Source organism: Coregonus lavaretus, assembly GCF_964263955.1.
Source record: "Coregonus lavaretus genome assembly, chromosome: 11".
NCBI classification, from domain to species: domain Eukaryota; kingdom Metazoa; phylum Chordata; class Actinopteri; order Salmoniformes; family Salmonidae; genus Coregonus; species Coregonus lavaretus.
In genome coordinates, this window is record NC_139998.1 from 48,554,039 (window position 1) to 48,626,127 (window position 72,089).

The following is a 72,089-nucleotide window of genomic DNA, read 5'->3' on the forward strand; positions in this document are numbered from 1 at the left end:
TGCACAGTTGTCATTGTCAGTGTAGCATAGTTATGCCATTTTGCATCAAATTGCATTCAACCCATCTCTCCTTATGTTGTCTTATTGTTTAATTGTTACATCGAATGTTGCCATGGCAGTGAGGCATCTTGGGACAAGGTGGTACAGGGCGCTCGATCTCCCTCCAATCGACAGTAATCCGCCTAGATAAGGGATCAGGCAGATGAGTCGGCACAGAGTGTAGCCTATGCACTGACACCGGCAAAGAGAAGGTTTTATACAATCAATTCCAGACTGTTTTTGTCTTCCCAGTATCTCAAACATTTGCCAAGGCCATGCTCACAGATTTAGGCCTACATCTTATGAAACAACAATGACTATGTGCCGATAGGACCAGCTGTAGGATATCCGTTTTTTTGGAAATCATAGCATGCCAAGGCATTTCGATAGATTGCCAAAAAATGAACCGACATGGACATAATTGATAGCATCTTTGCCCTTTATTTGTTCTTTAGGCATATATCCATTTCCTTACAGTCGTCCACCACACCCAAAGGTGTTGGAAGCACAGGGTCAACCACGGTGCAGCGCACCTGGAGAACACGTACGGGGTACCTTGCACAACCGCATGAGATGCCATGCTCTGAAGACATATAGGCAGTTGTATCACAAATGAATTCTGCATAAAAAATATGAAAATGCATAGGCTATTTTCATCATCAAGCAGAATTGATTTTTGACTGACCATTTACAATCAAACTTAAACTTTTTTTGAGACCGCCCCTCTCTGGCAACTCTCGTTTTATCCTATCAGCGCAGCGCCCACTTCTCGTCTCAAACGCCCACAACTTTACTATCTAGCTAGGCTATTCACATTTCGTTTCTCTGTTCTCCGCCATTTCGTAAAGGCGTAAGAAAAGTCGGCCAAGCAAAACAGACTTGATGGTCTAATCAAACCTGTGTAACTAGCGTGTTCTGTGTTGTGCAATGGACGGGTAAGTTCAAGGTAGAAGTTATGTTCACGAGAAAAGAGCAACAAAGTAATTATCTGTGTAAATAGCTATGTCCTGTAACGAAAATGAGCTAGCTAACCTAGCTAGGAACGTTATTGTGTTATTGTATTTAGGTTGTAATGGAAACATGGTAAAGCTGCTTTTCTATGTCCCCGTTATAGACTCACTGAGCTAGATCGTTGCTTTGGTGTTTTAGTTAGCACCAGCAGGCACATTTTTTTATTTTACTTGCCAGTTTTTTTGGGTCTGAACTCAATTGTTTTGTAACGTTAGCTTATAAAAAGCAAGACATTCAAACAACTGATGCATATTGCGTGGACTGACTAGTTTTGCTAATCTGTGTTGCCTGTTGCGCATGTTCTAGCTAGCCACTGCACTGTGAAAATTGAAACCACCTGTGGCAGTGCGATGTTAGCTAACTAGCTAGAATGTTCGCCATCATATTCTACCTTATTGTCTAGCGAGCATAGCTGACTGTTAAATGACTGACAATTTAACTATACTTAACTATATATTTGCTAGCTTTAGCTAAAAGTCTTGCCAACGTGGCTATCCAACCAGATGCTTGTTGTTGTTCTGAAGGTCAGTTTCTGCTGCACACTGCAGAGATGAACAATATTGTGAACCTGAGCATTATTAAATGTTAATATTGGTAGACACATCATTACACTAGATTTGCATCAACTTGAAGTTCAGGGCAAGTGAAAAGACAAGATAATGTAACTAAAACAGGCTTGTTATTAACACCACATTTCTTCCTTCCAGCCGTCCAGAGACTGATTTGTATCCCATGGGATCTACTTACGTCACTGAACTAGAGTAAGTCCTTCTTTTCATGTATTTTATAAATGTAAGGTACCAGTTAATTCGTTGTGAATATCTGATAATAAACCTTTGTTTTTTTGTGCGTATGTTGGAATACATTTTTACATCTCATTCTTGTAGCATTGTGAGATGCTAATTGTTGATGCTACATAACCTCCATAAGGGTGGTGAGTGTTGATCAGGTTTCTTAGCATGCAATGACTTGGTGTGAGCATTGAGTGATTTGTAATTTGAGCTGTTGCATTGTCTTGCTCATTCTCCCCCTTCCCGCCAATGTAGCCTTTATTAGTCTACTTAGTGTCAAGCCTACTCTGAAAGTATATAATTTTTACATGGAAAATTATGTTTTACATTAGGTTTCAACATGTGTAAAGCGTTTTAAAAGTAATTTGTGTGCAAAAGTTGCCTGTGGGCATTGAAACCACAACTTATTTTTCATGGCTGCAGATATTTGGGTCTGGGGAGTTCGAGGGACATATTTGGCACAAAATACTTTTTACAGATGTTTGTTTATCTGTCTTGAATTTTGGGGTTTGTGTTCACTACCTACCATGTCAGTGCTGTTTTCAGCTACTGGTAAAACGATTGTTGTGATCACAAAGTGGCTAATCTGTCCAATGTTGATTTAGGAAGGGTTTGAGATGGGAGGAACGCTTGAGGGTGCTCTTAGGCTGTGTTTCCTGCTTGTAGCTCATGAGAAACAGGATGTGTTAGTTTTTTTAGTATGAAAAAAAAAAAGTATGTAAAATGTATGCACTCACTAAACTGTAAGTCGCTCTGGATAAGAGCATCTGACTAAAATGTAAATGTAATGTGGAGGTTAATCTATAACTGAGCATCGGCAGGGCCATGGCCCCAAATACCACTAATATTTAATGGGCAGAGCTGTGGGAAAGGGAATGGTGCACTGTTTTCTCTATCGGCCTTTAACATGAGGGTTATCAAGAGAATGCTTTGTCTAAATTGCATTTAAGTAGACTAGGGTTGGGTGGTATCCAGATTTTTTCATACCGTTCCTGTACCATATTGGTGTGTATGGTTATCCAGCAGTGCACACAAGGGACACTATTTCTTTCCAAACTGAAAAAAATATTATACTTTTTTTTTGCCTACGCACAAAACCAATTTGGCCAGCACGGATCTTGATCCAGGAAGGGATTGATTGTCTCTGCTGTAACGAAGACATTTGCTCTTGCAAGCTAGCCACTTAGCTAGCAAGTTGGCAAACCAAATGCATAGCTGGAGCCAATTTATTTGGCACATCTTAAATAGTTATAAGCAGAAGCGTATCAATCAACATATCGTTTTTCTTGATTTTCATACAATGATAGGCCTACATTAACTTTTTACACGCTTTCTTGCAAGTCCTATTATGAACATTAACATGTGAATACAGTTGGAAGTGGGGAACCATTTGACAACCTCCCAAGTAGGGCTTGTATCGCAAGAATCAAGTTTTCATGAGCGTTTATGTCCGCTTGGTCTCGTCTCCTTCTGTGCTGTGTGCACCTATCATTTACACCAGAGATCTGTATACAATGATGAGATCCTCATGTCTCCGCCCTAACAATGGGAGTCTATTGATTAATGTAAAATTAACAGCCATACAGAAAGACTCATGTGAAGGTGAAATTACAGAGGAGGAACTTCTGGATGCAATTAAATACTTTAAGTCTGGGAAAACTCCAGGGTTGGATGGCATACCAGTCGAGGTATACCAAACCTTTTTTGATATACTAAGAGGACCGTTATTAGCATGTTTTAACCACTCCTATGTAAATGGTAGATTATCTGACACTCAAGAAGAAGGTCTGATCTCATTATTACTGAAACAGGATACAAGTGGAAAATATAAAGATCCAGTCCATTAAAAAAATTGGAGGCCCCTTACACTTCAGTGTTGTGATGCAAAAATTCTAGCAAAATGTATAGCGCATATAATTAAAAAGGTATTGTCGGATATTATTCATTCTAATCAGACATGTTTTTTTACATGGAAGATACATTGGAGATAATATAAGGCAGGTACTGGAAACAATAGAACACTATGAAAAATCTGAGAAACCAGGCCTGCTATTCATAGCAGACTTTGAAAAGGCATTTGATAAAGTACGACTGGGGTTTATATATAAATGCCTGGAGCATTTCAATTTTGGAGAATCTCTTATAAAATGGGTCAAAATCATGTATAGTAACCCTAGGTGTAAAATACACTGCTCAAAAAAATTAAGGGAACAGTAAAATAACACATCCTAGATCTGAATGAATGAAATAATCTTATTAAATACTTTTTTCTTTACATAGTTGAATGTGCTGACAACAAAATCACACAAATTATTAATGGAAATCAAATTTATCAACCCATGGAGGTCTGGATTTGGAGTCACCCTCAAAATTTAAAGTGGAAAACCACACTACAGGCTGATCCAACTTTGATGAATTGTCCATCAAAATGAGGCTCCTTAAAACAAGTCAAAATGAGGCTCAGTAGTGTGTGTGGCCTCCACGTGCCTGTATGACCTCCCTACAACGCCTGGGCATGCTCCTGATGAGGTGGCGGATGGTCTCCTGAGGGATCTCCTCCCAGACCTGGACTAAAGCATCCGCCAACTCCTGGACAGTCTGTGGTGCAACGTGGCGTTGGTGGATGGAGCGAGACATGATGTCCCAGATGTGCTCAATTGGATTCAGGTCTGGGGCACGGGCGGGCCAGTCCATAGCATCAATGCCTTCCTCTTGCAGGAACTGCTGACACACTCCAGCCACATGAGGTCTAGCATTGTCTTGCATTAGGAGGAACCCAGGGCCAACCGCACCAGCATATGGTCTCACAAGGGGTCTGAGGATCTCATCTCGGTACCTAATGGCAGTCAGGCTACCTCTGGCGAGCACATGGAGGGCTGTGCGGCCCCCCAAAGAAATGCCACCCCACACCATGACTGACCCACCGCCAAACCGGTCATGCTGGAGGATTTTGCAGGCAGCAGAACGTTATCCACGGCGTCTCCAGACTCTGTCACGTCTGTCACATGTGCTCAGTGTGAACTTGCTTTCATCTGTGAAGAGCACAGGACGCCAGTGGCGAATTTGCCAATCTTGGTGTTCTCTGGCAAATGCCAAACGTCCTGCACAGTGTTGGGCTGTAAGCACAACCCCCACCTGTGGACGTCGGGCCCTCATACCACCCACATGGAGTCTGTTTCTGACCGTTTGAGCAGACACATGCACATTTGTGGCCTGCTGGAGGTCATTTTGCAGGGCTCTGGCAGTGCTCCTCCTTGCACAAAGGCGGAGGTAGCAGTCCTGCTACTGGGTTGTTGCCCTCCTACGGCCTCCTCCACGTCTCCTGATGTACTGGCCTGTCTCCTGGTAGCGCCTCCATGCTCTGGACACTACGCTGATAGACACAGCAAACCTTCTTGCCACAGCTCGCATTGATGTGCCGTCCTGGATGAGCTGCACTACCTGAGCCACTTGTGTGGGTTGTAGACTCCGTCTCATGCTACCACTAGAGTGAAAGCACCGCCAGCATTCAAAAGTGACCAAAACATCAGCCAGGAACTGAGAAGTGGTCTGTGGTCACCACCTGCAAAACCAGTCCTTTATTGGGGGTGTCTTGCTAATTGCCTATAATTTCCACCTGTTGTCTATTCCATTTGCACAACAGCATGTGAAATTTAATGTCAATCAGTGTTGCTTCCTAAGTGGACAGTTTGATTTCACAGAAGTGTGATTGACTTGGAGTTACATTGTGTTGTTTAAGTGTTCCCTTTATTTTTTTGAGCAGTGTAGTAAATAATGGCTATTTCTCAGAAAGTTTTAAACTGTCAAGAGGAGTGAAACAAGGTTGTCCACTATCGGCATATCTATTTATTGTGGCCATCGATGTTAGCTATTAAAATCAGATCCAACAATAATATCAGGGGATTAGAAATGTGGTCCTCTGTAGCTCAATTGGTAGAGCATGGCGCTTGTAACGCCAGGGTAGTGGGTTCGATCCCCGGGACCACCCATACGTAAAAAATTAAATGTATGCACACATGACTGTAAGTTGCTTTGGATAAAAGCGTCTGCTAAATGGCATATTAATATATTATAAATCCAGGGCTTAAAAACAAAGGTGTCATTGTACGCTGATGATTCAAGTTTTCTTTTAAATCCACAACTAGAATCCCTCCACAGCCTCAAAGAGGATCTAGATACATTTTCTAACCTCTCTGGATTACAACCAAATTATGACAAATGTACTATATTACGTATTGGATTACAAAAAAATACAATTTTTACATTTACCATGTAGTTTACCAATAAAATGGTCTGATGGTGATGTGGATATACTCGGAATACATATCCCAAAGGAAATAAATGATCTCACTTCAATACATTTTAATAGAAAGTTAGCAAAAATAGATAAGATCTTGCTACCAATGGAAAGGTAAATACCTGTATTTGTGGAAAAATCACCCTGATTAACTCTTTAGTATTATCCCAGTTTATGTATTTGCTTATGGTCTTGCCTACGCCTAGCGAACAGTTTTTGAAATGATATGAGAATTTTTTATCCATTTTATTTTGAACGGCAAGCCAGACAAAATTAAACGGGCCTATTTATATAATGAATATGAATTCTGAGGACAGAAATAATTAAATATTAAAGCATTGGACCTATCACTAAAAGCTTCAGTCATACAAAAGTTATACTTAAATCCGAACTGGTTCTCTAGCAAATTAGTAAGATTGGGTGAGACAATTTTCAAGAATGGCCTTTTTCCCTTTATTCAGATTACAACCACTCACTTTCAGTTATTTGGAAAGGAAATAATCTCCCAAATATCACTATTTCTAAAACAAGCCATAGAAAGTTGGTTGCAATTTCAATTTAATCCTCCAGAAACGACAGAACAAATAATGCAACAAATATTGTGGTTAAACTCAAATATACTAATTGACAAAAAAAACTTTTTTTTGACAAAAAAAAAAAGGTATAATCTTCGTAAATGATATCATCGTAGGACTGGTGGAGTTATGTCGCACATGCAGCTAACAAAAACATATGGAAATGTCTGCTCTACCCAAATTTACAACCAAATAATTGAAGCCTTACCGCAAAAATGGAAGAGGAAAGTGGAAGGGGGAGGAACTTGTCTGTCGGCCTTGCATTAAATAACATAATTGGTTAAGGAAAACTGTGATAAATAAAAAGGTATATCAGTTTCATTTAAGGACCAAAGGATTGACAGCCGTCCCATATAGATTGCAAAATAGTTGGGAAGAGATTTTTGACGTACCGATCCCATGGCATAGTGTTTATGAACTGATACGCAAAACGACACCAGATTCAAAACTTAGGATCTTTCAATTTAAATTACTATAAACAATTCTTGCTACCAATAGAATGTTATTTATATGGGGGATACAATCTTCCCAGCTCTGCAGATTTTGCTGCAAAGAGACAGAATCATTAGATCATTTGTTTTGGTACTGTCCATTTGTAGCTTGTTTTTGGACACAGGTCCAGGAATGGCTAAAGATTGCAATATTTACCTGGAGCTAACCTTGCAGATAGCATTACTGGGTGATCTGAAAAGTCATAGTCAATCGATCAATAACATAATACTTTTAGCAAACATTTTTATTTTCAATTCACAATCCTGTAGAAACAGAGAATAGAAAGGTTCTGAACTTTTGTAAGACAGTACAGTTGAAATATATATGGCAAATAGAAATCCTATATGGATGGTGTTAAAAGATAGATGGGAGGTGTTGAATGGAATTGAAGGATGGGACTAATAACAACTAACAACAAATAATAACAAGATAACTAATAATGTAAGCATACTGTGTTCGTAATAAGTATATAGGTTGTAGGTTGGGAGCTTTTGTGAAAGAGCACAGTTAGAAAGATATGGCATATAGAAGCAAACCGGATGGACATCATGAAAATGATCGGAGAGGTTGAGAGTAGAGGAAGTTCAGGAGAAAAAACAAACAAAATATAATTATTGTAAAATTGACTGTGTCCATAAAATGTAGATAGTAGGTATAAGCTGGAAGTGGAGGCCTAAGCATTGTTGTTCACTAGTTTACTCCAAGTAGGGAAAGGGTGGTGGGGTTGGAAAGTAATAAAGGGGAATATATATATATATTTTTTTTTTTAAAGGATGTGTTTGTGTATATGTATGTGTGTGTGTGTATATATATTAAAGAAACATGGGGGATTGGAAGTGATGCAGACAATTACATTGATGGAAGTTACAATCTATCAATGTAATTGTCTGCACCCCCCCACAAAAAAACAAAAAACAATGGGAGTCGTTGTCCCAAAGGCGGGAAGGCATGTGACAAGCTTGGGTCCAAATAAGCCCATAGAAACTCACAGATTTTGGCAAGTGAAACCTTTCGCTTTGCCTCTTCCTCCCTGTTTACACACACCAATCCCTTTCCCCTGCCACTCACAACAACAAAGATGAGTGATCACTTCTTCCTCTGACAAGCGGTTTCAAATCGGTATTTGCATTTGAGGTTTGGTGCAACAGAATTGGTCAGATGGATTCCGAAACACATTGAGACAATATTACTGTAATAGAGAAGACGTCAACCTTTCTAACAATACCCTTTTTTATGTCTCAACTCCTCAAATTGCGCGCAGCGCAGACACTACTCAGTTTTTTGCGCATGCGGCACCGCATACAGCTAGCACCATTTTAGCCAAAGACTGTTATACTAGCTGTCTAGTCTGTGTTTTATAAATGTGCAATAAGCATAAATCACAATTATATGTCTGAACAAAGTGGACAGGCTAGCATGCTGTTCAAACAGTTGGAGACGGACAGAAGGGTGTGTTCCTAACAATTCAACTGTTTTGCCATGTTAGCTAGCAAATGGATCCAAGTTGGCTAAACTTGAAATATAAAGATTAGCTGGCTACTCACTAGCATGTGGGCTTGAGAGATTGTTTGAGACCTGTGTAACATTTTTTTTTCTATAATGCCTGCTACAAGAAGTTAGTCATAATTAGTGAATGTGCATTATGCATGGTTCTGGTAATTTTGTTTTACAAAAAGGGCATTTTCTTAGACATACCTGAAAGCCAGATCAGTGATTATTGCAAAAAAGCAGGTTAAACTATTTTGATAAAATTATTACATTATTAGTGGGTTTTATGGTTGTGGAAGGCTTATATTTAGCCTAGGTATAATTTCGCAATCCCTGCATTCATTAGATTATTCCGGACTATTTGAAATGAAGTGCATTTGACCTTAAATTGTACAACAAAACTTATTAAGAGAGAACCAAAAAAACTAAATCTGAGATACAGTGCCTACAAAGTATTCAAATCAAATTTTATTTGCCACATGCACCGAGTACAACAGGTAAATGCTTACTTACAAGCCCTTAACCAACAATGCAGTTTTAAGAAAAATAAGTGTTAAGTATAAAATAGATACAAATATAAAATATTTAAAGAGCAGCAGTAAAATAAAATAACAGTAGGGAGGCTATCATTATTTGCCACATGCACCGAATACAACAGGTGTAGACCTTACAGTGAAATGCTTACTTACAAGCCCTTAACCAACAATGTAGTTAAAAAAAAAGGGAAACAAGTGTTAAGTAAAAAAAATTGATAAGTACAAAATAAAAAACCATAATTAAAGAGCAGCAGTAAAATAAAATAACAGTAGCGAGGCTATATACAGGGGGTACAGAGTCTATGTGCGGGTGCACCGGTTAGTCGAGGTAATTGTGGTAATATGTACATGTGGGTGGAGTTAAAGTGACTATGCATAGATAATAAACAGAGTAGCAGCAGCGTAAAAGAGGGGGTGGGGTGGGGGGGACAATGCAAATAGTCCGGGTAGCTATGATTAGCTGTTCAGGAGTCTTATGGCTTGGGGGTAGAAGCTGTTAAGAAGCCTTTTGGACCTAGACTTGGCGCTCCGGTACCGCTTGCCGTGCGGTAGCAGAGAGAACAGTCTATGACTAGGGTGGCTGGTGTCTGACTATTTTTAGGGCCTTCCTTTGACACCTCCTGGTATAGAGGTCCTGGATGACAGGAAGCTTGGCCCCAGTGATGTACTGGGCCGTACGCACTACCCTCTGTAGTGCCTTGCGGTCGGAAGCCAAGCAGTTGCCATACCAGGCGGTGATGCAACCAGTCAGGATGCTCTCGATGTGACTTATTCCACATCTTGTTGTTACAGCCTGAATTTGATAACATTTCTCACCCATCTACACACAGTACCCCATAATGACAAAGTGAAAACATGTTTTTAGACATTTCTGCAAAATGAAAAGTATAGATTTGGCCTTGTGTTTTTGGTTATTGTCCTGCTGAATGGGGAAGTTATCACCCAGTGTCTGGTGGAAAGCAGATTGAACCAGGTTTTCCTCTAGGATTTTGCCTGTACTTAGCTCCATTCTGTTTTATTTTTTATCCTCAAACTCCCCAGTCCTTAACGATTACAAGCATACCCATAACATGATGCAGCCACCACTACGCTTGAAAATATGGAGGGTGGTACTCAGTAATGTGTTGTATTGGATTTGCCCCAAACATAACACTTTGTATTCAGGACAAAAAGTTAATTGCTTTGCTACATTTTTAGCAGTCTTACTTTAGTGCCTTATTGCAAACAGGATGCATGTTTTGGAATATTTGTATTCTGTACAAGCTTTCTTATTTTCACTCTGTCAATTAGGTTAGTATTGTGGAGTAACTACAATGTTTACCATCCTCAGTTTTCTCCTATCACAGCCATTAAACTCTGAAACTGTTTTAAAGTCACCATTGGCCTCCTGGTGAAGTCACTGAGCGGTTTCCTTCCTTTCTGGCAACTGAGTTGGGAAGGACACCTGTATCTTTGAATTGACTGAGTGTATTGATACAGCATCCAAAGTGTAATTAATAACTTCACTATGCTCAAAGGGATATTCAATGTCTGCTTTCTTCATTAAAAAAAAACCCATCTACCAATAGGTGCCGTTCTTTGCGAGGCATTGAAAAACCTTCCTGGTCTTTGTGGTTGAGTCTGTTTGAAATTCACTGAGGGACCATACATATAATTGTATGTGTGGGGTACGGAGATGAGGTAGACATTCCAAAATCATGTTAAACACTTTTATTGCACACAGATTGAGTCCATGCAACTTATTATGTGACTTGTTAAGCAAATCTTTACTCCTGAACTTATTTAGGTTTTCTATAACAGGGATTGAAAACATTTCTAAACAAAATTCCACTTTGACATTATGAGGAGTTATGTGTAGGCCAGTAATAAAAAATAAATACATCTTGATTTAAATTCAGGTTGTAACACAACAAAATGTGAAAAAAGTCAAGGGGTATGAATACTTTCTGAAGGCACTGTAGATCGTGAATCGCCCATAAGGTTGAAAAAATGTAGAGAATTTGTAGGCCATATTGCCCAGCCCTACTCCCAAGTCTTATAGACTTATTTCAAGAATACACTATCATCTGGAACATGTGATGTAGCATTCAACCTTACTGGTGGTGGCATCGCTCCAGATGTTCACTACTATAGAGAGCAATAGTAATGGCGTCTTTTTGTAGGCACTAACTCCGCCATGGTTTGTTGAACAAAGCCTATGGGAAAATGAATGCGTTTTTTGGATAAACAACAAAAATAAGGTCTGTGGTAAACACAGGATTAAGATATCTTTTATATATTTTGTTCTATGAGATAATCTTCATCAGCTAATGTCACTTTTTGTGAATTTTGAAGCATTTATGTAGTAAAAAAACAAAACACAACGCACTTAAAGGCTTCATATTTCATAAAGGTCATATTAACTGCCTGCTATTTATCTCATAGAACAAAACGTAAGATCTCATAAGCCTGTGTTAACCTCAAACCTTATTTTTGGCGTTTATTCCAAAACCTTATTCTTTCCCCATTTAATTTTGCCCATAGCAATGGTTGAACGAACCAGAGGTAAATCATTTCAGTTTTTTAGGACCTCACACTGACAAGCTGTAAAACTTCACAGTGAATCTAATGTTCTGCATGGTCCCTTTATGACTAGTCATTGACTTAAGTACAGGCCTAAGTGCTGAGCGTAGGCCTTTTTATTTTTTTTTGTGCATCTTGAGTAAGGAGGTGTCTGGTCTGAACTCAGCTTTTTCTGTCTGACGTGACATCCTGCTCTTAATTGACAGAACATTATTTATTGTTGGCTAGGCAGCCTGTATGGCAGTGTTGCTCCCGGTTAAGGTTAGAACCTGGGACAATAAAAAAATATTGAGCAGCCTCATTGTACAAATGTTGATGGACTGTCTTTTCTAACTTTTCTGCAACTGATTAAAAAAACTAATCTAGTTAGCTAGCTGTTGCTTTTCTCTACCATTTTGGGGGTTCTTGAATCTTGACTACAGAATAGTGAACCTCTTAGTTCCTTAACCCTACATTTTGGCATTTCAATTTTTCATCCTTACTGCTTCTAACATTCCTGTCTACTCTTTTCTTCACAGCAGTGTCCATGATATTACAGTTGGTACAAAGGTAGGCACCTCTTTTTTTTCTTTTTTCCTTTTCGACATTAGTGGTGGGGCGAGAAATCAATACAGTTACATATCACAGTATTATTTTGGATGATATATCTACAGTCGTGGTCAAAAGTTTTGAGAATGACACAACTATTGGTCTTCACAAAGTTCGCTGCTTCAATGTTATGAGATATTTTTGTCAGATGTTACTATGGTAAATTGAAATATAATTACAAGCATTCCATAAGTGTCAAAGGCTTTTACTGACAATTACATTATGTTTATGCAAAGAGTCAATATTTGCAGTGTTGACCCTTCTTTTTCAAGACCTCTGCAATCCGCACTGGCATGCTGTCAATTAACTTCTGGGCCACATCCTAACTGATGGCAGCCCATTCTTGCATAATCAATGCTTGGACTTTGTCAGAATTTGTGGGTTTTTGCTTGTCCACCTGCCTCTTGTGGATTGACCACAAGTTCTCAATGGGATTAAGGTCTGGGGAGTTTCCTGGCCATGAACCCAAAATGTCGATGTTTTGTTCCCTGAGCCATCATGCTCCATCATGCTGGAAAAGGCATTGTTCGTCACCAAACTGTTCTTGGATGGTTGGGAGAAGTTGCTCTCGGAGGATGTGTTGGTACCATTCTTTATTCATGGCTGTGTTCTTAGGCAAAATTGTGAGTGAGCCCACTCCCTTGGCTGAAAAGCAACCCCACACATGAATGGTCTCAGGAAGCTTTACTGTTGGCATGACACAGGACTGATGGTAGCGCTCACCTTGTCTTCTCCGGACAAGGTGTTTTCCAGATGCCCCAAACAATCGGAAAGGGGATTCATCAGAGAAAATTACTTTACCCCAGTCCTCAGCAGTCCAATCCCTGTACCTTTTGCAGAATATCAGTCTGTCCCTGATGTTTTTCCTGGAGAGAAGTGGCTTCTTTTCTGCCCTTCTTGACACCAGGCCATCCTCCAAAAGTCTTTGCCTCACTGTGCGTGCAGATGCACTCACACCTGCCTGCTGCCATTCCTGAGCAAGCTCTGCACTGGTGGTGCCCCGATCCCGCAGCTGAATCAACTTTAGGAGACGGTCCTGGCGCTTGCTGGACTTTCTTGGGCGCCCTTACGCCTCTTTTCACAACATTTGAACCTCTCTCCTTGAAGTTCTTGATGATCCGATAAATGGTTGATTTAGGTGCAATCTTACTAGCAGCAATATCCTTGCCTGTGAAGCCCTTTTTGTGCAAAGCAATGATGACGGCACGTGTTTCCTTGCAGGTAACCATGGTTAACAGAGGAAGAACAATGATTTCAAGCACCACCCTCCTTTTAAAGCTTCCAGTCTGTTATTCTAACTCAATCAGCATGACAGAGTGATCTCCAGTCTTGTCCTCGTCAAGACACTCACCTGTGTTAACGAGAGAATCACTGACATGATGGCAGCTGGTCCTTTTGTGGCAGGGCTGAAATGCAGTGGAAATGTTTTTTGGGGATTACGTTTGTTTTCATGGCAAAGAGGGACTTTGCAATTAATTGCAATTCATCTGATCACTCTTCATGACATTCTGGAGTATATGCAAATTGCCATCATCAAAACTGAGGCAGCAGACTTTGTGAAAATTAGTATTTGTGTCATTCTCAACTTTTGACCACAACTGTACTTTTCAGCACTTTTTTATTTCCATGACTGATTTAAAAACTCATTTTCTCATGCTCTCTCTTGTCTCTCTCTCTGCAGCAGACATATAGAGAGCAGTATGTTTGGAACATCAAATCACAAAATCGCAGTATCGAATCGCAATACATATCGTATCGTGATAATACCGTATCGTGACGTCCCTGGCAATTCCCAGCTCTATTCTACAAGGTGTTTGACTAGGTCTTCAGATTAGCATGATTTATAGATGTAGCAGTGTGCTGTGCATGATTTACACATTGTAGCCCAGTTGTTGCTAAGGCTACATTTTGTCCTTTCAACTGGATTCTTGTGGTTACACAGCCATGCCAAGTATTGCTGTATCATAAATGAAAGCGTTCAAAGAAGCTAGCATATGAAGGCACCCCTACAAGCAGTTTGGATCTGACAATAGGAATATTCTGTTGCTAAGGTTGTGGCTGCAAGTCTGCAAACAGGTTCCTTTGTTTGTATTTTTCCATGGTAGTTGGCTGATTTTAAACAGTGTTGTGAAACTGTAAAGGAGGCATGCACAAACTAGTAGAGTATACAATTAATGGTGCTTGTTTTGTTACATTTCGTGACATTTCGCTACACATCAAATAAGTAAAGCACGCAATGCCCAGTCACTGGTAACCAGTTACCAAGTTTAAATCTCTTAAACTGTTTCCATCCGGTGTGGCGAACGTTGCTGTGGAAACAGTAGGGCCTAATTATTGGTTGGCTTTGGCATTGTGCCAGGAATGCTCTAGGTGGTATGTTCCAGTCTTCCAGCTCTCTGGCTCCTCCAAGCCCTCTTCTCTCTTTAGGGACTTCTGTCTCATCACTGATACGTCAGTACATGTCCCACTAAGTGTTAGCCCCTCTAATGCTGTACAACTCATAGGATGGTCTCATCCCTCCCTTGAGACCCTTCCCAGGAAAATAACAACTTTAACCACACACACAATGCCCCCCGTTGGAGCCCTGTAGTCTGGGCCGGGGCTAGCTAGCTTGAGCAAAAGCAGATGTTTCTAGAAGGTGGAAGTTTGAACGAGTGAGGAACGAGTGCAGACATGCAGTGGTAAGTGCTGCCTCGTCTCCCTGAAGGATGTTGAGGGGAGGTTGAGTGGCTCCTCCAGGATATGTGGGTTTGGGATAGCGATCAAACGCTATGTGTTCCTAACTCGGAGTGTTATACGTCTGTGCTCTACACCGCTGTTACTGCTGACTTCCAGCTTGGCCTTCAAAAGCCACCCCACAGCAACGGCATTCCTCACGGCTCTTTTTGCAGAGATAATAGTCTGTGTTATGTGCATTGCCACAGCGACCCTTAGCACAAAGACAGATTCTTACAGGTACCACTTGTATATGAGAAGGACATTTTGTTACGCACATCAGTAACCTTAAGATTGGGGTGGTGGTAATATGGAGCTGTTTATTTTCACAGGAAAAGGGAGCAGTTTACTGGAATGCGGGTGCTTTTTCCATCCATTTTCTAATTGCCTCTTGTTTCCTGTTCTCCCCCGGGGTGTGTCATTACAAACTGCCGGCCTCAAAGAATGGCCTGTTGACTGTTTCAAAATGGCCGGGAGGGTCTTGGGTGGAACTGTAATTTAGATGGGTACAACATTTAGTTCCTTTACTATTAGGCCTAGTTAGTAATATTGTAAGAAGTTAATTGGTTTATTCACTGGATCTGTTGTGATATTCTAGATGGTTGGTGGTTATCCTGGAGAAAACTGTAACCCTTTTACGTCATGTTCTTGAAATGCCACTACGGAGGTGTTGTCTACTGTTTTACTCGTCAAATGCCCTTTGGGGGTTTTCCATCGGCTAAATGAAATCCTAAAATGTTGCATATTGTCCGCTATGTTTTTAATCAGATCGATGTGGGGAATGAAATGCAAACAGACTATTTACCTTGGCTGTGGAGAGGGCCTCTCTATTGCATTCCTCAAAGATGGGAGAGGGACACACACAAGGGGATGAATAGAACCTATGCAGCACATGCAAATATGTTTCCCCCCCCCCCATTTTCAACATGCATGTTGTTCCACTGGCCTCTGTTTTCCAACTTAAGCTAATTAGGAAAAAGATGGTAAGGGAAAGGGCCTGTTTACAGTTGAAGTCGGAAGTTTACATACACCTTAGCCAAATACATTTAAACTCAGTTTTTCACAATTCCTGACATTTAATCCTAGTAAAAAGTCCCCGTCTTAGGTCAGTTAGGAACACCACTTTATTTTAAGAATGTGAAATGTCAGAATAATAGTAAAGTTATTTATTTGAGCTTTTATTTATTTCATCACATTCCCAGTGGGTCAGAAGTTTACATACACTCAATTAGCATTTGGTAGCATTGCCTTTTAAATTGTTTAACTTGGCTCAAACGTTTCAGATAGCCTTCCACAAGCTTCCCACAATAAGTTGGATGATTTTTGGCCCATTCCTCCTGACAGAGCTGGTGTAACTGAGTCAGGTTTGTAGGCCTCCTTGCTCGCACATGCTTTTTCAGTTCTGCCCACAAGTTTTCTATAGGATTGAGGTCAGGGCTTTGTGATGGCCACTCCAATACCTTGACTTTGTTGTCCTTAAGCCATTTTGCCACAACTTTGGAAGTATGCTTGGGGTCATTGTCCATTTGGAAGACCCATTTGTGACCAAGCTTTAACTTCCTGACTGATGTCTTGAGATGTTGCTTCAATATATCCACATAATTTTCCTTCCTCATGATGCTATCTATTTTGTGAAGTGCACCAGTCTCTCCTGCAGCAAAGCACCCCCACAGCATGATGCTGCCACCCCCGTGCTTCACTGTTGGGATGGTGTTCTTCGGCTTGCAAGCATCCCCCTTTTTCCTCCAAACATAACGATGGTCATTATGGCCAAACAGTTACATTTTTGTTTCATCAGACCAGAGGACATTTCTCCAAAAAGTACGATATTTGTCCCCATGTGCAGTTGCAAACTGTAGTCTGGCTTTTTTATGGCGGATTTGGAGCAGTGGCTTCTTCCTTGCTGAGCAGCCTTTCAGGTTATGTCGATATAGGACTCGTTTTTACTGTGGATATAGATACTTTTGTACCTGTTTCCTCCAGCATCTTCACAAGGTTCTTTGCTGTTGTTCTGGGATTGATTTGCACTTTTCGCACCAAAGTACGTTCATCTCTAAGAGACAGATCGCGTCTCCTTCATGTCGGCTGCATGGTCCCATGGTGTTTATACTTGCGTACTATTGTTTGTACAGATTAATGTGGTACCTTCAGGCGTTTGGAAATTGCTCCCAAGGATGAACCAGACTTGTGGAGGTCTACAAATTCATTTCTGAGGTCTTGGCTGATTTTCTTTTGATTTACCCATGATTTTACATTTTAGTCATTTAGCAGACGCTCTTATCCAGAGCGACTTACAGTTAGAGTGCATACATTTTCATACTGGCCGCCCTTGGGAAACGAACCCACAACCCTGGCGTTGCAAGCGCCATGCTCTACCAACTGAGCTACAGGGGACAGTATGATGTCAAGCAAAGAGGCACTGAGTTTGAAGGTAGGCCTTGAAATACATCCACAGGTACACCTCCAATTGACTCAAATGATGTCAATTAGCCTATCAGAAGCTTCTAAAGCCATGACATCATTTTCTGGAATTTTCCAAGCTGTTTAAAGGCACAGTCAACTTAATGTATGTAAACTTCTGACCCACTGGAATTGTGATACAGTGAATTATAAGTGAAATAATCTGTCTGTAAACAATTGTTGGAAAACTTACTTGTGTCATGCATAAAGTAGATGTCCTAACCGACTTGCCAAAACTATAGTTTGTTAACAAGACATTTGTGGAGTGGTTGAAAAACATTTCATTAACTTTTTAGAGGGGTCATAACTGATTTGGCAAACATTTTGTGTGCAGCGTGGTAATTGCTGGGAGAAATGTACACCTAGCTGTGGGTCCGAGGAGAATCAGCCTTTTGTGTGTTCAGGCCAAGAGTCAGGGGTTTGGCTTAGCAGCTCACCTCACCTGGCGCCACAGGCTAGGGTTCCTATGGTGATGGAGTGACATTCAGGGCTGCCCCGGTAACGGCCCCATTCTTGAGGTGCATTGTCTCCTGCTCGCCTGCTAACTCTTAAAAAAAATAAAAAATAATAATCTCTCCACACCTTTCTAATCTATTTAATTATTTATGCTTTTGATAAGATGGCTCCCTCAAACTTATTTAGAACACAACTCACTTCATTAAAATGTCTAAACCCACTGTCTTAGCACAGCTTTTTAAAACATTAATGCTTAACTGAGTTTTCTGACAAAGGTGCCTGTTCTTCTGATCGGATAGTTTATTTTATAGGACATAATACTTAACGGGCTTAACACTTCACAGCCCAATACATATCATGTGGCTAGGAGACAGTCTGGCCAATTGAGTGCAGTAACCGTTTTCTTCTCACCCTTGAAAGGCCATTTGTGAGAATGTTATAGCAATTTCAGACTGAAGATGTGGTATATAAATAAGGCAATGTGTATATGACCCCCTTTCAAACAGCCATTTATTTACCTCTTTCTTGCAGGCAGGTATATACCCCTTCTATACATATCAGTGGGTAACTGGCCAATTGGGAGGGGTGGGGGTGGTGTTAAACCATGGGGGCTGTTTGCATTTCACATTTGGGAGGTGTTAAACCAATGGAAGTGTAAATTAATTTACCTGCAAAAAAGAAGAGAACCATTCACACAGACCTGATACCTGTATTTTGGTTACAGGGTCTGAAAATGCAGCAATCATGACTAGGTCTTTAGGTGGATTTTAATTTGCCATTTTTTTACCCCCTACCCCTTTCAGATATACGATAAAAACTGGTATAAAAAAAGCAGGCATGTTAAATTAGTGGGATTTTGGTCTGTGTATGAAAGGGATATTACAGTGGCAGACAAAGCCTGCTCTGTGACTTGGCCTGCCAGCCCTGCAATATCCTATTTAAAGCATAATGGTGGTCCTCTGTAGCTCAGCTGGTAGAGCACGGCGCTTGTAACGCCAAGGTAGTGGGTTCGATCCCCGGGACCACCCATACACAAAAAATGTATGCACGCATGACTGTAAGTCGCTTTGGATAAAAGCGTCTGCTAAATGGCATATTATTATTATTATTATTATTATAATCTATAGCAGCATCAGGAACATGCATTTTTCTACTAATCCTCTTTTAAAGACCTTTACCCACATTAGCCCCCTTGCCCCTCACGTATGGTTTTCATTGAGTCCCGCACCAGTGGAATTTGGAGTGGCTGGTGGGGGAGAGGAGAGGGCATTCTGTTGGCGTCTCAGCCTTGCGGAAGGCTGTTTAGTTGTGTATTCAGGTGATCACATGAAAAGAGATGGCTAGTGGACGGTGAATCGTTTCCTTTAGCTTTGTTTCCGTTTCCCCTTTTTGTTGATGTTATAGAGGACAGCTGGTGTGCAGCCTTTTTTACCCACATTGTAAAGCGTACTTCTTCATTCTACCTCCATTTTTATAGGGCCTTGTATGTTTGTTAATGGCTCTGTGTTTGTTTTAAATCAGAATTTACCTTGGTGTATGGTTTTCTATATTACCATGGACTTATAGTTTTAAAGAAAATATTTCGGCTGTGCAGTTTTGGTAAGAAACCAAGAAAATAACATCTAAGTTTCTTTCAAGCTAACGGATGTTTTTATTTTATTTTACCCTTATTTTACCAGGTACGTTGACTGAACACATTCTCATTTACGGCAGGTAGCTTAGTGGTTAAGAGCGTTGTGCCAGTAACCGAAAGGTCGCTGGTTCTAATCCCCGAGCCGACTAGGTGAAAAATCTGTCTGTGCCCTTGAGCAAGGCACTTAACCCTAATTGCTCCTGTAAGTCGCTCTGGATAAGAGCGTCTGCTAAATGACTAAAATGTAAATGTAAAATTTACAGCAACGACCTGGGGAATAGTTACAGGGCAGAGGAGGGGGATGAATGAGCCAATTGGAAGCTGGGGATGATTAGGTGGACATGATGGTATGAGGGCCAGATTGATGAGTGGAGCTTTTAGCTAATGCATTTTGGGGGCTTGGTCCACACTATGGGGAAAGCGTGAATGGGTCACCATCTCCACCAGTAACCACCAGGGGTGGGCGAGACTGCGGGGGTGATGTACCGCCAGGTCCATGACTCGGGTTTCTGTTCCCTCTCCATCCCTCCCTCCCCCGCCCTCATTCCTGCTGTTTGGCGACCCAGAAACGGAGTTGTTTTTCACCTTCCCTATGCCAGTACTGTGACCCCCAACACCCATAGTTACACACATGCACATTAAAGCGCACACATGCATGCACATACAATGCAAAGCCAGTGGGGGTAGGAATAGAGAGGGACAGGGTGTGTACATAGAGGACTTAACGAGGTTAGCAAGTCCTGTCATTGGATCCCCATCAGTCTGCATATGGTCCCATCTATGCGCATTCCTTTCTGCTTTTGTCTGCGAATGTCGTTGGGACGTTGGCCTCACCATTTGGTCATCTACTTGTAGCTCAGGGGTGGTCCTAGAACATTTCCTGTTAGCTAAGCAGCTGACCCTTTCCTGTTTTCCTGTTCCCATTGTCACAAGGCGATGCCTGCTGGCCCGTGTTTGACTCAATGGGTCACCCGGTACCTTCGTACAGGCCCACAGGAAAGGCTGTTGAATGACTACTAGGCTGTGACAATGACGACCTGTGACTGGGTCAACCTGTGCCATTGTCAATATCTGTCTCCCCATTGTTTTGCAAGGTCAAAGTGGCTGGTTTACTTAACCCAAGTGGCTATTGTTACAAGTTTATTTTGTGTTGCCAATGTATACGAGACAAGTTGTTACTCCATTTTCCATTTGAAAATCATAGGCCATACATGGGAGAATGTGCTTTTCAATTATTGTTCATGTAATTTTATTTTGTATTTTAAAAATTCATGCCGGTGGTGTGATTCTGCATTGGTCTCAACATCATGTCCTTTACCCTTTGCAGAGAGGATCAGACGAGCTTTTCTCCTGCGTCTCAAACGGACCCTATATAATGACCAGCGCAGCAGGTTAGTGTTGAAACCTCCATTTTGTTTTAATATCAAAGAAATAAACAAACTTTTTAAATCTATTTCAGCTGCATCTCCAAAAGGGCGTACATCCAAACTGCTCTCCATTTCTTCCACAGCCAATGGCAATGACAGCAAGAAGTTCAAAGGTGACATAAGGAGCCCGGGCATCCCGTCGCGTGTCATCCACATGCGCAAGCTCCCCAATGACATCAACGAGGCTGAGGTCATCTCCCTGGGCCTGTCCTTTGGTAAAGTCACCAACCTGCTCATGCTCAAAGGAAAGAACCAGGTAAGTGTTCTCACATGCGTTTCTATTCCAGAACTAGCACACCTGATTCAAGCCCAGGGGCTAGAGCAAAAGTGTGAAATGTCTGGGGGGTCCCCGAGAAGAGGTTTGAGAACCACTGGCTCATTAGTAGTAGTATGAATCATAGTTGTAACTACTTAATGCACTAGTAGTAACCAAGTGTTATCCAGAGCGGAACATAAACATGTAGTAGTGCTGATCAGAAATGTTATTCTTATGGCATTCTCCTGTGTGTCCAGGCCTTCATAGAGATGAACACGGAGGACGCGGCCCAGGCCATGGTCAGCTACTACTCCTCTGTGACGCCAGTCATCCGCAATCACCCCATCTTCCTGCAGTACTCCAACCACCAGGAGCTCAAGACTGACAACTCCCCCAACCAAGTGGTGAGTCACGTTACTGTAGTGTACATCCTTGTCAACTGTTCACAACCCTTTTATCTGCTCAGGCGTACTCTTCTGAAAGGCTGTAAGAGAAGTTGTAGGCCTACATATGGACTCTACTCAAAGACTCTTCATTCAGGTTTTTTTTTTTTGTAGGAAGCTCTGAGCAAAGAGTGTTTGATGCTTAGAGCCAACATGAAATGGGTTTCCTCGACAGTGGACTAGTTTGCTGTGGTTTTTCTTTAGAGGTATTTTGAACCGGCCATGAAAGCTATGGGCTCTAGTTCGCCCCTCTTTCCTGTATTGCTGGGTCAGAATGACTCATTTTGGAAATGGTCTGTTCTTGCCAGGGCTTGTGTGGTTGCACAAGCAAACCACCTGTCTACTTGTCAGCATCATAGCTGACTTCAGCCAATCAGAATTAACAGATTTTCCATGTTGGCGAAAATGGAGCTGTCGGCATTCGACTGGTAATTTTGTTAAACTTCTACCTCCTTTTGCAGTGTTTCACAAGCTTAAAGGCTTGTTTACCTTTCCCTGCATATCTTGTGGTTGAGTGTGGTGTGTATCATGCACACTCCCCTATTCTAAACACCGTTTCCTGGGAGACTGCATGCCAATGGCGACCAATGGAAGCCACAGCTTTGCTCTCTCTGCTCCCCCTCAAATGACTCATCACTTAGTCTTATCTGCTCATTGGCTAATACAGTGAACATAAACACTGCTGCTGCATTCCAAGATGTTTGTGTTTTCTCCATGGAGTGTTTTTCTTCCCACCAGGTGTATTACACTCACAAATGGGCCCCAGAGTTTCAACTGATGTGTGTACAAACATGTCATTTTTTTACTCCCCCAAAAAGTTTTTTACAGCCATTTCTCTCGTAAATGTCGAGCAACTAGGAACTTGGCCTATATTGCTAACCTGAGTTTATTCAGTGAGGTGAAACGTAAAGAACTTAGCTTATTTAAATGTTTTGTGTAGAACACAGATGACTATCTTTGGGAGTCATGTCAGCTCTACTCGTTACATTTCTACCTGAACTTTCATGTGGAATTCCACTTGGTTCTCACCTCTTCCGCTGAACCACCCTCCTCTCTTCCCCTCCCAACAGAGAGCCCAGGCGGCACTGCAGGCGGTGCAGACGGGGGGCATGCCCATGGCAGGGGTGGACGCCTCGGCCGGCATGGGCGGGGCCAGCCCCGTGCTGCGTGTCATAGTGGAGAACCTCTTCTACCCCGTCACCCTGGACGTGCTGCATCAGGTAACACACACAGTCTTATAACACATTTCACTACATGTATGAATGTATAGGTCTAAGTTTGTATTCCCCCTGACCATGCCGTCGTCGCACGCAGATTTTCTCCAAGTTCGGCACGGTGCTGAAGATCATCACTTTTACCAAAAACAACCAGTTCCAGGCCCTGCTGCAGTACTCTGACGGCCTGACCGCTCAGCACACTAAACTTGTGAGTGGCGCCCTCTACCTGTCACACTAATACACAGCACTTCATTGTATTTTTAGATCCTAACTTGAATGTGTTTAAATGTATAGAGTATGGGGGAAAGGAATAGGAATGTGCAAATCGTTGATATTTGGACACATTTATGCATATTTTAATGTTGAAACTGTTGCCCTGTGATGAAGTCTTTAGACGGGCAGAACATCTACAACGCCTGCTGCACCCTCCGCATCAACTTCTCCAAGCTGGCCAGCCTGAACGTGAAGTACAACAACGACAAGAGCCGGGACTACACGCGTCCCGACCTGCCCACGGGGGACAGCCATCCCTCAATCGACCACCAGGCTATGGCTGCAGCCTTCGGTGAGTACTATGGTAAATATGTTTTAAAATACTTCCATCCTTCCTCGCTTCTCAATTAGACACTACTGGACAGGTGGGGAGCTACACTACATCTCATTCCAAAATCATGGGCATTAATATGGAGTTGGTCCCCCCTTTGCTGCTATAACAGCCTCCACTCTTCTGGGAAGGCTTTCCACTAGATGTTGGAACATTGCTGCAGGGACTTGCTTCCATTCAGCCACAAGCGCATTAGTGAGGTAGGGCACTGATGTTGGGCAATTAGGCCTGGCTCGCAGTCGGTGTTCCAATTCATCCCAAAGGTGTTCAATGGGGTTGAGGTCAGGGCTCTGTGCAAGCCAGTCAAGTTCTTCCACACCGATCTCGACAAACCATTTCTGTATGGACCTCGCTTTGTGCACGGGGCATTGTCATGCTGAAACAGGAAAGGGACTTCCCCAAACTGTTGCCACAAGGTTGGAGGCACAGAATAATCTAGAATGTCATTGTATGCTGTAGCGTTAAGAATTCCCTTTACTGGAACTAAGGGGTCTAGCCCCAACCATGAAAAACAGCCCCAGACCATTATTCCTCCTCCACCAAACTTTATAGTTGGCACTATGCATTGGGGCAGGTAGCATTCTCCTGGCATCCGCCAAACCCAGATTCGTCCGTCGAACTGCCAGATGGTGAGGCGTAATTCATCACTCCAGAGAACGCATTTCCACTGCTCCAGAGTCCAATGGCGGCGAGCTTTACACCACTCCAGCCAACGTTTGGCCTTGCGCATGGTGATCTTAGGCGTGTGTGCGGCTGCTCGGCCATGGAAACCCATTTCATGAAGCTCCAGACAAACAGTTATTGTGCTGACGTTGCTTCTGGAGGAAGTTTGGAGCTTGAGTGTTGCAACTGAGGACAGATGATTTTTACGGGCTACGCGCTTCATCACTTGGCGTTCCTGTTCTGTGAATTTGTGTGGCCTACCACTTCATGGCTGTACTGTTGCTCCTAGATGATTCCACGTCACAATAACAGCACTTACAGTTGACCGGGGCAGCTCTAACATGGCAGAAATATTACGAACTGACTTGTTGGAAAGCTGCCATCCTATGACGGTGCCACATTGAAAGTCACTGAGCTCTTCAGGAAGGCCATTCTACTGACAATGTTTGTCTATGGAGATTGCATGGCTGTGAGCTCAACTTTAAATACCTGTCAGCAACGGATGTGGCTGAAATAGCCGAATCATCTACTAATTTGAAGGGGTGTCCACATACTTTTGTGTGTATATATGGCTGAACCTGTCCGATAATTTTCAACATTTTCATATTTGTATAATTTTATATTAAATTTATAAATTCAACCAATCGATTAACACTCCTCTGTATCCACATGTTTTTCTCCAGGTCCTCCCGGGATTATCTCGGCCAACCCATATGCGGGAGCTCACGCCTTCCCCCCAGCCTTCACCATTCAGCAAGCTGCAGGTTAGTCGGCTCCTCCTCTGTGACGCTCACCTTGCTCCTGACCAACATTGATGGATTGTACTTAGACTTTTTCACTAGCGCTTTACATTTAAAGGGGTAAACTGGCCTCATCCACTACCATTGAGTGGCTACACTACGACTACTTTGATACTTTTGCAGACCTTGACCTATGAGCAGATTAGCAGTCAAGTGCTGGGTGGCTTCCTGTACAGCTGTTTATCAACCCATTTCAGAGCTTGTGCACTGATTGTTATCCCGCTCCGTTTGCTTCCCTCCGCAGGCCTGACGATGCAGGGGGTTCCAGGAGGCTTGGCCCAACTGACCATGCCTGGGGCTGCAGTCAGAATGGGCTTCCACCAACTCACCAGTGGCCACTGTGTCCTGCTGCTCAGTAACCTCAACCCAGAGGTTAGTCCTGCCTTGCCTCCCTCCCAGGTGAACGGAGTCTCCAGCTGTGAAGCTTCTCTATAGACGTGGGTTTCCTTCCTATTTCCTACCATGCTCCCCAAAGTGTGTACTTGGTCACTCCTCCCTCATGCGTTTTTAAAAGAAGTTGATTGTCATAATCCTGGGCTACTCTACACCATATTGTAGAGTATCCCATTGTCCCACCAGTTCATTTTTTTTTAAATCCATGCGAGGAAGTGAGTGAGTGCACACTTTGGGGAAAAGGGTAGAGAATTGGACTGCAGCAAGTATTTGGAGAGCGCTGCTTCAGTGGGTCCACATGCCAAGTACATTGGGCTGTGTATTATATGCTGACACTCAGTGTAACAACATTTATGTTAATGTTCCACTTCTATTGAAAATGTTTACAGTTCAGCCCTCCCCCTTCTCTCTCACACACACACACACACACACACACACACACACACGCATTAAGTCATGCCTAGGTGATATGCAGTAGTATAGAGTTGGGGCGATATTACGATAGCATCTTCTATCGTCGATGGTGACAACCTCGTGATGTGACAGATGATGGTTTAGCCTATTTCAACTTGACTGGACCTCAACAGGAATGTAGGCCAGACAGAGCGGCTAATTCACCAAAGCAGCGCAAAAATGTTTCTCTGTCGGATGCCTGGGCATTTAGGCTATAGCCTAAACCTATTCATTTTTTTACATAACGGACACTTCTTAACTACCTTTTCTAGCTTATTACCCAAATACATATATTTTAGCCTACGAAGGTGTTGTCCCGAAGTTGTTGTGGCTCTCAAAAATAACAAGAATGAAAGTCTATAGCATAGGCTATTCTCAATGACAGCTTTATGAGAGAGAGAGAACAAACAACATTTATTTTTCTATTGTTTCATGAGGCAAATAAAGCAATTATGAAAACGGTAGACTGCTTCTATCCAGCCCATAATGTAGGCCTATAACCTAACTCGCTACGGTAAGACATTAACTGTTCTATCATATTTTGCTCTTCCACCAGAAAGGAATATTAGAAAATATTTAACATTTCCTGCGCTTGCATTCGATTTCGCGCTTTAGCCCAACTGTCGTTAAATAATTGGGGGGTGGCCAATGGGGACGATAGCATCGTATTTCAAAACTGTGTGAAATGTCTATTAATGTTCAATTTGTCAACATAATGTTACCAGTCCCTCTTCATCTACTAAATCATTCCCATAACCCATCACACTCATGTAGAGGCTTTTTAAAATCTGATTTAGAGACAATATTGCTTTTATCTTTAGCATGGCCTTCAGCTTAAGCCCAACCAATATTTCTACAATCATTAATTTAAAGAGCTTATCTGTTCATGTTAATACCAATGGTACACTTAAACTCAGACAGACTTATAGAATAAATATTGTCTCAGCCTCATGTGCAACATTCCTCCTAGTTTCATTGTAGGTTGAGTAATCTTTACATGATTTAAACCCTTTTTAAAGCACATTCTATACTGGATGGACCACTTCATATTTCTTTGTATATTGACCTTGTTTTTTTTACCTCATTTTTCTTGTTTCTCTCCCTCCCCATTCCCCCTCTCTCACCCTATTTTTTTGTTTTTGTTTTAACCTGGAAACCTTTTATTTATTTTTGTTGCCAAACTGACTGCACGCCCCATGTATCCCCCTCCCACCTTCTTTCTCTGAACCATTACACCACATCTTCAATACACACCACATGCATAAACGCATATAAACATATCCACTCATCTCTGTTCATATCATGTCACATAAACCACCTCCACCCCTTCTTCTCTCCTGTCCAATTTATTAACCCTCCTCATGATCCAACCCCCGTGGAACTGCCTCCGCTGTGGATGATATGTTGAACCTCCACTCTCCTGCCTCCGATCTTTTTCCTGTCCCTTCCTCCCTCCGCTGCCTTCCTCTGCTGTCTTATAAAGAGAGTTACGCCCCAATGCCTCTTTATTCTTTTCGGTATGTTGTCATTGGCACCTTTTTTTATTATTACTACTTGTTTGTTCTGTTCAGTTTATAAAAAAAATATTTCATAACAAGTTTGTTTCAAATGTTTTGAGTATCTAGTTTTGGTTTCATGAGTTTTGTGTGTTAGTTTTAGAAACTTGGTGAAAAGTTGCAGCATTTTCAGTGTTTGTGTCCACAGGCTTACAGTGAGGGACAAAAGTATTTGATCCCCTGCTGATTTTGTACGTTTGCCCACTGACAAAGAAATGATCAGTCTATAATTTTAATGGTAGGTTTATTTGAACAGTGAGAGACAGAATAACAACAACAAAAATTCCTGAAAAACGCATGTCAAAAATGTTATAAATTGATTTGCATTTTAATGAGGGAAATAAGTATTTGACCCCCTCTCAATCAAAAAGATTTCTGGCTCCCAGGTGTCTTTTATACAGGTAATGATCTGAGATTAGGAGCACACTCTTAAAGGGAGTGCTCCTAATCTCAGCTTGTTACCTGTATAAAAGACACCTGTCCACAGAAGCAATCAATCAATCAGATTCCAAACTCTCCACCATGGCCAAGACCAAAGAGCTCTCCAAGGATGTCAGGGACAAGATTGTAGACCTACACAAGGCTGGAATGTGCTACAAGACCATCGCCAAGCAGCTTGGTGAGAAGGTGACAACAGTTGGTGCGATTATTCGCAAATGGAAGAAACAATAAATAACTGTCAATCTCCCTCGGCCTGGGGCTCCATGCAAGATCTCACCTCGTGGAGTTGCAATGATCATGAGAACGTGAGGAATCAGCCCAGAACTACACGGGAGGATCTTGTCAATGATCTCAAGGCAGCTGGGACCATAGTCACCAAGAAAACAATTGGTAACACACTACGCCGTGAAGGACTGAAATCCTGCAGCGCCCGCAAGGTCCCCCTGCTCAAGAAAGCACGTATACAGGCTCGTCTGAAGTTTGCCAATGAACATCTGAATGACTCAGAGGAGAACTGGGTGAAAGTGTTGTGGTCAGATGAGACCAAAATCGAGCTCTTTGGCATCAACTCAACTCACCGTGTTTGGAGGAGGAGGAATGCTGCCTATGACCCCAAGAACACCATCCCCACTGTCAAACATGGAGGTGGAAACATTATGCTTTGGGGGTGTTTTTCTGCTAAGGGGACAGGACAACTTCACCGTAGGTCAAAGGGACGATGGCGGCGCCATGTACAGTCAAATCTTGGGTGAGAACCTCCTTCCCTCAGCCAGGGCATTGAAAATTGGTCGTGGATGGGTATTCCAGCATGACAATGACCCAAAACACACGGCCAAGGCAACAAAGGAGTGGCTCAAGAATAATCACATTAAGGTCCTGGATTGGCCTAGCCAGTCTCCAGATCTTAATCCCATAGAAAATCTGTGGAGGGAGCTGAAGGTTCGAGTTGCCAAACGTCAGCCTCGAAACCTTAATGACTTGGAGAAGATCTGCAAAGAGGAGTGGGACAAAATCCCTCCTGAGATGTGTGCAAACCTTGTGGCCAACTACAAGAAACGTCTGACCTCTGTGATTGCCAACAAGGATTTTGCCACCAAGTACTAAGTCATGTTTTGCAGAGGGGTCAAATACTTATTTCCCCCAATTTATAACATTTTTGACGTGTTTTTCTGGATTTTGTTGTTGTTATTCTGTCTCTCACTATATAGACTGATCATGGCTTTGTCAGTGGGCAAACGTACAAAATCAGCAGGGGATCAAATACTTTTTCCCCCTCACTGTATATAGATATTTCTGACTAGTGTCTTTTAATACTATCGACCAATTTCATGACCTGAAAACCAATGAATATACAGTGGGGGAAAAAAGTATTTAGTCAGCCACCAATTGTGCAAGTTCTCCCACTTAAAAAGATGAGAGGCCTGTAATTTTCATCATAGGTACACGTCAACTATGACAGACAAAATTAGAAAAAAAAATCCAGAAAATCACATTGTAGGATTTTTTATGAATTTATTTGCAAATTATGGTGGAAAATAAGTATTTGGTCACCTACAAACAAGCAAGATTTATGGCTCTCACAGACCTGTAACTTCTTCTTTAAGAGGCTCCTCTGTCCTCCACTCGTTACCTGTATTAATGGCACCTGTTTGAACTTGTTATCAGTTTAAAAGACACCTGTCCACAACCTCAAACAGTCACACTCCAAACTCCACTATGGCCAAGACCAAAGAGCTGTCAAAGGACACCAGAAACAAAATTGTAGACATGCACCAGGCTGGGAAGACTGAATCTGCAATAGGTAAGCAGCTTGGTTTGAAGAAATCAACTGGGAGCAATTATTAGGAAATGGAAGACATACAAGACCACTGATAATCTCCCTCGATCTGGGGCTCCACGCAAGATCTCACCCCGTGGGGTCAAAATGATCACAAGAACGGTGAGCAAAAATCCCAGAACCACACGGGGGGACCTAGTGAATGACCTGCAGAGAGCTGGGACCAAAGTAACAAAGCCTACCATCAGTAACACACTACGCCGCCAGGGACTCAAATCCTGCAGTTCCAGACGTGTCCCCCTGCTTAAGCCAGTACATGTCCAGGCCCGTCTGAAGTTTGCTAGAGTGCATTTGGATGATCCAGAAGAGGATTGGGAGAATGTAATATGGTCAGATGAAACAAAATAAAATTTGTAAAAACTCAACTCGTCGTGTTTGGAGGACAAAGAATGCTGAGTTGCATCCAAAGAACACCATACCTACTGTGAAGCATGGGGGTGGAAACATCATGCTTTGGGGCTGTTTTTCTGCAAAGGGACCAGGACGACTGATCCGTGTAAAGGAAAGAATGAATGGGGCCATGTATCGTGAGATTTTGAGTGAAACCCTCCTTCCATCAGCAAGGGCATTGAAGATGAAACGTGGCTGGGTCTTTCAGCATGACAATGATCCCAAACACACCGCCCGGGCAACGAAGGAGTGGCTTCGTAAGAAGCATTTCAAGGTCCTGGAGTGGCCTAGCCAGTCTCCAGATCTCAACCCTATAGAACATCTTTGGAGGGAGTTGAAAGTCCGTGTTGCCCAGCGACAGCCCCAAAACATCACTGCTCTAGAGGAGATCTGCATGGAGGAATGGGCCAAAATACCAGCAACAGTGTGTGAAAACCTTGTGAAGACTTACAGAAAACGTTTGACCTGTGTCATTGCCAACAAAGGGTATATAACAAAGTATTGAGGAACTTTTGTTATTGACCAAATACTTATTTTCCACCATAATTTGCAAATAAATTCATTAAAAATCCTACAATGTGATTTTCTAGATTTTATTTTTCTCATTTTGTCTGTCATAGTTGACGTGTACCTATGATGAAAATTACAGGCCTCTCTCATCTTTTTAAGTGGGAGAACTTGCACAATTGGTGGCTGACTAAATACTTTTTCCCCCCACTGTATATATGTTTTTATCCGAGTTTACTATTCCCTTAACCATAGTGGAAATTACAAGACTGCACGTTGTTCATTTGAATTGATAAGAATATCTTGTGAGATGCTGTAACTTCCATCAGATGTTATTATTTGTCTGTTCAGTCATAGTTTTTATGGTAAATTTGCATGCTGGATTTTTTCATTTTGCATGCCCTTTTATGAACGCTGTATCAATTGCTTTTGGTTAATGGTCAAGACTCCCATTATTTGTGCAGAGTACATATGGCCAATTTTGCATTCCTTATTAAGCGTCTTCAATGTTATTTACCAATTCATCAGGAGGGGTCACTTTGTAGATGCACAAGTCATTTCCTCCTTGATAAACTACATAAAACCCTAATTTTCCCTTATTCCGTCCAAGTGTAGCTACATTTTGCAGTTCCACCACCTTTCTCTTTGAGAATTTATTTAAACCGATGTACAAATGGTAGCCTACACTTTGATTTAAAAAAAATATATATGGACAATTCTGGTATAGTAAAGTCAAGCATGCTGTACCTCTGAGTAATTTACCAATTCCCACTAGTGACCATGATGCAACATTCCAATGATCAGTGGCTTCAGTCGCTCATGTTAGAATGAATTTCACCCCCTTCTCATTTGACTAAATGGAGGAGCATCTTGATTGTGAACTGAAGTTATTCATATACACAAGCTTCCCCATGGGGCCCAGATGGGTGTTAACCAAATGTTAAAGGTGCCCAAAGACATGGTTTTATTGGTTTCAAACAGTTGTGTCCCCCCCGTCCCCCGTCCCCCCCCCAATCTTTGTGAAGGTGTATATGGTGATGTAATGAGAGTGAAGATCCTGTTCAACAAGAAGGAGAACGCTCTGATCCAGATGTCTGATGGGACTCAGGCGCAGCTAGGTAAGGCCCGCTAAACTTTCCTGGAAAGGAATAATCCAGGAAAAGTAGCGCCAAACGAATCCATATGTAGGGAGCGATGTGCATCTGGAAATTATGCTAATGGTAATAATAAGGTTTTCTAGATGTCCGCTTTAGCGATTGAAATTTGCCAGCGTGTTGAGTACACCCATACACTGATTAGAAGACTCACACTGCTTAACCTCTGCTTCCAACAGCAATGAGCCACCTGAATGGCCAGAGACTCCACGGGACAGCGCTGCGAATCACCCTGTCCAAACACACCAACGTTCAGCTGCCCCGCGAGGGCCACGAGGACCAGGGCCTGACCAAGGACTACAGCAACTCCCCCCTGCACCGCTTCAAGAAGCCCGGCTCCAAGAACTACTCCAACATATTCCCTCCCTCAGCCACCCTGCACCTCTCAAACATCCCGTAAGTAGACCGGAGGTGTTTCTGCTGGAATGAGCCCACTGATGCGTTCGATAGCTGCTAGTCCTCAGGTACCACTTTCATGGTATGGAAAAACTCAGCCAATTGCCACGGTATGTATTGGTGAACTACTGCTAAAGTCTTCTCTAGTTTTAAAATTGTGTCTTTCTTTTTAGTCCCTCTGTGGTTGAGGACGACCTTAAGATGCTGTTTGCGAGCTCTGGTGCAATGGTCAACGCCTTCAAGTTCTTCCAGTAAGTTATCTTTTCCCCTTTTCTAAAACCCAGCTATGTTTAGTATTTTTGTTAAAATCGTTATTCTTTTCTATCTGGTTGTGTGGGTGATGTTGCATATCGGACTGTATATCGAATGTTTAAGAAAGGCTGCGTATCTGACAGTGTTGGTGCATTGTTTTTAGGAAAGACCGCAAGATGGCCTTGGTCCAGATGGACTCAGTAGAGGAGGCCATTGAGTCCCTCATCAAGTTCCACAATCACGACCTGGGCGAGAACCACCACCTGAGGGTGTCCTTCTCCAAATCCACAATCTGAGGGGGGCAGCCCAAAACGCAACTGCTAACGGGCCGTAGCGAGTTGTGGGGAAGCGACTCTACAGTCATAATAGCCTCAACCACAGAATTCACTTCCATCATTCCTAGTATATTATATTTATATACGCAAAGCTAAACCATATGGAAAAGTAAAGTGCACACCCGATTTTCCTTTCCTTTTTTCTTTTTTTTTTTCTTTAAGTTTTCTATTATCTTGCCTTTTTGAGAGGTGAATGAATCTCTCTCTCTCTCGCTTTCTCTCTCTCTCTCCCCCTCTGTCTCTGTGCACAGACAGAAGTAGTTTACACTTGCCTTTCTGAGTCTGACTAAAGACACTCACCTAGCCTAAACTTGGAACTAAAGTTCCATTTGCCCTTAGGGTCCAGCACCACTAGGCTCTGAGGTACTTCTGTGATGCCTCATGGCCTCTGTGCCTTACTCCAGAAGTCTTACATCCTTCAATTTGATATTTTTGGCATTTTACTAGATAATTTTGTTTTGGCTATCTTCTCCAATTCTTTGTTTGCAAAGACCAGGTTTACAGCTGATATGGGTTTACCGTTTTGTATGAAATGTATTACAAGATTGTCCATTCCTTTTTTCCCATGTATCATGAAGGTATACTTTTTTTGTCTTATTTTAAAGTGCCCTCTTGTTTTAAAAGTAAGTTGAGCTAGCTAGTTGCAAGATTCAATCCACAATGCTGTGTGTATATGTATGTATGTTTGTGTATGTATATATGTATGTATATTTGTGTGTGTGTGTGTGTGTGTGTGTATATATATGTGTATGTATATACGTATGTGTGTATATATATGTGTGTGTATGTACCAGTCAAATGTTTGGACACACCTACTCATTCATTTCTTTATTTTTACTATTTTCTACATTGTAGAATAATAGTGAAGATATCAAAACTATGAAATAACACATATGGAATCTTGTAGTAGCCACCCTTTGCCTTGATGACAGCTTTGCACATTCTTGGCATTCTCTCAACCAGCTTCACCTGGAATGCTTTTCCAACAGCCTTGAAGGAGTTCCCACATATGCTGAGCACTTGTTCGCTACTTTTCCTATACTCTGCCGTCCGACTCATCCCAAACCATCTCAATTGGGTTGAGGTCGGGGGATTGTGGAGGCCAGGTCATCTGATGCAGCACTCCATCACTCTCCTTCTTGGTAAAATAGCCCTTACACAGCCTGAAGGTGTGTTGGGTCATTGTCCTGTTGAAAAACAAATGATAGTCCCACTAAGCCCAAATCAGATGGGATGGCGTATCGCTGCAGAATGCTGTGGTAGCCATGCTGGTTAAGGGTGCCTTGAATTCTAAATAAATCACAGACAGTGTCACCAGCAAAGCACCCCCACACCATAACACCACCTCCATGCTTTACGGTGGGAAATGTACATTCGGAAATCATCCGTTCACCCACACCGCATCCCAAAAATCTCAAATTTTGTCTCCAGACCAAAGGACAAATTTCCACCGGTCTAATGTCTATTGCTTGTGTTTCTTGGCCCAAGCAGGTCTCTTCTTCTTATTGGTGTCATTTAGTAGTGGTTTCTTTGCAACAATTCGACCATGAAGGCCTGATTCACACAGTCCCCTCTGAACAGTTGATGTTGAGATGAACTCTGTGAAGCATTTATTTGGGCTGCAATTTCTGAGGCTGGTAACTAATTAACTTATCCTCTGCAGTAGAGGTAACTCTGGGTCTTCCATTCCTGTGGTGGTCCTCATGAGAACCAGTTTCATCATAGCACTTTATGTTTTTTGCAACTGCACTTGAAGAAACTTTCAAAGTTCTTGAAATGTTCCGTATTGACTGACCTTCATGTCTTAAAGTAATGATGGACTGTCGTTTTCTCTTTGCTTATTTGAGCTGTTCTTGCCATAATATGGACTTGGTCTTTTACCAAATAGGACTATCTTCTGTATATCCACCCTACCATGTCACAATACAACTAATTGGCTCAAACGCATTAAAAAAGAAAAAAATTCCTAAATTAACTTTTAAGAAGGCATACCTGTTAATTGAAATGCATTCCAGGTGACTACCTCATGAAGCTGGTTGAGAGAATGCCAAGAGTGTGCAAAGCTGTCATCAAGGCAAAGGGTGGCTATTTGAAGAATCTCAAATATAAAATATATTTTGATTTGTTTAACACTTTTTTGGTTACTACATGATTCCATGTGTTATTTCATAGTTTTGATGTCTTCTATTATTCTTCAATGTAAAAAATAGTAAATATAAAGAAAAACCCTTGAATGAGTAGGTGTCCAAACTTTTGACTGGTATTGTGTGTGTGATTTATATTCCTAGTCTTGTTTAATGTATCTCTAGATGTAGGTGGTTTTGCATTTTATGAAATGTATGCAATCATTTTTGTACAAATCCAATATTGTCCACAATTTTTATTCCAATATACTGTTGGTTGTAGCTGATAGGTCTTGGTCAGTGGTTGCCTTAACCACTGTGCCTTTGCAAAAGGTCTATTGACTGAGCTTTCCTGATAAGTGTGGCTTACAATGTGCTGTCTTGTGTTTGTTTATGATTTTTTTGTCAATTGCTTGTCTCCCTCTGTTGCACTGGCCGTCAATTTAGTATATTTATACAACTTCTGTCATACACTACAGCTCAAAACCAAATAAGGCCTTTTTGCAAGTTTATTGTAGCTAACCAGTAGAGACGCACCGCTTTATTCATAGTTCACTACCACAGTGTGGTAGTCTGCCCGCACATTGTAGCTAATTTACACGGCTATTTCGAATCTCGTACATATGCAGACTATTTGCGACTCTGCTGCTGTGATCTATGAATTAAACTTAAGAATTGGAAGCTTCTCAGTTAGTTTAATGGCAAGATGAAAGATGGTCATATCATTTACAAGTGTGCTCTTAAGAAATTAGTGAATATAGACTGTCACTCGTCTTAAGTGTTCACAAAGGACTTCTCACGAGGTGTTAGTAGCCTTTATTTTACAGGGCTGTGACTTACTTCATTCCGTCATTGCTAAAAGCAGCTAACGGCTATACAGCACCCACTCTGTCAAGGTAGTCGGCAGGGAGCTTAGTGGGTAAGAGCGTTGTGCCAGTAACCGAAAGGTTGCTGGTTCTAATCCCCGAGCCGACTGGGTGAAAAATCTGTCGACGTGCCCTTAAGCCAGGTACTTAACCCTAATTGCTCCTGTAAATCCTTCTGGATAAGAGCGTCTGCAAATGACTAAAATGTAGTCTAGGGACTGGACTCGTCTGTACAACTTGCAGCTTAAATTAAGATCCATTTAGCTATTTTAGACAAGTGCCTGTCAAACGTTTAAGCCTTTTTTTGTCTGTTTAGTTGTAATGAACGTATATGTCGTTTCTGGCTTACAAGCCTGAGGGCTTGTAGGAAATGCACACATCAGGCATAACTCTAAACGTCTGCAGTGATGCTAGACGCTGGCTACATTGAAGGTGGACACGCTGTTGTAGACCACTTTCACAATTAGTTGTGCATCAACTCCCCAGTCGCTTTCCCTATGTTGACCTGGTGCAAAAGCTATAATAGAATTTCAGGTTCACAGTGCTCAGCCGCTTTGTTAAATCACTTGAGTTTTCATGGACTCCAACAATGTAGAAGAATCACAATTTCTAGACAACTGAACCTGACTTAAGGATAAGTGACACTTGCTTCTAAATCAGTATGTAGCGTGTGTTGACAATAAAGGCCTTTACATGCTTTGTTAACCCCAGGCCATGGCGGGAGTGGATTTACCAATTATGCAAAATTGCAAAGCATTTAAAATCATTACAACCTCAATCACTGAAGATGGCAGGTTTCTTCCAGGGAGGTAATGTTAATTGTCAGGGGGTTGGGATGAAAAGCTGTGTATAATGGTTGGGTTTTTTTGTAACACAAAAAGTAGCTATTCAGAAGCAATATAGGTTTTATATCAATGAAACATGTCTATTTTGATTATAGCTTGGGACCATTCTTGAGCCTCTCAGTTAAACGTATTGTAGAAAAAAAAAAAAAAAATGTTTTCCAACTAAAATGTTTTGTCCCTTTGGTCATTGTGTAGTGTTCTGTATAGCTCATACTTTTCTGGTTCTTGTCCCTTCAATAAATATTTTCTCTGCTTTCTACTTGTCATTTCCTCTCGTTAGGTTCTGCTATTTTTGGATTTACCTCTCCTTGCACATCCAGTTACTTTCCTACGTTCTCCCGCAAAGCATTGGATCTATAAAGGCTGCTCCCATTGTTTCTGGGCTAAATACTAGCTTACTTGATTTTATTTTAACAGGGATTCCCATTGAGACCAAGGTCTTTTTTGCAAGGGAGCCCTGCATGATCATAATTTATAAAATTACAAACACAGAAGAATTGCATAGTTTCCTATTAAAGCTTATCTGTCCAAATTCTTATGAAAGAAGAACTGGACACGAGCAGAGCTATTGATTTGAAATGGTAAAACGTGCATAAAATACTTTTAGTATAGAGGCCAAGCATTTTTGTCCCTAACTACTTTTGGAATGCACTGTCTGTGGCATACATCAAAAGTTTGAGGGGGCACTGATGGTCAAATTCAGTAAATTCTGAGTAAATGTATTGTACTGCTAACGCTGAGAGCCAACTTCTTTATTAACAACTGCATTGTGAAGTGGCTTGTAGTTTTGTTTCATTTGGATTCTCTGCCTCTGACCCTATTACGGGGGCTGATTCACTGGCTTACTGGTGCTTTCCATGCTGTCCTTAGGAGGGGTTCATCACTTGAGTGGGTTGAGTTCCTGACGTGATCTTCCTGTCCGGTTTTTTCGCCCCCTTGGGCTTGTGCAGTGGAGGAGATCTTCGTGGGCTATACTCAGCCTTGTCTCAGGGTAGTAGGTTGGTGGTCTGTTGATATCCCTCTGGTGGTGTCGGACGGGGCCACAGTGTCTCCTGTGTTTTTCCTGACAGCCTGACCAGTGTGGCTGTAACTAGGGCCTTGAGATTTCCCTAGTCAGATTTATAACTATACACTTTTTTATATATTATTATACACTTTTTGGGGGGTGGGATTTCTCTGGTGAGCCTACGAAAACAATGTATTAGATGATAACCTAGCCCAAAGGTTAGAATGCTATTCATTGACTACAGCTCAGCATTCAACACCATAGTGCCCTCTAAGCTCATCACTAAGCTAAGGATCCTGGGACTAAACACCTCCCTCTGCAACTGGATCCTAGACTTCCTGACGGGCCGCCCCCAGGTGGTAAGGATAGGTAACAACACATCTGCCACACTGATCCTCAACACGGGGGCCCCTCAGGGGTGCGTGCTCAGTCCCCTCCTGTACTCTCTGTTCACCCATGACTGCATGGCCAGGCACGACTCCAACACCATCATTAAGTTTGCCGACGACACAACAGTGGTAGGCCTGATCACCGACAACGATGAGACAGCCTATAGGGAGGAGGTCAGAGACCTGGCCGTGTGGTGCCAGGACAACAACCTCTCCCTCAACGTGACCAAGACAAAGGAGATGATTGTGGACTACAGGAAAAAAAAGAGGACTGAGCACGCCCCCATTCTCATCGACGGGGCTGTAGTGGAACAGGTTGAGAGCTTCAAGTTCCTTGGTGTCCACATCACCAATGAACTATCATGGTCCAAACACACCAAGACAGTCGTGAAGAGGGCACGACAAAGCCTATTCCCCCTCAGGAGACTGAAAAGATTTGGCATGGGTCCTCAGATCCTCAAAAAATTCTACAGCTGCACCATCGAGAGCATCCTGACTGGTTGCATCACCGCCTGGCCTCCGACCGCAAGGCACTACAGAGAGTAGTGCGTATGGCCCAGTGCATCACTGGGGCCAAGCTTCCTGCCATCCAGGACCTCTATACCAAGCGGTGTCAGAGGAAGGCCCTCAAAATTGTCAAAGACTCCAGCCACCCTAGTCATAGACTGTTCTCTCTGCTACCGCACGGCAAGCGGTACCGGAGTGCCAAGTCTAGGTCCAAAAGACTTCTCAACAGCTTCTACCCCCAAGCCATAAGACTCCTGAACAGCTAATCATGGCTACCCGGACTATTTGCACTGCCCCCCCCACCCCATCCTTTTTACGCTGCTGCTACTCTGTTAATTATTTATGCATAGTCACTTTAACTCTACCCACATGTACATATTACTTCAACTACCTCAACTAGCCGGTGCCCCCGCACATTGACTCTGCACTGGTACCCCCCTGTATATATAGCCTCCCTACTGTTATTTGATTTTACTTCTGCTCTTTTTTTTCTCAACACTTTTTTGTTGTTGTTTTATTTTTACGTTTTTTGTTAAAAATAAATGCACTGTTGGTTAAGGGCTGTAAGTAAGCATTTCACTGTAATGTCTGCACCTGTTGTATTCGGCGCATGTGACCAATAAAATTTGATTTGATTTGAAAGACAGGCAGATGGCGATATTGGGTCGTTTCATCTTGACGAAACGACTCAATACCGCCATCTGCCGGCCTTTGGGCTAATGATAATCATGATACGCTGCGCTGATTAGGTTTCTAGTTAAAATTACTATTTTATTATTATTTTCATTACATTTTCCATTTCCCCAAACATTGTAAATGTTGATACACAACACCTGACAGTAAAATAAGACATGCATACATTTAAACGTTAAGACGGACACGAATACACGTGACACTGTACATCTGCGTCACTACAGGAATAACTTCCCAGTGGACGAATGTACTTATCAAAACAAACTAAACCCCTTATGCTTTCAACGAAATGCTCGATTGAAACCACGTGCCGACTTAATTCTAGTGTTACTCCATATTTATAGTGTTAACCGACAACAAAAATGCAATTTCAAGGAGTCATGAGTATTGTTTTACCGACGCTTTGGGCTATTTCAACCATCGCAGAGGAAACCTTGATGTCGCCAACAGGCATTACTACTACTACTGCTGCTGCCATCACCACCAAACATGTCACGAATTCGAGTGTCAATAACACGACGTCCAAGAACAATCACATCAAGTTTTTCAACGTAGATAATTCAATGATACAAAGAACCTTGTACGTCCTTATTGGAATCACCACAATTGGAGTGCTCTATTTCCTCGTGAGAGTTGTGCGGTGAGTATAACAAGCTGATTATAACCGACTACTAACTTACTAGTATCATCTATTGGTAGCAGTGGTTGCCTAATTGTAGGGTTTATTCATTTGTGCTTCATTGAATGCCTGTTTCAGTGTGTATGTGACATTTAATTATGTTATGTTTAGGCTGAAGAAAACTACTACCTCTCGGAAGAAATATGGCCTGTTGTCAAACTATGATGACAGCGTGGAAATGGCTGCGCTGGAGAGTGACGAGGAGGACGACACTGTATATGAAGCCAGGTCCCTGAGAAGGTGAGTGAGATGCCATGACTACAGTCCACGCAATGTTACTCCTGTAATAACTATACAAAGTCCTTTACTTTGCAAGTTTGCGTTGATACTGAGACTAGAGATGACTCAAATACAAGAACAGTACCTCAAAAAACTTTAAATTACAGCTTTTTTTCATGTAACTTGGTCCACCATCCATATTTAACATGTTATTGTGTCAAAATGTGTGGTTTGTTATTAGACAATGACCCCTGATTAAATTATTACGCCTTCAAACCTTGTTAGTGTCATTATTGATTGATCTAACATGTGCTCTGTCTGTCTTTGTCTTATCTTTATCAGATGAGTCCGGGTCTTGTCAAAGAACACACATTGGACTAGGGAATGAATGGAGACATTCCTAAGGCATATTTTTCAACGGTTATTATGGCATATCTTTGTTTTTCTTATTCTCTTCGACCTGAAATCGACCGGAAAAATGGCTATCAAAATGACTTCTCTATCCTCCGATGAACTCTCATGTTGTCTAGCTGCCTGGGTATGAAAAAGACATGGTGTTTTTGGTGACCAAACCGACCGTTGATTCTATCTATGAAGAGGAAGAAATGGGATTTGTAACATTACAAGACCAAACCAGTTGTGCTGAGTCTGACTCCAAAGCTGCTTGAGTGAATGTGAGCAGGATTTTTTTTCCAAATCAGCTCAGCGACAATGCGTTTTATTGTGTAAAGTGGACCACCATGTCCCCTCTGTCCATCTTGAACTGTGCATAACAAAGACAACGAACAAAACGAAAGATCTCTTCTAATCATTAACACAGATCCCCAATTAACCCGGTCGATGTAGTGTTGCCAACGTTTTATTTCTTTGTCTCCTAACAAAATACTGTTGCCATGGCATCCTATATATGTTGATGTCCACCTTGAATCATGGACCATTAGGTAGGCTAGTTGCTAATAGCCTGATTAGTGAGAGTGTGTTTACAAACTACTGTAAACTAAACCAGCCTACCAATATCCCCACCAGCACCAGAATGTTGTACTGTAGGATGTACCTGCTCTATTTGGAAGACCCAGACCTAATAAGTTCGTAATACTATTAACACAAAGGATTTTCTCAGAAAGCAAGACTTAAGACAACATTTTTACAATCTTAGACAGTATGGAATGTGTCTCTAATTATAGCCCTTTATTTAGGAAATGCAGGCTAATCAATATGCAATTCCACTGGCGATAGAATAAAAATCACACCCTCCCCCTGTATGTTTACCTGCAACTCTGTAGGAGAATATGTTACTCATATCAGTTAAACTATAACTTCTGCTTTTTCTATTATGCTGGGTTTTTCTAAAGAATTACTCATTTCAGAGCTGGTTCTTTGCTTTTTGTAACACGTGGTTGCTGTTGACTGACTGACATTTTATTTACGTTTATTAAGTTCATTTTCACTTTTTAGAAAAATGTAATGGGTGATTTCTTTTCTTCTCCACGGATAACTTGCTGTTGTATTAACACCAGCAAAATAACAAGAAAGGGTAAACACAAAATGTATTTATTTTTATTGATCCTTTACCAATTCTTGGTTAGTCAAATTGAGGTTATGAATCTATTGTGTATTAAGTTTCCAAACCATACTCAAGTTGCCGAAGCACTTACTTTTTAAGTGGATCCCTGGAAAAGTATTTGTCACTTCTCCAGCCATGAGATCTCTATAGAGAAGGAGTAGGGGGACCAGCAGCACACAGTTGGAACCGACTACCAGGGAGGGTTTCTGATGATTCAGGACAGATATGTCAGAAACCATGGGGGAATAATTTGGGGGTGGATGTGGGGCAGGAACACCGTAAGTCTGTACTAGAAACGGTCATCTTTTGTAAGAATATAAATGCTGCACCTGCGCTCGAAACAGCAGCTGTTGGGATGCCGGATCACATCGTTCCATGGTGTCATATGATTTATTTAGTCTTGAGGTGGTTTTCTGTCTGCATTCCATTCAGTCTGTGCTAATCTTGTATTTAACGCTAGCAATGTCAGTCACATGATAAATAACTCATGGTAAAGGCCTCAGTTAAACTTCTATGCTCTGACTGGATCTAACAAATATAATGATGACCTTCTCAGTTTGAATATCTGATTTGTTACCAATACAGTTTTGACTTGTTTTCATGGCTAATTTCTCGCCATCCTCCCTCTGTCAACTGTATGTACATTGTGATCGGCAATATCATTCCTTTGTCAATATTGTGGTCTGTGTGATACAGAAGTCACAGTCGTGTTGTGAATGAGGCCAAAGTCTGTGTGTGTATTAAGTCACGTATTCCCGTTTGAATTGAAGACTAGTGGTGAGCGCTGTGTGGATTATGCAGGGTTGAGGCACTCGGTTTGGTGGTGGGGAGCCTTGTCCATGGAGTTGGATTGTTCTGACGCTTAGGCTGTTACTGTTAGCTTTTTTCAAATAACGATGAAAATAAAAACAGTGAAACTGACCAAAACTGACTTGTTTCGCTGGTCATTGTGAAGGTTCTAAATCAGTGGGATTATGAAAAAATGTGTATACAGGACAGGGGCTATTGCAGCTTAAGCAATTTAGGAGTTTTATTGGATGCAAATTTGACCCAACCATTCACATAACAATAATTCAAATGGAATGGACCCAAATTCTCTTTTCATATGTTGCCGATTTGAATTGAATAATTTAGTGTGAACATAACAAAGAATTGCCACCAGATGGCAACCTAACTCCACTTGTTCCACTAATAATATCCAAACTCTGCCCAGAGACAGGTGTTGACTAAACCAGCTCAGAGTGTGTCATATGTTCTCTTATGAATGTTTTTAATGTTTTATTATTATTATTTATTTTACCCCTTTTTCTCCCCAATTTCGTGGTATCCAATTGGTAGTTAGTCTTGTCCCATCGCTGCAACTCCCGTACGTACACGCGAGAGGCGAAGGTCGAGAGCCGTGCGTCCTCCGAAACACAACCCAACCGAGCCGCACTGCTTCTTGACACAATGCCCGCTTAACCCGGAAGCCAGCCGCACCAATGCGTCGGAGGAAACACCGTACACCTGGCGATGGGACAAGAACATCCCTGCCGGCCAAACCCTCCCCTAACCTGGACGACGCAGGGCCAATTGTGCGCCGACCCTTGGGTCTCCCGGTCGCGTGTCATATGTTCTCTAATGGGGTATATTTTCTCCACACCCCCTTGGTCCTTTCTGACTCATCATCATTATAGCTGTTCATCCTACTGCTCATTAAATTCTCTGAGTATCCAAAGCATCAGTTGGCTTTTTATACAAGGATGTAATAAGATAAACTAGCTAGGTTTCCATCCAATTTGCGACAGATTTTCAAGCGAATATTCTAGAATCCGCATAAAGAAAATATGCACATTTTCCCACCTGTCATATTCCCACCAAATGGACTTGTTGCAGATAAAAATCAGTGCATGATGACAGTATACACAAAATGTATTTTTCCCATAAGTTTTCATGGACCGAATAAAAATCAAAAGTTAAATGTGTTTCCATTGCATTTTCAACTCTACAGATATTTTTGTCACAAAAACTGTTAAATAGCAAATGTGCCTAGTCTGGTCTTGGCATGTGCGCTCTAGTTAACAGCTCGCCGATACAGTGCGGGTAGGCTAGTCTACATGATGATTATTATGAATAAGACCCTCAATATTTATTGGAAAGGAACATCAAGATCAAGGTGCACTTTCACCACCGGTGAAGTTCATCATAATTTAATTAATTTGTAGCCTGATAAACTGCATGGTTTCCTGAGTCGATAGTGTGAGAAGACCACACGCCATATCATCACGTGACTCCAAGTTTACTTCAATATGATGGTTTTACATCAATATTTGCACATAAAGGCCTTTACACCGCCATTTCTCGCATAATTAATTTTACCAACACAAAAAGATCCCACCATGTCTAACTAACAAATTATCCTAACTTCCTGTTTCGATACAATTATACAGTATGACTTTATGTGCATCAAATCTGGATGGAAACGTGGTTAGTAAACACATTTCCATCCAACCATCTCATGCAGATGAATTACCTGACACAATTCCTGATGGAAACATGAATTGCCGGTACAATTGTATAAATGCCAACAGACAATTTGTTCATTTGACATGGTGGAATCTTTTTGTGTCGGTAAAATTAATTATGTCAGAAATGGCGGTGGAAGCGCCTTTATGCATAAATATTGATATAATTACCATCATATTGAAGTAAACTTGGAGTCACGCGAAAATCTGTCGCAAATTGGATGGAAACCTAGCTAGTTAGACATAAATATTTTAGGTGGTCAGGGTTTTTTCTGGCTCAAAATGGGACTTATGTTGGTGGGCGTGGCCAAAAGTGCGGTTGCCGACCAAATATTTTAGAGGCCCTCAGATAAAATGTTGACTGTTTTAAAGCTAATTTCCTGCAAATGCCAATTTTGCATTGGCTTATGAGTGACTCAAACATTATAACAAAACCAATGTGGGCCCCATGCCAAAAATAGTCTTGAATGCATAATTTTTTGAATTCTTGAGTCTTCCTGAATGTCTAGCTTTTATTTTGGTGATTGTTAGATGATCTTATTTAAAAATATATATTAGTCCATTATCTTTTCTACATACGTTATATCTGGTTTTAGTTGTTTAAGTTTAAGTTTTTCCCATCCCGAAAATTTTATATATATATATACAATACCAGTCAAAAGTTTGGACACACCTACTCATTCAAGGGTTTTTCTTTATTTTTTACTATTTTTTACATTGTAGAATAATAGTGAACATCAAAACTATGAAATAACACATATGGAATCATGTAGTAACCAAAAAAGTGTCAAACAAATCAAAATATATTTTATTTTTGAGATTCTTCAAAGTAGACATCCTTTGCCTTGATGACAGCTTTGCACACTCTTGGCATTCTCTCAACCAGCTTCATGAGGTAGTCACCTAGAATGCATTTCAATTAACAGGAATGCCTTCTTAAAGTTGATTTGTGGAATTTATTTCATTCTTAATGCGTTTGAGCCAATCAGTTGGATACCCCTATTTGCGGCGAGGTAGGCGAGGTGAGTAGTCATGCTGTACTTCGCTCCACAGGTAATATGACACATTACATTACAATGGAACGATTTGATTAGTGTAATGTTGGCTAGCTACATAGTTGTATTTGTATCAAAGATAAAGGTGTAGTATAGAGTAACTATCGAGGTTAGCTAGCCAGCTACACTCGCTCGCAGCGACGCCGTTTTTCAAACAAAGTCAACACCGCAGCCATTGCTAGCTAGCCAGTACTTTAGCAACTAAATACAATATCATTTTAGCCAGCTACATTCGTTCGCAGCGACGCCATTTTTCAAACAAAGTCATCACCGCAGCCATTGCTAGCTAGCCAACGCTACCAGCTAGCAGTACTATAGCAACTAAATACAATATAATTTTAGCCAGCTACATTCGTTCGCAGCGACGCCGTTTCTCAAACAAAGTCAACACATCAGCCATTGCTAGCTAGCCAACACTACCAACTAGCAGTACTGTAGCAGCTAAATACAATATATTTGTGCTAGCTAGCCAACGCTTAATTATTGCTGCGTTATGAAAGGAACTAGACACGGACACGAATTATCTGTTTAGTGCGTTAACACACCATTGGTAGTTTGTTGTAACCAAGTATTGGTGCTAATGTAACAGGTCAAAGAATTACAGATTTTTGCAACCGTTCATTTTCTATTTTTTATTTTATTTTGTGAGTTGATTTCACCAAAATATTGTATTGTTCAGCATTTCGTGTAGTTTACAGATATTGGGAGAGTTAATTGTGTAAGTGCGCCCTCTAGAGTTGGTTTGGTTATATGCGGAGGGATCTCATGCTTTTCTCAGTCTGCATTGTACTCGGCTGGGAGAGGTATGTGTTCACTTCGGCGTGATATAAACTTGATATACCTGTTAGAACTAAAACGTTTCAGTGCACATAGTAACTTGTATGTATATTATATGATGAGTGTACGTACATTTAATCAAGCTGTGTCGTGAATTTAGCTATTTTTGAGAGTTTGAGAAATTGCTAACTTAGCTAACCTCGTGTTTTGTTTAGCTGTAAGTTAGCAATCGTCTATCCTCTTGTGATGAAGCCCACGTTGTTCTTTTTATGTTAGGCGGATTCTGGTCGAGGGTAGAGTTTTGAACATTTTCTCTCCTTGATGTTGAACAGGTATGTATTCCCTATATCAGGTTAAAAATATGTGTTCATTTAAAATGTTTTCATGTATTGATTAGTGTTTAATGGCACTGAAAAGCTCAAATGTGAAGGATTACATGTTGCTTCGTGCATATTACTGTATGTATTACCTATTTGAAAGATGGTTTATGTCATGTTGCACAGTATTAATGTAAAGGCTAAAAGCTCAGAGTTTTTGGCAGAGATAACATGCAATATGACACATACATAAGATATACACCAGATGCGATGTTTATTTTCCAATTATGTTGTATTTTATTCCTTGTATTTTTGAATGTGATTATATTCAGTCTGCATTGTACTCGGCTGGGAGAGGCGGATTCTGGTCGAGGGTAGAGTTTTGAACATTTTCTCTCCTTGATGTTGAACAGATTGAGAGAGTTGTACACAATAAAGTGCCTTCAAGTACGCCAGTGTCTTGTCTTCAGTGCACCGGAACACAACGCAGTAGTCGGCAACGAGCAGACCGCGCCGGCTACATTGGTGCCGTGACCCGGATATCTTCGCTTCAGATCATCGCCAGGGTGATCGCCGGTGGTTGCTGTGACGAGTAGGAACCTCTTCGGAACGTTGACAAGTATAAGGGCAAACATTAATGTGTAAATTGTAGCTCTTAATTGCTTACCTCAGCTACTTCTATCATTTTGCAATTTTTTTTCATATTCACATGTTCTGGTGATTCACATATCATTACCATAGTCTATTACAACTTTCTATTTTTTTTTTAAAAAATGGCTGATGGTAAGGATGCGCAGACACCATTTAGTGTTGGAGATGCTGCAGGGGTAAGCCTGGGGAGGGGCAGGTTTATGAGTAGGGTGGAGAGCACGCGGTTAGGGGTGCTGGTATACTAGGCAGACCTGTACTCTCGTCCACACGCTTACGCACTGATGAATATTCCCCCGCACCACACATGCGTAGCTTAAGAGATGCTCCAGACATTGCAAGCAGCGTTAGTTCAGTGGGCCGTCCTGCATTTTCATACACTCACACCCAAACAGATGAACATTCTCCACGTCAGCCAGTGTCTAGTTCACATGTGAGTTCTGCAGACCTAGGGAGTCTCATCACACAGCTAGCTCATGAAATAGGAGAGAACATTGCTAGCCAATTACAGAGATCTGTTGGTAGTGCAGATAACCAAACCACTCCTACGCCTAGCCTGAACTTAGGATATGGACAGTCTGATTTGAACATGACAGGAGTAAAGTTAGTCATGAAGACAGATGTCAAAGAGCCGCCGTACTTCAGGGGTGATGGAACAGACAAACACACAGTGCATGAGTGGGAAGAGATTATGAGCGTTTACCTGAATAAGAGGGGTGTACACCCGCAAGAGCACTCCCAGGAGATAATGTCAAGACTAATGGGAAAGGCTAGAGACATTGTTAAAGTTACCCTGCGCAGTATGCCATCGCTGCAGCCAGCTGAGAACTCCAAGCTCGTCTTTGATATTCTGAAACAACATTTCAGTGAGTTAACCTACTCCTCTATGCCTTTAGCAGATTTCTATAACACACTTCCTCTGGCCGGAGAAAGTCCCATGGACTATTGGATACGTTTGAACAAGGCTGTGGATGTCGCAGATGAGTGTCTGAGAAGGCAGGGGCGAAACATTGAGGACCCCTCTCACGAAGTCACAATGATGCTGGTGAAACACTGTCCCGACCCCGCTCTTGCAAGTGTCCTAAAGTGCAAAACAGCTGAAAAGTGGACAGCAAATGAGATTCAGGAACACCTCGTTGAACATCAGAGAGAGGCTAGAACAATGTGTCAAGCCAAATCTTATCGGCCAAAGAACATTGGTGCACATGCTCAGGCATTAACCACAGAGACAGTCGCTGCTGAAAACCCAACAGACCTTACTGGTTACCCAAAGGCAATGGGGCTTCCATCCTCTCCTCAGACAGAGAGCATCTGCATGCAGTCTCTCATTGGCTTGCTGAACCGTGTGCTAGAGCAGACGGCACGCACAACAGCAGTTGTGCCACCAAGCAGGGGGCCAGCAGCCATTGTTCAGAGTAGATGTAAAGTCTGTCAGTCTGCCGAACATTCAACTACAGCACACTGTAGACAGGCGAACCTCTGTATGGGCTGTTACAAGCCCGGCCACTGGAAGAGAGAATGCCAACAGCGCCGGCCAAGAATTAACGCTCAGCCACAGTTAGCGCACACACCACCTAACTCTGAGCAAGGTGGAGCCAGTTTAAACTAGATAGCTCACATACGGAAAGGGGATGTGTGAGCGTTGAAGATTCAACCCTTGAAGAAAGTGAAGAATTGAAGGAGATGTATGTCAATGTCTGTAAAGCAATGTCTGATAATTGCACGGTAATTGTTCAGAATATTCACAGAGTTGAGACGTTCAGTGAGTTATTTCACGCACCGGTGACAGTTAATGGCTGTGCTCAGTTGCAAGGGCTCCTCGATACAGGCTCAATGGCCTGCACGATAAGTGAAGAGGCAGAGCAGAGACTACTATCGGATAGCGTCTTGACCCCACATCAAGAACTCTCACAGCATATCATCCTTGTTGGCTGTGGAGGAGTACAAGTGCGCCCCAAGTGCATGTATGACATGGAACTAAGTCTGTATGGGGTAAAGTGCATGGTCCCAGTTCTGGTGATCACTGGTCAGAAAGACGACATAATAGTAGGCACCAACATGTTGAAACGTGTACTGCATCAGCTGAAAAACGAGAACAGTTATTGGACACTTATCTCGAGCAACACAAAAGGGTCTCCAGATGGCGAACAGTTTCTAGAAATGATGACCAGTCTCACAAGATGGAGGGGTGAAGATGTCCCAGGAAAAGTAGGGACAGTGAAGCTAACTCAGGCGGTGACTCTCCTTCCCAAACAAGAGTACCTGCTGTGGGGAAGACTGCCAAGTAATATACCCAAGTCACCTGGGAGTACAGTTATGGTGGAGCCTACAACCTCCAGGTGTGTGCCTCGGGGCATTATGGTGGGGAGAGTGGTAACACCGCTATGGGGAGATGGCTGGACTCCCATGAAAATCACTAATATCTCAGACAAACCACTCACACTGAAAAGGAACAGCAAGCTTGCGGACGTCTCTACTTGTGTTGCAGCTGAAGATCTCACACTGTTCCAGGGTTCCTGTCAGAGTGATGCTGGCTCTGTTGGAGTGACTCATGTGAAACAGGACGACAACGGTGACCTGAAAGACAGACTGCAGAAGTCTGGTCTAGGAAATGTCGACATTGATCATTGTGAAGCGAGCCCCTCCACCAAGCTCCAACTTGTGACATTGCTGGAGAGATATCAGGATATATTTTCAAAGCATCATCTTGACTGTGGAGAAGCCAAGGGCTTTGTCCATAGGATCCGCCTCACTGACGACCGTCCCTTCCGTCTTCCATATCGCAGAGTGCCGCCAGCCCACTATCAAAAGCTGCGCCAAGTTCTCACCGAGATGGAGGAACAGGAAATCATACGGAAATCAATGAGTGAATATGCTTCTCCACTCGTGATGGTTTGGAAGAAAAATGGCGACCTCCGGATATGCACAGACTTTCGATGGCTGAATGCAAGAACTATCAAGGATGCCCATCCTTTGCCCCATCAATCGGACTGCTTGGCTGCCCTTGGCGGTAATGCTGTCTTCAGCACCATGGACCTCACGTCTGGATTTTATAACTTGCCCATGCATGAGGAGGACAAAAAGTATACCGCCTTCACAACACCATTAGGCCTGCACGAGTATAACAGAATGCCACAGGGGCTTTGCAACAGTCCAGCGTCCTTCATGAGGATGATGCTGAGTATCTTTGGCGATCTTAACTTCAGCAGTCTCTTGTGCTACCTAGATGATCTCTTGATATTTGCCCCCAATGAACAGCAGGCCCTCAGCAGATTAGAGGTTGTTTTCCAGAGGCTACGGGAGCACAATCTAAAGTTGAGTCCAAAAAAATGCCATCTGTTGCGGAGATCTGTGAAGTTTCTCGGACACATCGTTGACAGTGACGGTGTTGCTGTTGACCCAGAGAAGGTCGAGGTCATCACCAAAATGTCAAAGAGGGACTTGATGGAAGATGATGGCTGCACTCCTTCAGTTCGCAGAGTGAAGTCGTTCCTGGGGATGGTATTTTATTACCAACACTACATACCAAATTGCTCCTCCATCGCAAAACCCCTGTTTGCTCTCACAGCTGGCCAGAAACGGAGAGGAAAGGCCGGGAAGTACAGTCAGAATGCGGGAGTCTACAGAAAGCTCAAACCTGCGGATTGGACCCTTGACTGCGATTCCGCTTTCGCCGGCCTTAAGGAGAAGCTCCTGAATTGTGTGGTCCTTAGCCATCCAGACTTTTCTAAGCCCTTGGTTTTGTCCATTGATGCGTCTCTTGATGGCCTTGGGGCAGTTCTGTCCCAGATACCAGAAGGAGAAACGAAGGCACGCCCGATTGCCTTTGCCAGCAAGACCCTCACTGGCTCACAAAAGAGGTATCCTGCTCACCGACTGGAGTTCTTGGCGCTCAAATGGAGTGTTTGTGAAAAATTCAGCCACTGGTTGAAAGGCCACACTTTTACAGTGTGGACCGACAATAATCCTTTGACCTATATAATGACCAAACCAAAACTTGACGCTTGCGAACAGAGGTGGGTGGCAAAGCTTTCCCCATACACCTTCAGTATCAAACACATTCCTGGGGTAAAGAACATTGTGGCAGATGCCCTGAGTAGAGATCCGTTTGCTAAATCAGTGAGCCAAAGGTTGATCAGTGAGCCCTATGGAAGTCTTTTGGCCGAGGCGGAGGGAACCAAAGAGGAGAAAGTCCAAGATCTCTTCCGGAGTAAGACCCAGTGTCTCCAGGCACTTGATGCAGGGTGCTGTGTAACTATGGACCCCACTCAAGACAGGCTGGCCGGCAGTCAAGAACCCTCTCATGTGAAATCTGCTTGTGAAGCTCATGTAGAGTGGGAAAGGGGAGCAGAGATAAGAGCAACACAGTTTCTCAATGTTCTTCCCCAGGTGGTGCCCTCAGAACAAGACACACTTCCAGCCCTCTCCATCGGCGAGCTGAGGCACAGCCAGGAAATAGATCCAGTTATCAGGGAAGTCCTGCCACTCATTCAGAGGGGTGAGCCACCACCTAGGCGAGGGAGGAGGAGGTTAGCTCTTACGACCCAGACACTGTGCAAGCAGTGGCATCATCTAAAAGTCCAGGACGGAGTCCTATATAGGGTAACCAAAGACCCATTAAGCAGAGAGAAGAGGTATCAGTTTGTGCTGCCTGCTAGCTTGAAGGCCAAAGCTCTCGCTGGTGTGCATGATTTCGCTGGGCATCAAGGGCAGGCTAGAACAGCACACCTCGCCCGACAGCGTTTCTTCTGGCCGCAAATGGGAAGAGACATCAAGGAATATGTGAAATGCTGCCAACGCTGTATCCTTGCAAAGACCCCTGAACCAGCTGCCCGAGCTCCCTTGGAGAGCATTCGCACTTCGGCACCCATGGAGCTGGTGTGCATTGATTTTTGGAGTGCTGAGGACTGTAAGCAAAGATCTGTCGATGTGTTAGTCATAACAGACCACTTTACAAAATTGGCTCATGCCTTTCCCTGCGTAAACCAAACTGCAAAGCAAATAGCAAAGAAGTTATGGGATAACGTATTCTGCATCTACGGTTTCCCAGAGCGAATACATTCTGATCAAGGGGCCAATTTTGAAAGCAAACTCATAGCTGAACTCCTCAGCCTCACAGGGATTATGAAAACACACACAACAGCATACCATCCCATGGGAAATGGGCAAACCGAAAGGTTCAATAGGACACTTGGCAGTATGTTGCGTGCCCTACCCCTGACAGCTAAGCAACACTGGGCCCAACAGATACAGACTTTGACTTTTGCGTATAATGCCACCACTCATGAAACAACTGGATATCCTCCATTCTATTTGATGTATGGTCGAGTTCCCAGACTCCCAGTAGACATGGTCTTCAAACAAGTCTTGAGGGATCCAGTCGTGGTGAATTATAAGACCTATGCAGAGAAACTGATGGCGAACCTCCATGTGGCTGCCGACATAGCTCAGCAGCATGCGAGGAAAGGACAGCAACATCAAGCTGATGGCTACAACAAGAGAGTTCGTGGAACCCACTTGAACGTTGGCGACCGAGTTTTGTTAGCTAATAAAGCAGAGAGAGGGAAGAGGAAGTTAGCGGATAAGTGGGAAGCCACTATGTATACCATCATAGACCGGAACCCTCAGACTCACGTTTACAAAGTCAGAGACGAAAGTGGGAAAACAAAAGTTGTTCATCGGAATTTGATGTTGGACGTGAGCTTCTTGCCCATGCCAGAACTAAGCGATGAAGAGACGAATGGAGCTGCCTCGGATGTGGCCAGTGAGTTTCAGCCTCCTTCTGTTGATGCTTTGAGTGGCCTAGCAGTAGATGCTTCTGAGGACCGTACATGTTCGTGGTTAAACGCATCCTCTGACTCTGAGTCTATTGGAGAAGCTGATGAGTCTGAGATGGAGAATGAGATGCCCCACTCTCTGTCCAGGAAGTCTGTTCAACTGACACCCACGAGAGCCCAGTCTAAAGAGGTCAGAGACCAAGGGGAAAATGAATACTCACCTGTGAGAGACTTGTCGGACTCCAGTGACCCCCCTGATTTGCACATGACTGACACTGACTCTGTTGCCCCAATTTATGTTCCTGACTTAGATGAGACAGGGTCTTCGGACGTCAATTCACCTGTTACACTGATTGATAGTCAGATACCCTCCCAAGTACAAGGGTTTGAAAGTCAGGTTGTCAGAACACGTACTGGCAGGGTTGTTAAGGCAGTCGATCGCTTGATAGAGAACATGGTGCAAAAACCACTCACCAAGGGTTTTGTTACAGGAGTCAGAAGGTCACTGTCTTTCCGTTCTTTATTTTAGATACATTTTTGAGATTAAGATATTTTTCTTTATTACCAGTAGTATGACCTGGGTCATGAGATGTTCATATTGGAGGGAAAGTGTTCCAAGATTTCATATGATGTATAAGGCATCATATTCACTAGAAGGGGCAGTAGCCTGATCAACTGCTGTTTTCTTTTAACTTACTTTGTAAGTAGCTTTATACGCTGTATATGGGAAATGGAGTCCCAGGGCTATCTTGGACCAAGTGGACAAGAGATTTATTCTATATGTTTTTGGTTATTTTCCACCCTCGAAGTGTGAAGGATTTTGGTGAAATTAAAGAGGGGTGAATGTAACAGGTCAAAGAATTACAGATTTTTGCAACCGTTCATTTTCTATTTTTTATTTTATTTTGTGAGTTGATTTCACCAAAATATTGTATTGTTCAGCATTTCGTGTAGTTTACAGATATTGGGAGAGTTAATTGTGTAAGTGCGCCCTCTAGAGTTGGTTTGGTTATATGCGGAGGGATCTCATGCTTTTCTCAGTCTGCATTGTACTCGGCTGGGAGAGGTATGTGTTCACTTCGGCGTGATATAAACTTGATATACCTGTTAGAACTAAAACGTTTCAGTGCACATAGTAACTTGTATGTATATTATATGATGAGTGTACGTACATTTAATCAAGCTGTGTCGTGAATTTAGCTATTTTTGAGAGTTTGAGAAATTGCTAACTTAGCTAACCTCGTGTTTTGTTTAGCTGTAAGTTAGCAATCGTCTATCCTCTTGTGATGAAGCCCACGTTGTTCTTTTTATGTTAGGCGGATTCTGGTCGAGGGTAGAGTTTTGAACATTTTCTCTCCTTGATGTTGAACAGGTATGTATTCCCTATATCAGGTTAAAAATATGTGTTCATTTAAAATGTTTTCATGTATTGATTAGTGTTTAATGGCACTGAAAAGCTCAAATGTGAAGGATTACATGTTGCTTCGTGCATATTACTGTATGTATTACCTATTTGAAAGATGGTTTATGTCATGTTGCACAGTATTAATGTAAAGGCTAAAAGCTCAGAGTTTTTGGCAGAGATAACATGCAATATGACACATACATAAGATATACACCAGATGCGATGTTTATTTTCCAATTATGTTGTATTTTATTCCTTGTATTTTTGAATGTGATTATATTCAGTCTGCATTGTACTCGGCTGGGAGAGGCGGATTCTGGTCGAGGGTAGAGTTTTGAACATTTTCTCTCCTTGATGTTGAACAGATTGAGAGAGTTGTACACAATAAAGTGCCTTCAAGTACGCCAGTGTCTTGTCTTCAGTGCACCGGAACACAACGCAGTAGTCGGCAACGAGCAGACCGCGCCGGCTACACTAAACCGTGTGTTATTGGATGCTAGCATGCTAGTTAGCTATGGCGTCATAGTTAGCTAGCTGAATAAAGTAAGTTGAGTCTATTCCTTGAAACATTGAACCGCTGTAGTTAACAACAATTCTAATTTCTAAAGTAGAAGTTGGGAGAGTTTTATTCGGGTGTTTCAGTGAAACAATTATAGTTTCTGAGGTGGAAGTTGGGAGAGTTATATTTGGGAGTTGTGGTAAGGGAGGCCCCGCTCTCTCCTTTCCCAGATGTTTAGTTCATTTCATTCCGATCTCCTCTGCATTATTGTAGCCATTTGCTACAGCCTGTCAACTATGCCTCTGCCTATCCCTGTTCTCTCCTCTCCGCACAGGCTACACAAACGCCTCACACCGCGTGGCTGCTGCCTCTCTAACCTGGTGGTCCCTGCACGCACCACACACCTGGAGTTCCAGGTCTCAGGCAGCCTCTGGAACTGCCGTTCTGCTGCCAACAAGGCTAACTTCATCCCAGCCTATGCTACCCTCCAGTCCCTTGACTTCCTGGCGCTGACGGAAACATGGATTACCACTGAAAACACTGCTACTCCTACTGCTCTCTCCTCGTCTGACCATGTGTTCTCGCATACCCCGAGAGCATCTGGTCAGAGGGGTGGTGGCACAGGAATCCTCATCTCTCCCAAGTGGACATTCTCAATTTTTCCCCTAACCCATCTGTCTATCTCCTCATTTGAATTCCATGCTGTCACAGTCACTAGCCCATTTAAGCTTAATATCCTTGTCATCTATCGCCCTCCAGGTTCCCTTGGAGAGTTCATCAATGAGCTTGATGCCTTGATAAGTTCCTTTCCTGAGGATGGCTCACCCCTCACAGTTTTGGGGGATTTCAACCTCCCTACGTCTACATTTGACTCATTTCTCTCTGCCTCCTTCTTTCCACTCCTCTCCTCTTTTGACCTCACCCTCTCACCGTCCCCCCCTACTCACAAGGCAGGCAATACGCTTGACCTCATCTTTACTAGATGCTGCTCTTCTACTAATCTCACTGCAACTCCCTTCCATGTCTCCGACCACTACTTTGTATCCTTTTCTCTCTCGCTCTCCTCCAACACTACTCACTCTGCCCCTACACAGATGGTAATGCGCCGCCGCAACCTTCGCTCTCTCTCTCCCACTACTCTCTCCTCTTCCATCCTATCATCTCTTCCCTCTGCTCAATCCTTCTCCCTCCAATCTCCTGATTCTGCCTCCTCAACCCTCCTCTCCTCCCTTTCTGCATCCTTTGACTCTCTGTGTCCCCTATCCTCCCGGCCGGCTCGGTCCTCCCCTCCAGCTCCGTGGCTTGATGACTCATTGCGAGCTCACAGAACAGAGCTCCGGGCAACGGAGCGGAAATGGAAGAAAACTAAACTCCCTGCCGACCTGGCATCTTTTCACTCCCTCCTCTCTACATTTTCTTCATCTGTTTCTGCTGCTAAGGCCACTTTCTACCACTCTAAATTCCAAGCATCTGCCTCTAACCCTAGGAAGCTCTTTGCCACATTCTCCTCCCTGCTGAATCCCCCCCCCCCCCCCTCCCTCTCTGTGGATGACTTCGTCAACCACTTTGAAAAGAAAGTTGACGACATCCGATCCTCGTTTGTTAAGTCTAATGACACTGCTGGTCCTGCTCACACTGCCCTACCCTATGCTTTGACTTCTTTCTCCCCTCTCTCTCCAGATAAAATCTTGCGACTTGTGACTGCAGGCCGCCCAACAACCTGCCCGCTTGACCCCATCCCCTCCTCTCTTCTCCAGACCATCTCCGGTGACCTTCTCCCCTACCTCACCTCGCTGATCAACTCATCCTTGACCGCTGGCTATGTCCCTTCCGTCTTCAAGAGAGCGAGAGTTGCACCCCTTCTCAAAAAACCAACACTCGATCCCACTGATGTCAACAACTACAGACCAGTATCCCTTCTTTCTTTTCTTTCCAAAACTATTGAGCGTGCCGTCTTTAGCCAACTCTCTTGCTATCTCTCTCAGAATGACCTTCTTGATCCAAACCAGTCAGGTTTCAGGACTGGTCATTCAACTGAGACTGCTCTTCTCTGTGTCACGGAGGCTCTCCGCACTGCTAAAGCTAACTCTCTCTCCTCTGCTCTTGTCCTTCTAGACCTGTCTGCTGCCTTTGATACTGTGAACCATCAGATCCTCCTCTCCACCCTCTCCGAGCTGGGCATCTCCGGCGCGGCTCACTCCTGGATTGCGTCCTACCTGACCGGTCGCTCCTACCAAGTGGCGTGGCGAGAAGCTGTCTCCGCACCACGTGCTCTCACCACTGGTGTCCCCCAGGGCTCAGTTCTAGGCCCTCTCCTATTCTCCCTATATACCAAGTCACTTGGCTCTGTCATATCCTCACATGGCCTCTCCTATCATTGCTACGCTGACGACAACTAATCTTCTCCTTTCCCCCTTCTAATAACCAGGTGGCGAATCGCATCTCTGCATGTCTGGCAGACATATCAGTATGGATGACGGATCACCACCTCAAGCTGAACCTTGGCAAGATGGAGCTGCTCTTCCTCCCGGGGAAGGACTGCCCGTTCCATGATCTCGCCATCACGGTTGACAACTCCGTTGTGTCCTCCTCCCAGAGTGCGAAGAGCCTTGGCGTGACCCTGGACAACACCCTGTCGTTCTCCGCTAACATCAAGGCGGTGACCCGATCCTGCAGGTTCATGCTCTACAACATTCGGAGAGTACGACCCTGCCTTACACAGGAAGCGGCACAGGTCCTAATCCAGGCACTTGTCATCTCCCGTCTGGATTACTGCAACTCGCTGTTGGCTGGGCTCCCTGCCTGTGCCATTAAACCCCTACAACTCATCCAGAATGCCGCAGCCCGTCTGGTGTTCAACCTTCCCAAGTTCTCTCACGTCACCCCGCTCCTCCGCACACTCCACTGGCTTCCAGTTGAAGCTCGCATCTGTTACAAGACCATGGTGCTTGCCTATGGAGCTGTGAGGGGAACGGCACCTCCGTACCTTCAGGCTCTGATCAGTCCCTACACCCAAACGAGGGCATTGCGTTCATCCACCTCTGGCCTGCTGGCTCCCCTTCCTCTGCGGAAGCATAGTTCCCGCTCAGCCCAGTCAAAACTGTTCGCTGCTCTGGCACCCCAATGGTGGAACAAGCTCCCTCACGACGCCAGGACAGCGGAGTCACTCACCACCTTCCGGAGACATTTGAAACCCCACCTCTTTAAGGAATACCTGGGATAGGATAAATTTATCCTTCTACCACCCCCCCCCCCCCCCCCCCCCCCCCCAAAAAAAAAGTGTAAAGTGGTTATCCCACTGGCTATAGGGTGAATGCACCAATTTGTAAGTCGCTCTGGATAAGAGCGTCTGCTAAATGACGTAAATGTAAATGTAAATGTAAAAGACCAAGTCCATATTATGGCAAGAACAGCTCAAATAAGGAAAAATAGTTAATTACAGTTACCAGCCTCAGAAATTGCAGCCCAAATAAATGCTTCACAGAGTTCAAGTCACAGACACATCTCAACATCAACTGTTCAGAGGGGACCGTGTGAATCAGGCCTTCATATCCCGACCACAGGAGTTCGATGGGACGGCGGTGCTCTGCCAAGGATTTATCCTTCAATTGGAGCTCCACTTCTCCACCATCCGACCGGCCCCATCGGAACGGGAGAAGGTGTCCGTCCTCATTTCCTGCCTCACGGGGAAAGCCCTGGAATGGGCCAACGCGGTGTGGAACGAAGGAGGAGCCGCATTGGAGAACTACAGGGAGTTCGCTCGCCGCAGCGGGGTCCGGTGGAACGTGCAGGCCCTGATTGACCATTTCCAGTGCCATCTGCGGGAGGACGTCCGACGGGAGCTAGCCTGCCGGGACACCATGTTATCCTTTACGCAACTGGTGGACATGGCCATCCGGCTGGACAACCTGCTGGCAGCCAGAGGACGTCCTGGTAGGCGTCTGCCCGTTTCCACCCCGGAGGACTCGGAGCCCGAGTTGATGGAGCTGGGTGGAGCCGCCGTCCGAGAGAGCGGAGGACGACAGCGACAATGCCACTCTGGTGGCACGAAGGGACAGTCCAATACACGTAGTCATCAATGCTCTTTTGGTTCTGGGGGCGGCAGGCCGGGCACTCTCGCATCACCCCAGGTATCAAACACCCACACTCGTTCAGAGCCCTCTGCTGTGCACTGTACCCTACCTATCTCCTTTCCCGATCACATGGTAGTTCCCCAGTGTAAGGCGCTAGTCGATTCAGGCGCAGCTGGGAACTTTATGGACAGGGCATTCTCACGCCGTCAAGTCATTTAGTTGGTTCCCCTTTCCATTCCACTCCCCATTAGAGCACTTGATAGTCGACCATTAGGGTCCGGGTTGGTAAAGGAGGTTACTGTACCAGTCACCATGATCACCCGGGAGACTCATTGGGAGCAGATCACTTTTTCGATTATTGAGTCTCCTGCTTACCCTGTAGTATTAGGTATCCCGTGGCTAGCCCTTCACAACCCCACTTTCTCATGGCCGCAGAGGGTTCTTACGGGGTGGTCGCGAGAGAGTCAGGGTAGGTGTCTAGGTGTTTCTGTTGGTGCAACCACGGTGGAAAGTCGGTACCTCCACCGTGCGCATTCCCCCCGAATACCATGAGCTGGCGCTCACGTTTTCAAAGACGCAGGCGACTAAATTACCACCTCATCGGGCGGGGGATTGCGCGATAAACCTTCGGGTAGACGCCGTACCTCCCAGGAGTCATGTGTATCCCCTGTCGCAGGCTGAAACGGAGGCTATGGAAACATACATCACCGAGTCCCTGGGCCAGGGGTATATACATCCCTCCACTTCACCTGGTTCCTCAAGTTTCTTCTTTGTGAAGAAGAAAGATGGCGGTCTACACCCGTGCACTGATTATCGATCACTGAACAAGGTGACGATAAGATTTAGTTATCCTCTCCCCCTCATTCCTTCAGTGATTGAGTCAATGCATGGGGCCCGCTTCTTCACCAAATTAGATCTTAGGAGTGCCTACAACCTGGTGCGTATTCGGGAGGGGGATGAGTGGAAGACAGCATTCAGCACAACCTCGGGGCATTATGAATACCTGGTGATGCCCTACGGTTTGATGAATGCTCAATCCGTCTTCCAGTCCTTTGTGAACGAGGTGTTTCGGGACATGCTTGGTCGCGGTGTGGTGGTCTACATCGATGACATCCTGGTGTATTCCGCTACGTGTGCCGAGCATGTGTCCCTGGTTCGCAAAGTACTGGTCCGACTGTTGGAAAATTACCTTTATGCCAAGGCAGAAATGTGTATGTTTTTCCAGCAGTCCGTCTCCTTCCTCGGATACCGCATTACCACCTCAGGTGTGGAGATGGAGGGAGATCGCATTTCAGCCGTGCGTAATTGGCCGACTCCAACCATGGTTAAGGAGGTGCAGCGCTTCCTTGGCTTCGCCAACTACTATCGGAGGTTTATCCGGGGCTTTGGCAAGGTCGCAGCTCCCATTACCTCCCTGTTGAAGGGTGGGCCGTCCCGGCTCCGCTGGTCTGCTGAGGCTGACCTGGCCTTCAGCAAACTGCGGGGTCTGTTCACCTCAGCCCCGGTACTGGCCCACCCCGATCCATCACTACCGTTCGTAGTGGAGGTGGATGTGTCCGAGGTAGGGATGGGCGCTGTCCTGTCTCAACGCTCGGGCATGCCACCCAAGCTCCGCCCCTGTGCCTTCTTCTCTATGAAGCTCAGCCCGGCGGAGCAGAACTACGGCGTTGGTGATCGGGAGCTGTTGGCTGTTGTCTGAGCTTTGACCGTGTGGAGGCATTGGCCCGAAGGGCCAAAACACCCTTTCCTCGTCTGGATGGACCACTGTAACCTGGAGTACATCCGGGCAGCGAGGAGGCTGAATCCTCGCCAGGCCAGGTGGGCCCTATTCTTGACCCGGTTTGATTTCACTCTATCATACATTCCGGGTACGAAGAACGTGAAGGCAGACGCACTGTTCCGGCTGCATGACACAGAGGAGAGGCCCAGAGACAACACTCCCATACTCCCGGCCTCCTGCATTGTGGCGCCGGTAGTATGGGCAATGGACGCGGATATAGAGCAGGCATTACGCACAGATCCATCTCCACCTCAGTGTCCAGCTGGGCTGCAGTACGTGCCTGCTCTTATCCATGATCGTCTGATCTATTGGGCACACACTTCATCCTCCTCTGGTCACCCAGGTATCGGTCGTACAGTGTGCTGCCTGACCGGAAAGTACTGGTGGCCAACCTTGGCTAAGGATGTGAGGGTGTACGTCTCCTCCTGCTCGGTGTGCGCCCAGAGTAAGGCACCTAGGCACCTCCCAGCGGGTAAGTTACTACCTTTACCAGTTTCACAACGACCCTGGTCTCACGTAAGTGTTGATTGTTTGACTGATCTTCCCCTCTCCCAAGGTAACACCACCATCCTGGTCGTTGTGGACCGCTTCTCCAAGTCCTGCCGCCTCCTTCCTCTGCCCGGTCTCCCCACGGCCCTGAAAACTGCGGAGGCCCTGTTTACTCACGTCTTCTGGCACTACGGGGTACCAGAGGAAATAGTGTCCGACCGAGGTCCCCAGTTCACGTCCAAGGTCTGGAAGGCGTTCATGGAACGTCTGGGGGTCTCGGTCAGCCTGACCTCTGGGTTCCACCCCGAGAGTAATGGGCAGGTCGAACGGGTAAATCAGGATGTGGGTAGGTTCCTGCGGTCCTATTGCCAGGACCGGCCGGGGGAGTGGTTAGTGTTTTTGCCATGGGCAGAATATGCCCAGAACTCTCTCTGCCACTCCTCTACCAACCTAACGCCTTTCCAATGTGTTCTAGGTTACCAACCGGTTCTGGCACCGTGGCACCAGAGCCAGACCGAGGCTCCTGCGGTGGATGACTGGTTTCGGCGCGCAGAGGAGACGTGGGACGCTGCCCACGTTCACCTTCAGCGTGCCGTGCGTGGGTACTGTCACGACTTCCACCGAGGCTACCTCCCCTCCTTGTTCGGGCAGGCTTCGGCGTTCGTCGTCACCGGCTTACTAACCACTGCCGCTCCCATTATCATCACTCCACTTGTCTTGTCTTGTTTATCACACACACCTGGTTCTCATCCCCTCATTAGTCTGTGTATAAGTGTTCCCTCTGCTCCCTCTTCTGTGTGGGTGATTGTTCCATGTGAGAGTAGAGTAGCTCGGTTGAGCTACTCTCTTATTGTATTGCTGGGGTAGATTTATTTTCCCCTATGCTTGTATATCGTTTGGAGTATTTCCATACCGTGATTGTTAGGGTAGAGAGTTTCCCCTGTGCCTATGTTTGTATGTCGCTATCCAGCGCAACTGTGACGGAAAGGAATAAACTCTGTATTCGGTGATTTACCCTCCTGCGCCTGACTCCTTCTATCACACTCATCACAGTAATTTTGGGTAGAGCAGACATTTCCATATGTTTTTGTTAGCTGCATAACTCCACCAGTCCTACCGATAATATCATTTACGAAGATTATACCTTTTTAAAACATTTTGTCAAAAAAAATAGGTTTTTTATCAATTAGTATATTTGAGTTTAACCACAATATTTGTTGCATTATTTGTTCTGTAGTTTCTGGAGGATTAAATTGAAATTGCAACCAACTTTCTATGGCTTGTTTTAGAAATAGTGAGAGGTTGTAATCTGAATAAAGGGAAAAAGGCCATTGGGTGAGACAATCTTACTAATTTGCTAGAGAACCAGTTCGGATTTAAGTATATCTTTTGTATGACTGAAGCTTTTAGTGATAGGTCTAATGCTTTAATATTTAAGAATTTCTGTCCTCCGAATTCATATTCATTATATAAATAGGCCCGTTTAATTTTTGTCTGGCTTGCCGTTCCAAATTAAATGGAATATTTTTTCCTCATAACTTAAAAAAACTGTTCGCTAGGCGTAGGCAAGACCATAAGCAAAAACGTAAACTGGGATAATACTAAAGAGTTAATCAGGGTGATTTTTCCACTTATCTATTTTTGCTAACTTTCTATAAAAAGTTATTGGAGTGAGATCATTTATTTCATTTGGGATATGTATTCTGAGTATATCCACATCACCATCAGACCATTTTAATGTAAAAATTGTATTTGTTAGTGATCCAATGCATAATATAGTACATTTATCATAATTTAGTTGTAATCCAGAGAGGTTAGAAAATGTATCTAGATCCTCTATGAGGCTGTGGAGGGATTCAAGTTGTGGATTTAAAAGAAAACATGAATCATAAGTGTACAATGACAACTTTGTTTTTAAGCCCTGAATTTCTAATCCCTTGATATTATTGTTGGATCTGATTTTAATAGCTAACATCTCGATGGCAATAATAAATAGATATGCCGATAGTGGACAACTTTGTTTCACTCCTCTTGACAGTTTAATACTTTCTGAGAAATAGCCATTATTTACTATTTTACACCTAGGGTTACTATACATGTTTTTAACCCAATTAATAAGAGATTGTCCAAAATTGAAATGCTCCAGGCATTTATATATAAACCCCAGTCGTACTTTATCAAATGCCTTTTCTAAGTCTGCTATGAATAGTAGGCCTGGTTTCCCAGATTTTTCATAGTGTTCTATTGTTTCCAGTACCTGCCTTATATTATCTCCAATGTATCGCCCATGTGAAAAACCTGTCTGATTAGAATTAATAATGTCCGACAATAACTTTTTAATTCTATGCGCTGTACATTTTGCTAGAATTTTTGCATCACAACCCTGAAGTGTAAGGGCCTCCAATTTTTTTAATGGACTGGATCTTTATATTTTCCACTTGTATCCTGTTTCAGTAATAATGAAATCAGACCTTCTTCTTGAGTGTCTGATAATGTACCATTTACATAGGAGTGGTTAAAACATGCTAATAACGGTCCTCTGAGTTTATCAAAAAAGGTTTGGTATACCTCGACTGGTATGCCATCCAACCCTGGATTTTCCCAGACTTAAAGTCTTTAAATGTTGAAGATTAAAAAATAATTTGGTGCATTTTTCCCCATATTCCATCCAGTTTGCTTTATTTTTTAATAATATATTACACTTGATCTTTCTTTAATAAGTTTCTCCATTTCTTTTTGTTTTTCCTCTAATTTATTCTGAGCCTCTATTTTACAGGTTTTATTGCTATCTATCTATTCTGTTAGACCTTCTATTTCCTTTGTTAGTGTGGACTCTTTTGACCTAAATTGCTTTTGTTTGACCTGAATTGCATGGCCTCTAAAGGCCTTCTGGACAAGTCTCTGAATGTCCTTAACTGGCCAAGCCAGAGCCCGGACTGGGAGACCTGAAAATAGCTGTGCAGCGACGCTTCCCATCCAACCTGACAGAGCTTGAGAGGGTCTGCAGAGAAGAATGCGACAAACTCCCCAAATACAGGTGTGCCAAGCTTGTAGCGTCATACCCAAGAAGACTCAAGGCTGTAATCGCTGCCAAAGGTGCTTCAACAAAGTACTGAGTAAAGGGTCTGAATACTGATGTAAATGTGATTTCTTTATTTTTACTTTTATAATTTTGCTAAATTTCTATAAACCAGTTTTTGCTTTGTCATTATGGGGTATTGTATGTAGATTGATGAAAAAAACAATTCAATCCATTTTAGAATAAGGCTGTAACGTAACAAAATGTGGAAAAAGTAAAGAGGTCTGAATACTTTCCCGAATGCACTGTATATATACAAAATATATTTTAAATGTTTACTGTTTGGACATAGGTGGGCCAAAAAAACACTTAGGCGTCCCACCGAATACATTTATCTTGGCCTTCCCCTATGGGAGGGCAGTTCCTGCTCAGCCCAGTCAAAGCTCTTCCCTGTCCTGGCACACATACACAACCCATGTCTCAATTGTCTCAAGGCTTACAAATCCTTCTTTAACCTGTCTCCTCCCCTTCATCTACACTCATTGAAGTGGATTTAACAGGTGACATCAAAAAGGGATCATATCTTTCACCTGGATTCATCTGAGAGAAAAAATAAGAAAACCGCACACTGCTCTTGATAGTATCACTGCTCCTGATAGTATCACTGCTCCTGATAGTGTCACTGCTCTTTATTACGCTTTGCGTATCGGCCTCAAGGCCTTCGTCAGAGCTTTTATGAGTGTTTTTAATTTGCACCCTTATGTAGACATTGCTCCACCCGCATCCTTTCAATGCATGGCATGGGGTTGGATTTACCTGGTCAGTCTATGTCATGGAAAGAGCAGTTGTTCCTATGTTTTGTACACTCAGTATATAATGCTGTTGTGCACAGGCCAGGTATGGTAAGTACAAGAAGGAAGTAGGAAAGGGAAAATGTGAGGGAAATGTGCTTGCAACAATCAATATACCCTGTAGTCACAAATAGTTCATCTCACTTTCTCTTTCTTGTCAATCCCTAGTGCATTCTTATTGCTGACTGCCTTCTATATGCCTGTATTAGTTGGTGTTGGAGAGGCACCAAGCATTGCCAGGTGCACATTCCAGTGTGGTGGCATTCTGGCCTTGGCTACATCTGCTTTTCCAATTACCTCTGTTAAACTCCACTGTGACATCCTCGCTCGATGGAAACATCCGAGAGCCGGGCCCAGCCCAGAAGAGGATTTTAGGTAATTCCGGTTGACTCGTGTCAACGGCAATTTGTAGCACTCCAAAAAATGTGTAGAAGCAAGCCAACAAGGGGAACGAATGCCATTGAGTGGCACAGCTGGAGGCGCGAGAAATCGTCTCCAAGAAATTTAACTGGAAATCCAATGACTGAAGCATAGAAATCTGACATTTAAAAGAGAGAGAAAGGGAAGAAAGGAGAGCAAAGAGAGAAATGAATTTATTCCAAATCCAGCTCAGTAGGACCGTGTGGCCTGGGATGGATCCTCTGCATTTAAATGAAGGAGAGAAACTGCACAAGTGATGTTGATCATTCTTATTTTCAGAGTCTTCAAAGAGTGTCAGCTTTCTGCTTACTTTTCACATGCTGTTTCCAACACAGCAGAAATTATTTAAAGCAAGTCTGTAAGACACGGGAAGGCCACAATACACCTTGCTTTTGGATATACTCCCTACTGTGTTGTCTGGGTTACTTCTGTAAGGCCCACGTACACTTCTTCAGTCCCTCAGTCTTTTGGCTGTACCACACTGGCTAGGAGGAAACACTCATACCTGTTCTTATCAGATTATGCTGCGTCTTATACAATATCCTACGGTCTATCAATCAATCAAATGTATTTATAAACTCCTTTTTACATCAGCAGATGTCACAAAGTGCTATACAGAAACCCAGCCTAAAACTCCAAACAGCAAGCAATGCAGATGTAGAAGGTGCACGGTGGCTAGGAAAAACTCCCTAGAATGGCAGGAACCTAGGAAGAAACCTAGAGAGGAACCAGGCTCTGAAGGGCGGCCAGTCCTCTTCTGGCTGTGCCGGGTGGAGATTATAAGAGTACGTGGCCATTAAGGCCAGATTGTTCTTCAAGATGTTCAAACATTCATAGATGACCAGCAAGGTCAAATAATAATCACAGTGGTCATAGAGAGTGCAACAGGTCAGTACCTCAGGAGTAAATGTCAGTTGGCATTTCATAAGAGAGAGAGAGAGAGAGAGAGAGAGAGAGGGGGAGGGAGGAAGGGAGGGAGAAAGAAAGAAGTCAGTCTGGTGAACAGGTCAGGGTTCCATAGCTGCAGGCAGAACAGTTGAAACTGGAGCAGCAGCATGACGAGGTGGACTGGGGACAGCCAGGAGTCATCAGGGCAGGTAGTCCTGAGGCATGGTCCTAGGGCTCAAGTCCTCCGGGAGGGGAGGGAGAGAGAGATTGGCCTGTTTTCGGCTGAAGAGAGGGGGATGATATTATCAGGCTTAAGATAGAATACTTTTTTCTAGAGTGATTGGTGACATCCTGAAAAAACCAAAGCATGTATCTGTATATCTCTTCTTCTTCCCATGATTCTAGTATACGATTAGTTATTTGAATTATACTGCAGTTGCTGTGAAAGGAAGTCTAAAAAACCTGCTTACATAGTTGAGGATGGGGCCTAACTCTTTTGAGTTAACTAACTGAAACCAGAAGTTTACTGTATCTGTGGTATGTTTGGGGATCATGTCTAGCTATATTAATTTATACAATATTGAACTTGAGTGTGATCTTGCTATGGAAACGATAGAAAAAACGACTTTGTTGCCTAAGGCCTAGCTCTAGCAGCTGGTCCTGTGTGTGATGGGACTAGACGTGAGATGATATTACCTCGACAGAGGTGGTCTTTCTCTACTCACTCAGAGATCAAACCCAGCCACAGGGAAAGCCCCCTCAGAAGCTAGCGAGACTGAGGCACAACACACACACGCACTCTCTCTTTCCTCTTCCTTTACTTTCCTTCTTTCTCGCTATCCCCCCACATCCCTCCGCTGTCTCCTGGACACTCACTCTCTCCTTCTTTCTCGCTATCCCCCCACATCTCTCCGCTGTCTCCTGGACACTCACTCTCTCCTTCTTTCTCGCTATCCCCCCACATCCCTCCGCTGTCTCCTGGACACTCACTCTCTCCTTCTTTCTCGCTATCCCCCCACATCTCTCCGCTGTCTCCTGGACACTCACTCTCTCCTTCTTTCTCTCTATCCCTCTGCTGTCTCCTGGACCCTCTCTCTCTCCTCTCCTCTCTCTCTATCCCCCCACCTCCCTCTGCTGTCTCCTGGACCCTCTCTCTCTCCTTCTCTCTCTCTATCCCCCCACCTCCCTCTGCTGTCTCCTGGACCCTCTCTCTCTCCTTCTCTCTCTCTATCCCCCCACCTCCCTCTGCTCTCTCCTGCACACCATCTCTCTCTCTACCCCCCCACTTCCCTCCACTGTCCCCTGGACCCTCTCTCTCTCCTTCTCTCTCTCTACCCCCCCCTCACCTCCCTCAGCTGTCTCCTGCACACTATCTCTCTCTCTCTCTCTCTATCCCCTCCACCTCCCCCGCTGTCTCCTGCACACTCTCTCTCTCTCTACACCCCCACCTCCCTCCGCTGTCTCCTGCACTCTCTCTCTCTCTACCCCCCCACCTCCCTCCGCTGCCTCCTGCACACTCTCTCTCTCTCTACCCCCCCACCTCCCTCAATTGTCTTCTGCACACTCTCTCTCTCCTTCTCTCTCTCTACCCCCACCTCCATCAGCTGTCTCCTGCACACTATCTCTCTCTCTCTCTCTCTCTATCCCCTCCACCTCCCTCTGCTGTCTCCTGCTCTCTCTCTCTCTCTAACCCCCCACCTCCCTCCACTGTCTCCTGCACACTATCTCTCTCTCTCTCTACCCCCCCACCTCCCTCCACTGTCTCCTGCTCAATTCAATTCAATTCAATTCAATTCAATCCTGCTCTCTCTCTCTCTCTCTCTCTCTACCCCCCCCCCACCTCCCTCCTCTCTCTCTCTCTTTCCGCCCTCCACTTTTTCAAGTCAGAGGAGATGCTCGCTACTGACCTTGCTCAATGCTTGAGTGGCTGGGCTGCTCCAGGCTGCTGGAGCGCCACTGGGAGACCTAATAAACGGCGCCCTTTTCATCCCCGACACAAAGAATGGAGAGGAGAAGATTCCGGGGGCCTCAAAGGAAGTCTCCCGAACAAAGAAGACCTGCACTGAATAGATCTTGTGAAGGGTTGAGTGGCAGGAGGGGAGAGGGGGATCCTGAGCAAACTTAACTTCCATACACACACACACACACACTCTCTCTCTATCTCTCTCTCTCTCTCACAAAAGGGGGTAATGATGATTGGTTATGTTAATTATTTTCTGTTGATGGTATTTGGGGAGTTTGCACTCAAAGGACATTTCCTGTCTGTGGGTTTGACTGATAGAAGCACAGAGGTTAAACGTCAAAAGGTATAGCCAATTATGTATATAAACCCTGGATTGCTGATGCTATGTATTGGTCAATGAGAGGCTTTAAAGTCTCCAGTCGGCCATATTGGCACTCCCCAGAAGGAGAAGTCCTCCATAGGAATGAATGGAATTCTACAATATTTCAATAAAATATTTCAAGGACAAAATTACATGTATTTAATAGGGATGTGCGTCTTTACCTTTCAAGACGATTCGATACGTACATGGGCTCCGATAAGATACAGGAACGATATGTTTTAGTTTGAAACGATGCGATTTGATTACATTTTACATTTACATTTTAGTCATTTAGCAGACGCTCTTATCCAGAGCGACTTACAGTTAGTGAATACATATTTTTTTATACTGGCCCCCCGTGGGAATCGAACCCACAACCCTGGCGTTGCAAACGCCATGCTCTATCAACTGAGCTACATCCCTGCCGGCCATTCCCTCCCCTACCCTGGACGACGCTGGGCCAATTGTGCGCCGCCCATGAGTCTCCCGGTCGCGGCCGGCTGCGACAGAGCATGGATTCGAACCAGGATCACTAGTGGCACAGTTAGCACTGCGATGCAGTGCCTTAGACCACTCTGCCACTCAGATTAGAGAACGAATCGATGCTATGCGATTCGATACGATACGATCAATGCACTAACATTTGTTGCATAAACACATTAATTTTCCATTCTGATCTGTCTGAGCTGACTTTTGTGTGTGTGTTTGTAAATTATGTATGTCTATGATGTATACTACAGTGAGGGAAAAAAGTATTTGATCCCCTGCTGATTTTGTACGTTTGCCCACTGACAAAGAAATGATCAGTCTATAATTTTAATGGTAGGTTTATTTGAACAGTGAGAGACAGAATAACAACAAAAAAATCATGAAAAACGCATGTCAAAAATGTTATAAATTGATTTGCATTTTAATGAGGGAAATAAGTATTTGACCCCCTCTCAATCAGAAAGATTTCTGGCTCCCAGGTGTCTTTTATACAGGTAACGAGCTGAGATTAGGAGCACACTCTTAAAGGGAGTGCTCCTAATCTCAGTTTGTTACCTGTATAAAAGACACCTGTCCAAAGAAGCAATCAATCAATCAGATTCCAAACTCTCCACCATGGCCAAGACCAAAGAGCTCTCCAAGGATGTCAGGGACAAGATTGTAGACCTACACAAGGCTGGAATGGGCTACAAGACCATCGCCAAGCAGCTTGGTGAGAAGGTGACAACAGTTGGTGCGATTATTTGCAAATGGAAGAAACACAAAATAACTGTCAATCTCCCTTCGGCCTGGGGCTCCATGCAACATCTCACCTCGTGGAGTTGCAATGATCATGAGAACGGTGAGGAATCAGCCCAGACCTATACAGGAGGATCTTGTCAATGATCTCAAGGCAGCTGGAACCATAGTCACCAAGAAAACAATTGGTAACACACTACGCCGTGAAGGACTGAAATCCTGCAGCGCCCGCAAGGTCCCCCTGCTCAAGAAAGCACGTATACAGGGCCGTCTGAAGTTTGCCAATGAACATCTGAATGATTCAGAGGAGAACTGGGTGAAAGTGTTGTGGTCAGTTGAGACCAAAATCGAGCTCTTTGGCATCAACTCAACTCGCCGTGTTTGGAGGAGGAGGAATGCTGCCTATGACCCCAAGAACACCATCCCCACCATCAAACATGGAGGTGGAAACATTATGCTTTGGGGGTGTTTTTCTGCTAAAGGGACAGGATAACTTCACCGCATCAAAGGGACGATGGACGGGGCCATGTACCCTCAAATCTTGGGTGAGAACCTCCTTCCCTCAGCCAGGGCATTGAAAATGGGTCGTGGATGGGTATTCCAGCATGACAATGACCCAAAACACACGGCCAAGGCAACAAAGGAGTGGCTCAAGAAGAAGCACATTAAGGTCCTGGAGTGGCCTAGCCAGTCTCCAGACCTTAATCCCATAGAAAATCTGTGGAGGGAGCTGAAGGTTAGAGTTGCCAAACGTCAGCCTCGAAATCTTAATGACTTGGAGAAGATCTGCAAAGAGGAGTGGGACAAAATCCCTCCTGAGATGTGTGCAAACCTGGTGGCCAACTACAAGAAACGTCTGACCTCTGCGATTGCCAACAAGGGTTTTGCCACCAAGTACTAAGTCATGTTTTGCAGAGGGGTCAAATACTTTTTTCCCTCATTAAAATGCAAATCAATTTATAACATTTTTGACATGTGTTTTTCTGGATTTCTTTGTTGATATTCTGTCTCTCACTGTTCAAATAAACCTACCATTAAAATTATAGACTGATCATGTATTTGTCAGTGGGCAAACATACAAAATCAGCAGGGGATCAAATACTTTTTTCCCTCACTGTATGTAGGCACCTGATCTGAACCATAAGGGAGACTAAGCATCTACCACCCCAGAACTCCATCAGATTTGTATTTGTATTTATTATGGAACCCCATTAGCTGCTGCCAAGGAAAACCCAGCAAAATTAAGGCAGTTATACAATTTTAAAAACATTACAATACAATCACAACAGATTTCACAACACATTAAGTGTGTGCCCTCAGGCCACTACTGTACTACCACATATCTACAGGACAACACAAAATCCATATGTATGTGTTGGTATAGTACGTTTGCTATCATGTGTGTGTATCCATGTGTCTGTGCCTGTGTTTGTGTCTCTTCACAGTCCCCGCTGTTCCATAAAGAGCATTTGTATCTGTTTTTTAAATCTAATGTTACTGCTTGCATGAGTTACCTGATGTGGAATAGAGTTCCATGTAGTCATGGCTCTATGTAGTAATGTGCGGCTCCCATAATCTGTTCTGGACTTGGGGACTGTGAAGAGACCTCTGGTGGCATCTCTTGTGGGGTATGCATGGGTGTCCGAGCTGTGTGCCAGCTCGGTGTATTGAACATATCAATACCTCTCACAAGTAGTGATGAAGTCAATCTCTCCTCCACTTTGAGCCAGGAGAGATTGACATGCATATTATTAATGTTAGCTCTCTGTGTACATCCAAGGGCCAGCCGTGCTGTCCTGTTCTGAGCCAAAATCAATTTTCCTAAGTCCCTCTTTGTGGCACCTGACCACACGACTGAACAGTAGTCCAGGTGCGACAAAACTAAGGCCTGTAGGACCTGCCTTGTTGATAGTGTTGTTAAGAAGGCAGAGCAGCGCTTTATTATGGACAGACTTCTCCCTATCTTAGCTACGGTTGTATCAATATGTTTTGACCATGACAGTTTACAATCCAGGGTTACTCCAAGCAGTTTAGTCACCTCAACTTGCTCAACATCCACATTATTCATTACAATATTTAGTTGAGGTTTAGGGTTTAGTGAATGATTTGTCTTTGAAATATTTAGGACTAACTTATTCCTTGCCACCCATTCTGAAACTAACTGCAGCTCTTTGTTAAGTGTTGCAGTCATTTCAGTCTCTGTAGTAACTGACATGTATAGTGTTGAGTCATCCGCATACATAGACACTGGCTTTACTCAAATTCAGTGGCATGTCATTAGTAAAGATTTTTTTAAAGTAAGGGGCCTAGACAGCTGCCCTGGGGAATTCCTGATTCTACCTGGACTTTGTTGGAGAGGCTTCCATTAAAGAACACCC

The 72,089-nt window shown here is 43.6% G+C and overlaps 1 protein-coding gene across 6 annotated transcripts; it reads left to right on the forward strand.

The window, feature by feature from the left end:
• The first annotated feature begins 854 nt into the window (after nt 1-854).
• On the forward strand, nt 855-36,857 carry LOC311137443 (polypyrimidine tract-binding protein 1-like). Of its 6 annotated transcripts, none has more exons than XM_084171941.1 (16): nt 855-974; nt 1,758-1,811; nt 12,310-12,340; nt 20,971-21,034; nt 21,154-21,326; nt 21,584-21,730; nt 22,840-22,989; nt 23,084-23,194; nt 23,374-23,563; nt 24,937-25,017; nt 25,298-25,452; nt 27,383-27,416; nt 31,656-31,748; nt 31,964-32,180; nt 32,354-32,431; nt 32,596-36,857. In XM_084171941.1, the coding sequence occupies exons 1-16, from the start codon at nt 967-969 to the stop codon at nt 32,726-32,728; spliced, it is 1,719 nt and encodes a 572-aa protein (XP_084028067.1). In that variant the 5' UTR covers nt 855-966; the 3' UTR covers nt 32,729-36,857. The 6 variants fall into 6 exon arrangements, with proteins under 6 accessions (XP_084028067.1, XP_084028070.1, XP_084028069.1 ...); XM_084171944.1 differs by having other exon boundaries at nt 25,298-25,425; XM_084171943.1 differs by having other exon boundaries at nt 23,374-23,551.
• Nucleotides 36,858-72,089: the final 35,232 nt, after the last annotated feature.

Bases quoted from the DNA above. Each gene is read 5' to 3' on its own strand.
- LOC311137443 (XM_084171941.1), top strand. The intron at 12,341-20,970 runs GTAGGCACCTCT...TACCCTTTGCAG, and splicing joins ATATTACAGTTGGTACAAAG to AGAGGATCAGACGAGCTTTT. The intron at 25,018-25,297 runs GTTAGTCGGCTC...TTCCCTCCGCAG, and splicing joins CACCATTCAGCAAGCTGCAG to GCCTGACGATGCAGGGGGTT.